General features: G+C 35.8%; 1 protein-coding gene and 1 pseudogene across 1 annotated transcript; both read left to right on the top strand.

The window, feature by feature from the left end:
• Positions 1 to 2,541: 2,541 nt before the first annotated feature.
• Positions 2,542 to 37,469, top strand: LOC117314609. Its single transcript, XM_033868676.1, has 26 exons — positions 2,542 to 2,557; positions 5,209 to 5,235; positions 6,144 to 6,325; positions 6,905 to 7,059; positions 7,933 to 8,102; positions 8,790 to 8,831; positions 8,925 to 9,115; positions 9,325 to 9,482; positions 9,985 to 10,166; positions 13,265 to 13,455; positions 14,081 to 14,244; positions 15,760 to 15,926; positions 17,466 to 17,501; positions 19,939 to 20,055; positions 21,096 to 21,275; positions 27,048 to 27,341; positions 28,078 to 28,248; positions 29,659 to 29,733; positions 30,185 to 30,349; positions 31,417 to 31,498; positions 32,416 to 32,603; positions 33,594 to 33,767; positions 34,632 to 34,759; positions 35,107 to 35,281; positions 35,693 to 35,854; positions 37,084 to 37,469. The coding sequence occupies exons 1-26, from the start codon at positions 2,542 to 2,544 to the stop codon at positions 37,212 to 37,214; spliced, it is 3,723 nt and encodes a 1,240-aa protein (XP_033724567.1). The 3' UTR covers positions 37,215 to 37,469.
• Positions 37,470 to 47,035: 9,566 nt separating this feature from the next.
• LOC117344974 overlaps positions 47,036 to 55,246 on the top strand; it is a 16,404-nt pseudogene continuing 8,193 nt past the window's right edge.

Below are 55,246 nucleotides of genomic sequence, written 5' to 3'. Positions count from 1 at the left end.
AGTCAGATTTTTTAAAAAATTATTTTTAAAGACATTTTTAATAAATACATACACAAGAACCACACACACAAAAACACATAATTCCAATAGGTATGGTTTGCAACTATCATCGTAATTCTGTTATAATCTTCATCAAAATCATCATAACCTAGATTTTTCACCATCAGAATATCATCCTCCTCCTCCTCCTCCTCCTCCTCATCATCATCATCATCATCAGCATCAGCATTATCATCATCATAATCTTATTTTCTTCCCACTCGTGCAACATTACATATATATTATGCATTATACATTATTCATTATACATTATACATATATCATGTATACACTCGTACCTTTGCACACAACCACACATACTCTTCACTTGTTGAAAGAAAAAGAAGAGGAGATATTATTAGATAATTATAAGGACAATGACATTACGTCTTGAAATGAAAATGGTGTAACCAAAATGGAATCTTCCATCTGATTTCGTTCTTTACATTTTCACTTTAAAACCTGTCAAAGTGTATATATTCTGAGCTATGTTATTACATAGTAGATTTAATGAGACTCGGAAGTTTTTTTTGCCAAGACACGTTTTATAAAATTTCATAGAAAATGAAAACTTATCTAAGATCCTATATTTCTAGCAGGTAACCTTGCAATGATAAAATCATTATACTGATATATATCACAGTTAATCGATAACTAGTCGTCTTTATTAAGAATGTGATATATCTATTTCGTTACTAGTAATTATACTAATCAAATTGATGTATATTGGTAAAAAAGGTCTTTATTAATTAGATCACATACTCGTTACATTCATTTCATTCAACCAATAAAATTGGAACACTTGTACCTTTCTACCAAATTATCGGAGTATAAACGTATTGCTATTTGTCATTGAATTCCGTTGTTTTTGCCATATCGTATCATTTTATTGTGTCTCAAATACCATATCATGTCATGTGAAATGCGGGTTGATATAATTTGTACACATTTTTTTAGTAATATAACCTATAATCAGAAATTATTATTAACTTAATATGGTATAATTTACCAAAATATGATTCTAATATTGCACATGTATCTTCAAATCAGTTTTCAATTTTGAATTTCTCTCTAGAGAAGACAGTTTTCCTGTATATTTGCTAATCCCTAGACCCTGTTCCTAAATTATTTTTGAATAGCATTCTCTACTCAGAGACATATGATACTACTGTTATTGAGCGGTTTAGCGTTACAAGTCGGAGTATTGTGTGTGATAGATTTTATCCCCCGAAGTACAGCAGTGCTATTGTTATCGAACTCCGGTATCAGTCCGGGACATCAATCTACGTCACAGTGTTAAAGGATATACACCCGTGATATATGGCCCGGGTATCTCAGGAAATCACCCCAAAAATATATCATTACCTCGTATCTCTGGGCGTCATTATGACGTAAATAAATAAATTATTATTTGTCTCGTAATGGAATTTAATTCCTCACTCAATTTCATTATTAAACTATTATCATAAATCTGTAGCTATTTTCATTAATAGAGACAAAATTTAGGTCGAGTTTAAGTATTTTTTGTTTGTGTAAAATCAAATGCACTTTGTAGTTATATGATGTAGTTTGTTGTTATATCATATGTTATATAGACACTGTCATTAATAATGATTTAACTAGTGTATTTAATAATATTAAAGTATAATATTATGCAAATATGAATCTCTATTGTTTTTACACATGTGCTACATTTTATCATAGTTTGTTAAATATTTAAGTGATCGATCATAGTAATACATTAAGGTTACCAATATCCATCCTGCTTCTATCATGTGTTAACTTCGTTAAATTATTCATTATATCTATATCATGTATTGAGGATACACGTATATTCTTAAATGTAATGATAATGTATCACATACTATTATTTTCAAAGTTACTTGAATAAACGTGTTGCCAACATGTAATTAATGTATAATAATTACAGTTTTCAATTAAAAAAGTTTTCATTAACGAGTCTGTTGATGTATATATCCATGTCTAGTAGAACATATACTCAGTGTAACGATACAGAAAACCTCTTCGCTCACTTGGGTCATTGCCTCTATTTGATATCGACTGGCTGATCAGATAGACAGAGCGAAACGTATTGCTATACATCCCGGTCAACACACGAAACTCAAATCAGTTTTACACAAGAGAACAATATAAACTAGATAACATATCTATGGGTAGCTCATTTCAATATCTATTTCTTCTTGAATTGGTTAGATTTTTTTTATCACTTCTTACCCGACATTACGACAATTTGAAAAAAAAAAAACTGATACGTATGTTTAACTTAGTGGTGTTAAGCTTAACATAATCGCTACATATATATTACATCGGTCTCATAACCTATGTATATGGGTGTTTGGTCACATAGTATAGTCACATCAACCGTTATACTGATTCGATAGTGGTACAGGAATATGGAATTAACGACTTAATACCGGGATGTATGTCTTATTTAGAGAAATGGTGAAGATTTTACAGATATTACTGATAATATTTGGCATCATGGATGACTGTGGAGGTAAGCGACTAGTTCGAATCATTATACTTCACCAACGCTTGTTTTAACGATTTCTAATGGTTGTTCTACGTGTTCTGTGTATACAATGTATGAGGAAATCCGCATGTTACATGCGTATCTTTTAATGAATTTCGCAAATATAGAAACACCATATATAGAAAGAATAGGATTATTACAAATAAACGGGTTTGTTAAGTTTTTAGATATAGTTTCGATTCACTTTAAAAAGTCGAAATAAAGATACACAATGCATTCAAATAACTATGACAATTTAATAACAAGTTAAAATATGATAATTATTCACATATAGTCCTAATCATATTCTGTATGGCAACAAATAAATGTCAAACTTCTTTCTTTGAGTGAACATCACTCGTATGCAAAACACATACATGTATCTTACTTGCATATTGTTGTACGCTTTGGAAAGAATCAGAATCAGTAATGTATGAATGAGAGAAATATATTGTGATTACCTACTTTAGTACAAGGTGCGCTGGTAGAGGGGAAGCTTGACATGTAAGCTGAAGACATCTTTTAAAATAGTTTGTCAAATATCGAAGCAAGCTCTGCATAATAACGTCGATGAAACGATAGTTACAAAGTACACGGTACTGTAAAAAAACATATCGTAACCGAGCAATAATTTGAATGAAAATAAGCCGGACAACAGTGTGACTGTACATAGTCATAACAATAATTTGACTGAACATAAACTGGACAACTGTTTGACTACCCTTAAACCGAGAACTAGTTTGACTATATATTACCTAACCATAATTTGACTATACATTACCAAACAACAGTTTGATTTACATAAACCGTGAAATAGTTTGACTGTACCTTACCTAACAATAGTTTGAGTATACATAAACCTTACAATAGTTTGACTATACGTAAACCGTTCTATAGTTTTACTATATATAAACCTTACCTTAGTTTGACTATACGTATACCGTTCTATAGTTTTACTATATATAAACCTTACCATAGTTTGACTATACGTACACCGTTCTATAGTTTTACTATACATAAACCTTACCATAGTTTGACTATACGTAAACCGCTCTATAGTTTTACTATACATAAACCTTACCATAGTTTGACTATACGTAAACCGCTCTATAGTTTTACTATACATAAACCTTACCATAGTTTGACTATACGTAAACCGCTCTATAGTTTTACTATATATAAACCTTACCATAGTTTGGCTGATCATAAACCGTAATATAGTTTGACTGTACATAACCTAATAAAATTTTGACTGTACCTCAACCTTACAATAGTTTGACTATATAAAATCCTAACAATAGTTTGACTGAACATAAACCAAACAAAAGTTTGACTTCAAATCAACCTAACAGTAGTTTGATTATATATCAATCTAACAATAGTTTGACTGTAAATAAACCTACACATCTTGACTGAACGTAAACCTAGCAGTATTAGACTGTACTTAAACCTTAAAATATAAATTGACTGTATGTAAACACACCAAACGTTCATCTTTACGTAAACCTTACAACAGTTTCGAGCAAAAGATATTTGAACATATAAAAACACATTATTGAGACAAAAATCTATCAATAGTTTGTTTTGTACAAACCTAGCAGTAGATTTATTGTTTTAGACAACATTGCTGGGTGGATGTAGTGCTCGAAAATTATAGTAACCTACTCGTCAGTTTTTGGATGATACTCACTGTGCAAGGATGGAATTTAGCTTTCATTCAACAATGGTGCGGACAGATCTGAATCGCTTCCGAAATATACATGTACGAATATCTCCACATAAACTTTGGCTGTTGAGCTTAGCGTTACCCGACATGGTCCTAGAATTTGGATTTCTAATTAAACTCGGATCACTACCCATTACCAGTTGTGTGTGCGACTCTTGTAAAGAACACGTTAGTGACATCGTGAAGCACATAATAATAGACTGTCGAGTTTATTTTGATGTAAGAGACGCTCTACAAACATTAATAGTAAATCTACTTCCGGTTGTACAGAGTGTCAATATTTTGGGTGACGATGATAGACTTACACATTTTCTACTTGGAGGAGAAACTATGGCATTGACAGTGAGTCCTGAACATTGGAAACTACTCATGTTGGAGTCTGCGAAAACGTTTTACAAAATGAAACCAGCATTAACGTATTGGTTACACCGACTGTAGTGGTGTATCTATATTGGAACTGTGTGAATATATATATATATATAAAGTCAAGAAATAGTTCAATTAATCGATAATAACATTTGAACGTGACGAGAAATGTTATGAATTAAAGGGAACAAATTGTAATGTAAATATCAATAATATCAATATCAATCAAAGACACGTAAATGTCATATATATTTCAATATTGTATTATTTTTCATAATCTTCACTTGTTGGAGGAAATAAAGATATTCAATTCAATTCAATTCAATTCAATTCAATTCAATTCATACATACATACATACATACACATACATACATACATACATACATACATACATACATACATACATACATACATACATACATACATACATACACATACATACATACATACATACATACATACATACATACATACTTTACAATTCCAATTCATTTAGAGCCAGCTCATAATATATTTTATGGTATGTTTGCTTTTGTTTCTTAGGTCAGCCGCTAACAACACTTCAGGGTCGTAAGTATATCTTTATTTATCCATTTGTAAGAGTTTGTAAGAGAACAAATCAGTATGATACTTCGAGATTGAGGAAGGTTATTTTCAATTCCTCTGTTACGGATCTAATAGCAATTAGATAAATGGGAGGAATAGCGAGTAGCTTCCCAGTTTAGTAAAAAAAAAAAGTACTTCCCACCCAAGAAATTATTTGTTCCGATATTTCTAGGTGTAACAGCGTTGCTTTTGAAAGTAATTCTGAATATTTTTTTCTGAATAAGGAAACAGATTGTACCATGCAATAAAAGTCATTATGCGTCTTAATTTTACTTCGGGAATGAACGTGTTTGCAACTATCAATGTCATTTGCAAACGAGTTCCAAAAATACACCAAGAGAAGAAAACTAAGCACAGACATGGAAGAAAATGCCTAAAGGGACATTTCAGTTTTGTTTTCTTTGAATGTTCCTTATATAAAGGACATAGAAGGAAATCCCCTTTTCTGTCGGAGTCCAACAATTAATCACCTATGCAGTAAGAAACATTTGTGTTCCCGACATGGGAGTCCGTCATCTGAATTCTTGCATTCTGTTAAACGAGAGTTTTATTGTTCTTCCTTTCGTTTAATTCCATCCGTAAGTGTTATACAGTGATTAAACCGACATCCGATAAAGCCAGGAATGCCGAAAAGGGACTCCACCATCTGCTCTAATAGAGTAACGTCCCTTTGCTTCACTGTAGATATGTTAATATATGGTTTATAGTGATAAGACTGATATCCTTTGGTGCCGAGAATGCTGCAGAGGGCCTCTAACATCTAAAAGAGTAACTTACTTTCGTTTCACTGAAGATGTCTCAATAGATGGTATAGTAAAAAGCTTGACATCCGTGAGGCATAATTTAAAGTGCATTGACTCTCTCTTTCACAGCCTGGCGGATGCTGTTCAAGGTCCATAGATATGACTCTATGGGGAGCTACGCTAGTGCGGCGTCCTTTTTAACCGACGCAACAGGTTCGGAAGGAGATAGTGTCTCAAATAAGGCAGATCTGTACGACACAGGTTCACGCTATAGATCTGAGAAGCTAGATGACTGGGGTACTATCTCAGCGGTGAGTTCGATCATGTTGACTACTCAATCCATCTATATGTTAAGTGTATACCAGTACAATTTATCACGAGACGACGAGACAAGTGATTCCTTTATTTTATTATTAATTTTGGATGGCGGGGTGTGGGAGGGATGGCAGGAGTAAGCAATCCAGTTTATCCACCATTTTTTTTTTTTATTTTGTGCGTGTGTTTAAATACGATTTTTTGACGTTAAAACACTACTTTAAACAACTGAATACATAATCACTTTTAAATCAGTTACTTGTAAACTAAAATAGAAAAGAAAAACAAATCATTGATGGGATAAAAATGGATATAAACTGGCAAATATTTTCAGTGCAATTTGGTGATATGAATTCGGCTCCCAATCCTACTTCAGGTAAGAGGTCTGTTCATCCTGCCGTCCATTTTCTGTTTCAGTTTAACAAATAGTCTCCTCTCGTTCATTTGTCAGTTGTCAATTGCCGACTATCATAATCCAAGGCACTGCACGGGGAGGTTATTGCTGATTATATTTTGTATTGGGTAATTTTGAATGTGTCTAAAAAAGTCTTATTAGAATTAATTTTTTATTTCAGGTACGCTTGTCAATGTGGGAAAATGACGTAGAGGTTGCATATTTTGTCTTCAGTGCCGCAGGGAAGACGAAATATACCTGGATGGATTGTAACAACTTACTGTACTCCAGCTACACGGATATTTTGTCTGAAACCATCACAACGTGTACAATCTCGTATGTACACATATATATGTTTATCAATTTATTTTCCACTATCGGAAACAATACATCACTATTTAATTTCTAAATGTTTACATAATAGACATGCGTAAATATCTATGCGAACAAATATCAAATTTTGCAAAATCACTAATTCGCAACATTCACCTAAATATATCATTTTTACCCCACAATCACTGTTTCTGAAAATTGAGAGGAATACCCATCTGATATATGATATACTTTATTCCAATTGGCTGTAAATATAATCTAAAGCCAATTGGAGAAGCAATAACGATCTAAAATCAATTTCCCAAATCTTAGTTTTATTAACCCAAAATACAGTAATTGATGTAAACTGTAGGGTCTCTAAAAGTGTGCCATTTATGTCGAACATCAGACTTACATTTCTAAATAGTAATATATTTTTGTTAGATCTAAATCATTTACGAAAGCAAGATTTTGTATCTGGACGAAAAATCGACGGCAAATAAAACAGAAGTGATAGACAGCCTCACATGGAATAGCACAACTACATTTAGCAAAAATAGTATGAAAACATCTCAAACAAAACGTGACGGCCAATTTTAATATGGATTTATGACCCTAGTTGCAGGGCTATATAATTCCCCGTATTTATCATATTTCCCGAAGAAATAATTCTCCTAGATATGAGTTCAATGACAAAAAAAAATCTTTCACTTATGGCTTTGAAGTATGAGATTGATAAAATCTGTTGAATAAATTGATAGACCACTCACCTAAATTTAAATCAAATTTTGAACTTGTTCAATAAATTCGATTAGACAAAGACCTAACCATACTGTAGTTAGCTGTATGTGGTGTGGCCATATCAGATAAACACATGATTTTTGTTATTAATTGTAGAAACTCAGGGAGAAACTTTATCATTCAGAGAGGATATGGAGGTTGTGATAATGATAACGGCTGGTTCGTTGTCAAGGATACGGACGCTACTGACGGGTGTGATTGGGACCCGGATTACAGTTACGTCACGCTGCTGTACGCACCAGGGACGACGTACACTGTTTGGGGTGGTAAGTAAACGATAACAAACCACCTTCCCTAAAAAACATCATATTTTGTTATAGGATGGTTACATTTGTAAATAAGTCAATTACTAATAATCACAAAAGCCGTAAAGTGTGCTGCATCCGTACCAAGACGTTCGATTGACCTGTAACACGATATGTGATGATGAAGATGACCTTATGTCTATTATCATGCTGACTGGTTAGACGAATCCAATGCTGTTAACAAATACAACATTGTAAGGTAATGAAACAAATCAAAAGAGTTCATCTAAAAGTTACTGCTCGTTTTAAGATCCGTAGCAAGTTACGGCGCCAATAATTGAATACTTTAACTATTTAAACAAACTATTGTAACGGTGTTGTTTCGTTGTCACGTACGAAGTTCCCATCCCAGGTAATTTGAGGAAGGCGTTAATTTTTCACCGTTTTTTTCTTTTTCATTTAAAACTGCTTGTTCTGGTCAAACAAAAACATAAATATAACCACATTAATAATCTATCTAATAAATTAAAACACTTAATTAATCATAGAAATATCATTTACATGTATTAACTTAGATGTATCCAAAAGTTCCCATACAAATCATATTATTCAAATAAAGTAGATTTTGTGTTGATAGAAAGTTAAACAAGTTGTGAAAATACATGTAAATCAGAAAATGCATAATTTAATTTTCTTTAATATTTTTAGATAGTAAGTCTAATGCTGATGCCTTCACGATCTCCGTAATGGGTATGTATTAAGTTTTATTATTTACAGAATGTATAATACCTAAAATTTTGTTCACTCAAAACAAACCGGTCATTTTATTATTATTTTTCACAGATTGGTACATGGTATTTAAGGGAATACAGGGTGTGACGCCAAGCGCAGGCTCTCTTCAAGAATCCTGGGAGGGTGAAACCGCGGAAAACGACGGAGTAAGCGCCGCACGGACCCTGACTACGTCTCCGAGCAGTCACTATAAAAACGGGGTTTCTGAAATCTGGGACGACGATTTCACCTTGATTGAAACGGTACGTACCATTATTGAAAAAAATCAGCTGACGGATTTGTAGAGTAGTTAATCATTGTCAGACGAATTCCTTACTGATCCTTTTTTTTCAAAACATTTTATTTTCGGCTTTGAGAGAAATGTTGTATAATGTCTGCGTAAGAGAAAGTGTATTGTTCATTTATAAGAAATGTTACCCCGTACTAACAGTATATATATTTCTCTGAACAGGCGAAATATGCTATGTACAATAAAGGGGGAGAAAATGCTGCAGTCATATTCAGGGCTATGGGTTCAACAAAGAACTCGTGGTTTTCCAAGTCCAATATATTGTATAGCGACTACACGGACCTTACAACGGCCTCTCCTCTGTACTGCAGTATAGCTGGGTAAGTATACTAGGCACATTACCACGAAGCTGCAAATGATCTCGATATTAGGTAGACATGTACAGTGTTATAACATATATGTTTAACCTTTGTGTCAGAATGGCGTCTTTAAATAATCAACAAATAGCAAGCCGGGATACTTCGGTTTTGTTCTTTCATTTTTCAATGACGTAAAGAAAACTTGTGTGTCGAGAACGAAACCCTTCGTTTTTGACAGTGAAAGACCAAATTGAGATTAGCTTAATCTTACTAAGACTAATGGATACAATACAAAGTCTTATCAACATGTCTAAGGACACATCACCATGCCATATTGGCAACAAGCACGTGATCTTACTCATAGCTGCCACTGGAATGTGTTTTAACTGCCACTGCGGCACGGGATCCATATCCTTAATGCCACTGGCACGTGACATAGTTCCAATTATCGAGTGACCCATGTCTCCTTAAGATCCTGGCCTCATGTCGGTAATGTTGTGTGTTCTGGGTCATTTGTCTGTAGAGACACCATCCGACAGTTCGCGCTGACAGACGCACACGGTATTGGATGTACGTCGGACTACCATTGGATGTTGGTAATGGACGCCGGCGTGATCAGTAAGCCATGTGAATGTGACCAGGATGTCACAACTAGACCTTACTTCCTCTACAGTAGCGGCACAACAAGTGTGGCTCCGGATCTGGGTATGTTTCGTTTCCGATCATATATCCCTATATCTTCTGGTGCTCCAAAAATCATATATATATATTTACATTCTGTGTTCCATTTGCCTAAATGTCGATAGTAAACCAAATAGTAGTTTTGAGACTGTATTCTACAATATACAGCTCAATGTGGTCTAGGTAAAACATACTGAATAAAAAAAGGCTTCAGTTACTTTCGGTATTCTAAATTCTAAACACAATAATAATGTCAATTCCGAATGTATGACGCTACTATGTTGTAGTAAGAAATGTTGTTCCAGAAAGTATTATAAGTACTATTCCAGATACGTAATTACCAAATGTGTCGACGTCGTCACAGGGTCTCGTTTTTCCTAATTGGAGATATGCAACCCATGACAACATTAAAGGTCCATAATTCACAAAATAAATAAATCAATAAATAAAATCAAATGGTATCGCTATGGTTTTCGCAATTGAAACGAAATAGCCTTGAAATCGTCGTCACCTACTATCAGGACGACCTTCATTTAACATTTCACACTTAATATTCTTCTGAAAATATTGTAAATTATGTCGGCCGAAACATAAGCATTCAGCGGAAACAATGGTGTCTATCGGGTGCAATGCACGTTGAATGCTGCATCACTTCTAAATGATAATGGTATCTCAATGCGAAGAAAATCGGCTTTAATTTCAAACAATCAGAAATTATACAAGATATATTTACCATTGTATGGCACTGCCACTATATAACCCTACCAATTCAGTTGCGAGTTCACCAGCTTATGAACTGCCAACTGAAATTTGAATTTGAAAAATTCAAAAAAAAAAAAAAAAATCGCACGACAAATAAAAAATCGCAGATGGTAAATATAAGCATTGAACGGCTTTCAGTTGGCATTCATAGTCAATATGAATGCCAACTGAAAGCCGTTCAATGCTTAAATGGACGTGAAATATAAACCAATTTCGTGCTAAAACCATTTTATGAGCGCGTCGCTTACGATGACACGAGGAAGGTTATACATTATTTCTTTCGGAAAATTCATTTAGACGATAGGCATAAAATGCAACGTCGCTCGAACGGGACGGTTCGCTATCCTATTTATCTGTCACCAAAATTGTATTTATATTGACTGTACTAGCATCTGGAAACAGTTCAATGCTTAAATCCACTTTTTTTTAAAATTTCTGTAATATCATACTGAAGAATAAATATTTCACAATGCATTTGCTTTTATTCTAAAAGATATTCCATTACATCAATTGAGACAATTGAGTAAACAGAAATTGAAAACGGCTATGTCTACTAAAGCCCTCTCGCTTGCAGTTGAGACATTAAAGTGATTAAGTCTCTATGAGAAAATTTAGAAGCTCAAACTTATTTGTCTTCTACATACATGTATTTCATCCCGCGTATGTCGACTTCTTGATTATTGCTTGGGCCCAGACATAGGATCTGTTAGTCTTATCCATGCTTTCGTCGGGGGTGGTCAACTATCGTCACGCATGATCTACAATAGGGTCATGTAAACAGTGTGATGTTTTGAGGGAGCGTCAACGTTGCATTTTATAAGAGGGTAAACAGAATAGGACAAAAATAATCAGTCGTTTGGGTTAAATGTTAATATCAACGTATGACGTGATTCAGACCTCGCTATGTAGGAGGTCAAACGATGCCAAGCAGATATTAATAGCCATGTTACCTAACCAAATCAGTACTTCTGTTAGATGTTCTTCTGAAATAAATTCTTTTTGCGGTTTTAGCCAAATTGACCATTTGTTCACGCTGTCTTAAATAAAAATGAATAAATAAATATAAAACGTAAAAACAATATCTTGGTACAAAACAAACAAACAAAACAAAAACCCAATCAGCATATTTTCTGTAATTAATTTCTTAGTTTTTATTTATTCGATGTTGATATTAAATTAAAACGATTTTTCTTCTAGATGCAGATACCTGGGACAGCATCAGTTTTCCTTCAGCTACAGTCATGGCTTTCTTTATAAGAGGTATATAAAGTATATACGTGATATATATCTATTACTTCTTATGATTATTCCTTGTCATTATTTCTTGTAGTAGTACACATCTTCACGGTTGTGTATTTTATTTCAAATTGAAGTGATGTTATTGTTTCAGTTTCAACAGTCAAACAATATGACTAATATCGGGATGTTATTTGATCGATAGCCAAGAGAACACTGGATGTTAAATGATATACACTGACAAAGCCGATAAACAAGGAATCTACACATACTGCAAATTAATGTCAGAAATAAGGATATTAATGAACACTTCAATTGTTTTAAAGAGACATCTTAGCACTTTTAAATCATGTTCCAGTTTAATTCATGCATGTATAGTTCCAATATACAAATTATGTCGAAATAATTGCAAACAACTACGGTTTTCTCAACAATTAAAATTGAAAAACAACAATTGAATACATATTAAATAAAACAAGTTAGTTCAAGTCTTGTGTAAAAGCGGCAGCATACAATCCAGAAGTAACATTGTACGTCAGTTATAGAGCATGAGCACCCATTTCCCCCCATATCCCATAGACTTGCCTACCGTTTTACCTGTTCAAGAGTTTTCTGTCAAGTCCTATGGGAGGACATTAAGCACGTTCTTGAAACAATCCATGGTATCAGGGCAACCATGCATTGACATTACTGCAAGTATATAATTGACACAATTATTATAATCCAATCATGTCACGTCAACATAGTTTTACAATTCAATATTTTAATATAATGAACAACTTGAGCTGGGATATCAACCCTCGGGCTGAATATTTCTGTTGTCACGTTCCCAAGGAAGAAAAAGATTCTACTAATCAGGTGGCTTTGTTTTATGCTCTATATCCAGATTACCCAAAACTCGAACTCAAATATTCTACGGCACCACATCACCTTCCTAGAAATGTCCGCGACCTTTCATCATTGCGCAAAGTCGACATTATTAAAAAGCGATGTTTCGATATCCAGTGATAAACAGTTTTTGATATGTTCATAAGTGGTATTGCTTTTTCTTGTAACATTTCATTTTTACTTTTATCAGTAATAAGTATTACAAGTATGTTGTCGATTTCAATTTGTCTCTTTAGGTTGGTTTCCGGTGATGAAGGCAGTTTACGGAAATTCTGTTACCGGCTCTACCATCTACAATTTCTGGAGTACTTCCTCTACCTCCTACAATGTTAACGAATTCGAGACGTCAGCGTATTCCTTACAGTCAAACACACCTAATTACAGGTCTCGGATCGTATCCTCCTGGACCAGCTACTACATCAGTGCGGTTTGTACTTATCAGAAATAATATATGTATTATTGCATGATTTATAACCACGACTTTATCGATACACATAATAACTTATGCAATTACTTCAGCTGCCTTACAAGATCAATGAAGATTTTGTTTTCTCCACAATTGTGAGATTTACGAAGGAGGAAAACTCATCGATGATTTTGGGATCTAAAATAAGATTATTGTGTCAGTGAAGAAGCTATATAATACAATATTCCGGAATCCCAGTATTTCGAGCACTAAAGAATAACAGTTTTAATATAAAATTGGATTAAAATGTACTGAAAGAAACAAGTTCATTCCATGTGTGATAGGCATACATGATATACAATGTTGCATGTACTTGCCAAGTTTAGGCTTCATCAAATTAGCATATATTTTCAATTCCAAATTTTATATCCATGGCGGTCAGATTCTAAATAAGGACAAATGGGTATCCGCCTGTCTACTCGAACGATAGTTATTGTACGTTTATAAATAGTTAGCTGGAAGGAATGTATGGCTATAGTGATGTCTCTTCGTACATGTCAGACTTATATGTGCCACTAAATAAATTCATCAAAATATGAACTCCACACTTTTTTTGAAAATTTAGGGTATCTTAATTTCATAACAGGTGCGAGTTTCTTTCATCAAGAGTGGATCAGAGGTTGCCTATGCGGTGTTTGACGCACATGCATCAAGTCGAACCGACTGGATGTCGTGCAGCAATCGACTGCTTTATACCAGTTACAGTGATGTAAATAGATACACCACTACTCAATATTGTAGCATAGCAGGGTAAGTGGGTGATCTTCATAGTTGTTTCTTACTCTATCTTAATCACTATTTGTATTGAAAGGCGCATAAATCTTGCTTGTTTTTTGTACTACTCTGTGACATTTCCGGTGGTAGACACTCAGATGGATTTTCACCCTCGGGGTTTGCCGTAACCTGTATGTTAGCTTTTAATTCATATGAATAACGACACGGTTTAGAATATACACATGTACATGAACTTGATATTGCTTTGAAACCCAATGTTCGAAAATGGTGAAATGTGTCTATGTGACTAATGCACTTCCTTTGCACCTGAACATCCAGATTGTTATCTATTGTATTTCTTCAGCAGCTGCATTATACATGTAGGTATCAACATTTTAGACCCTTAGCATCACTGGCACGCTCTTTCGAATTACTTCTTTGCCATAAATATATTGAGCAAAGAAGTAATTCTAACATTGCGGACATGAACAATGTGACATTTTCCAGGCTATCTGTCCCTTTATCAAGACACAGATAATACAAATACAATCATATGATATATAAACAGTACTAGAAAATACAATAAGATACAGTAAGACTAGTATTTTTGGTAGTAGTTGAAATAACCATGAACCCTTCGGCTGGCGTGGGCCGAATGCGGTGGCTAGCGTTACATGTACAAAGTCATGCTCAATGACGGAACGCTATGTTACCAACGGCCAAGACATTTGAAATATCCCGCGCGTGCAAATGACGAATTGTGAATGAACGTTTCGTACCAAAATGTTTTTTATGGACACAATAAAGGAACGATATTACATAGATACGTGATGCATTATCGTCCATGAAATGATATCCATCATCATTTCATGGACGACAATGCATCAAGTATCTATGCAATATCGTCCACCTGTTTCTTTATCACCAACACAGTGCATATGATACATTGTGCTAATTATTTGATATATAACATGGTAACACAATTGACGAAGAACGACAACTTTATGCCTCGTGCCCTGACCGGGCCTCGAACTCACGATCTACGGCACCCAATCGCCTAGCAAGAAATACCCGCAGCTTATATATATATTATATATATATCTTTGATAGTTTCCGCGGTTTTCAAGTTAAACCAATACTGAACATATTCCAACATGTCGCTAAAAGTGAAAAAAAGACTGTTAGAGTGCCCGCGACGTAACCTCAGGTGATGATTTGAGGTGCGTGGTTTGACGCTCCCTACCAGTATTGGTTTGTATTTCTCGGGAAACTTAGAAACGGGCCAGTATGTGCTGTCTTTGTTGTGGCCTTAGGCAAAACACATTACCCTTATTTGTCTGTATGGCATGCGATGGGCTTCCCCTTTTGTTATTCAGTTAAGTAGTCACTAACTACTATCAGGAGTCCTCGCCTCAATATGATCCTGGCTGTTCACGGGTGATAATCCCAGCTAACAAACTCACCAACAAAGAATAAATATTTCTAGGTGTGATTTCAAATTGACTGTATTTTAGGAGCAGTTATGGACATACTCTTTTTTTTCTATTTCAGAGAGAGTAGTAGCCGACGGTTTTTTGCAGAGAAATCTTACGGCGGCTGTAACGCGGACCAGGGTTGGTGGGTGGTAGTGGATTCGGCTGGTACGTGTGATTGGGAGAAAGCGTACACCACACCATATGTGCTCTTCAGCGACGCAGGAGCATCCGAATACAACACCAGTAAGTCATTCATTTAATAACATCATGATGTTTGATGTACTGGAGCAAAGAAAATTTGTCATTGTAAACATACTAATGATCAACTATATTGGCCAACCAAACATTGAAATATTCAGATTCATGTTAATTTTGTTGAATAATTTGTTCTTACTCCCCGCCCAACGAAGTTGTCGGGGGATATAAGAATAGGTTCAGTCCGTGTGGATTCGCTTTCCGCATGATATCTTTTGAAGAAATGATCAGATTTTGATGAAACTTGCTTGGTAGACTTATTACCTTAGCCCCTTGCTCAAGATTGATTATCGGCATACTCCGCGAAAGTTTAATGCGGCTGCTGTAATATGATTGGCTGATTGCTTTCCGCATGATATCTTTCAAATGAATAATCAAATTTTGATTAAACTTGCTTGGTAGACTTATTACCTTAGCCCCTTGCTCAAGATTGATTATCGGCATACTCCGCGAATATTTAATGCGGCTGCTGTGATCCGATTGGCTGATTGCTTTTCACACGAATTCTTTTGAAGGAATGATAAGATTTTGATGAAACTTGCTTGGTAGACTTATTACCTAAACCCCTCGCTCAAGTTCGATTATCGGCATATGCCACGCATTTTTAATGGGGCTGCTGTGATCTGATTGGCTGATAGCTTTCCACCAGATATCTTTTGAGGGAATGATTGGATTTTGATAAAACTCGCTAGGTAGACGTGTTACTACTTATGTTGATTACTTTCACTGGAACTTGATGACTGAACAAAAATACTTGTTATGATTCTAAATGCTATGCCATGTGTTTCATGTTTTTATGAATGTTGCCCGCTTTAATTTCATGAAATACAACATAATGCATGGCGGGGGTCTTGACGAATATGTCCTTGTTTATAGTTAAAATATACGTTGGTTGCCTGAATCATCCAACCGGCGAATTTGATTTGTTGTGATTTCTTTTGTTCTATTGACCATTTCGGCTTTTATGTCTTTTTATAAATGTAGTGCTATTTGTGTTAATTTTTGGAAACGGCAATGAACATTTTGTCTGGATTGTATTTTAGCAAACTTTTGATCAGAACTTTTGTGAGGCTTCATCACGTTTGATCATTAAATGAAATCATGAGGATCTATGAACCTGAAAATGCATCATATTTGCAAACTCATGTCTCCTTTCAAATTTTGTTGAATTAATTGAAACTTCAGTTTTAGCAAAATATCATTCAAAGAGTGTCATATCATGGTGCATCATTTATTTAACTATTTATTTATTTATGTATATATTTATGTTATTTTAACAGCCTTGGTTTTGGAAAAAAAGGTCTCCCATCTTGACCATTCCTCAAACTTTATCAAGGTGGATTGTTTTTCCAAGGATATATCGTTGTACCTTACAGATTGATGATCTTCAAGAATTTTCTGATGTACTCTTACCATTTCAACAAGTCAAATAAGTGTATAGTTTTTATGGGTGAAAACAAAGTTGTGCTAACGTAAATGTTCACCGGATACGTTTGTAAACTACTCATATTGTTATTTATTTTGTAGATCAACAGTTGGCAGACATATTTCTTATTTCAGTCAGTAAGTATTATTCATCATCGTAATGTGCAAAATTCTCAGTAGAACTTTGTTGCTTAAGAAGAATTGCCATTCACTTTTTATTGAAGCGACTATGACTGTAAAAATAACTGTTGGAAAAAACTTACTAGTGTCATAATTAGAAATGTTTGCATCCATTCATTTGAATTAACAAAATCAGTGCAACAATAACAATACAATTCGGTAGGTCCTAGAAGAATGTTTATGTTTACATTTATGTAAACAATGCGGATTTCTCACTAGCACTCGAGTGACTCCATTCACCTTTCCCCTTGTAACATTATTTATAAACATCAATCGAGGTAAGCAGTGTTTTGAAACACGAAAACATATATCTATTTTTTTACGATATATATTCGTGAATAACTATGTCTTAACCTCATTTTAATATTTAAAAGAAGAAATCGCCGATAAATGAATATGAAATTTACAGTTATAGTCGCTTTAATGAGTATGAAATCTACAGTTATACTCGCTTTAAATATATTTCATTGTCTTATAATTGATGTAACATTGTAATAAGCATGTACTCAAAATCTGTTATATTATTAAATCATTGTCATAAGTAAATTATCCCCTTTCCCTTGAAATCAGTACATAATAACAATGCTTATACTGCTAGCATAAGATAGTATCTTGTTACGACAACTGATATGTAATCAGCATTCGCTTGTTATTGATATAACATTGGGATCAATTCCTAATCATAATTCCATAACTGTTAATACAATATCTTTATATATAAATTACCATTTTCATTAATATTAATTATCAAGAATTAGTAATTTTATTATTGATAATATTAAATTGTAATACTGTTATGAACATGGTAAGCATTTGCCTTTATGCTGCCTCGCCCAAAAGTCTATACAAAGTCTGAAACAAAATACAAAAATAATGACGCTAATGGTACCGAAAAGTATCTTATTAACGCTAAAAAATTAAAAACAAAGAATTTCCCACCCCCACCCCCACCCCCATCCCGCATTCATGATCGCTCATTACACCAAAGGTCACGTGTAGTACGGTAGATTTTCTTAAGGATTCAGGTATTTTTTATCCGCTTTCAATTTAAAAGATACACTTAAAAGCTCACATTGTCAGGCTGGTAATAGTTTAACGAAACTTCTACCACAATACCCTGTGTTATTCAACTCTCAGTCCATCAGTTAATCATTACAGCTGTTGATTACCAATCTGTTTATACCACACGTGGTATAAACTCTACGCATTTCGATTGGCTAACACGGTGAACTTTGACCCAAGCTGCAATTGTTATTGACGTCATCAATAATCTAATGACGTCACATCACCGGGTCCCGGACGTCAGCGCTACACTTTATTTGCATACGCGAAATTATACTTGGCCACGTTTCCCTTTGATTCAAGCCGATATTATTGTGGTAGAAACAGGTCACACGACTCGAAATTGTTGGATATGGAATTTATTTCCCACTCGTAAGTTATTTTTTTAAAAGTTGCAAAAAACACTCGCTAAAGCTCGTGTCTTTTGTAATTTTTAAAAAATAACTTACTCGTGTGAAATAAATTCCATATCCAACAACCACTCGTTGTGTAACCTCTATATAACTTTTGATATTGTATGAACTATATAACAATATGACAACAATCACCATCCTCTTACGCAATCACTTTCTGTCTGGTTATAGAAACAATCACTTTCTGTCTGGTTATAGAAACAATCACTTTCTTCGTGATAATAAGTATCATTTTCTGTCAGGTTATAACAACAATCACCATTCTCTTACGCAATCCTCATTAAACAATATCTATTCTCTTATCTTTTATTTCATAACATTTGTAAATACTGGAAACGTACTGATTCAAATATAACAAGAATTAATTTCATTACTAACTATTTACTCTTTATATATATTTGTATTATCGTTAGAATTAATATATGTGGTTGATATCCTTCTGTCCTGGTATTTGTTTTTTTTCACATTATTTATCCGGTTTGAATTACGTCTTTGTCGTTAATACACATTACCGTAAGTACAGTACGTAACTGACATTCTGAAATTCCTTTAGTAAGAATTTTGTTCGGTCTGTGACTTCTCCGTTGGTGTTGTACGTCATAATCACGGAGCAAGAATTATTTTCAGTAATATATCGCCATTGCGTTTGAAATAAGTATAGTTAAATAGTTACGGTCCATGCACCAATCATCTCCTTTTGTAAACCTTTTGTTAACATATCGATAAAACTATCTAAAACTCAATGAGCGGACAGGGTGGTTTTGTGATTTCTTTATATTCTTTAGTTTCTTTCAGAAGAATGCAAACACATGAACAATTGATATTTTGCTGCCTATTTCAAAAAGAGTAAACTTCTGAAATAAATGTATTACATATAACTAAAGAAATATTTTCTGCTCAGTAACTACTTACATTTTCAGCATACGATGACTTCTGTGCATTGATTTCATGTGAAAACGGAGGAACGTGCTATGAAAGAGGAGTTCGATTCGAATGCATATGTGACGGAGATTACTACGGTATCCTATGCAGTGATTGTAAGTATATACATGTACATTTATAACGTACTATTTCACACAATTTGTATAAATATGAGAAATGATGCATGTATGCTGATATTTGTAATATAACCTACGTCTGTAAATGAATCCATGTGCTTTTACGTTTATTAATATAGCATATTATTAACGATGTCGGTGAAGATTTAGTTATCATTATGTCATAGAGCGCATAATTGATTAAATGTTAATCACTGCCGCCGCAAGTGTCACGTGATACACGTGTAAAGTACTACTGTCGTGATATTGTCTTCAGCAGAAATTGCAATATCTCGGCCATTTCCGCTAACACTCGGAATCAAACGACCTCAATACTTTCCGTTTACCTTGACCCTACAAAAAGACATTACCTTTAAAGTCAAGTCGTGGTCAGTTATGTCAACTAAAATCATTTTCTCGAGGTCATGCGTATATAAGACGGAAATCCTTGCTTACGTTTATTACTTTATCATCAAATACGATCTTCACGAAGAAGTTATTATAATAAGGCATATGTTAATTTTGGAATTAATATATAACGGCGATGTGATGACGGCGCGTGCAATGTAGTGAATGTTTTTGTTTTTCTAGGCGGTAGGTTAATTTCGTCCCGCAAATCTCGGCCCAAACAGCGGGTAGCAGTGGCAATTTCGGGTGGCAAATCCCATATTAGTGACAGTATATTTTTTTTGACAGATGTGTTCATGTTAATTTTTGATACAATCATAATTCAGTCTATATTGCTCCCTTTAAGTTTGTGCCCAAATCCTTTGAAAGACTTTCACTAAATTATATGTGATATTAATTTAGAAGAGTTTGTCATCCAGGTCCGATTTATGGAACATGGCATTTCTTTAATTTTGCCCAGGTATGGTATGACCCATATTTGCAGGTTGGATGTCGTTGATGTACGATTAGAAGACGCTTGTCCTTTAGGAACGCATATCTTATTACCCTAGTACTATGTAAGATTTCCGTTTATACCTCGTTAACTTCCTTTTCTTTACTGAATAATTCAAAATCTCAATTTTGCATTGAAGTGGACGGTGATTGGTCTGACTGGAGCTCTTGGGGTAGCTGTAGCACAACCTGCCACTACCAGGGCACACATAGCCGCTCTCGTTCGTGTAACAACCCGTCCAAGGCGGGATCAGGGATCGACTGCTCGGGAGATACGTCTGAAACTCAAGCTTGTGATCCAGCGAATGAAGTCTGTCCCTGTGAGACTTGTTTACGTTATAGAAGTGATGGTTAAATTGTAGCCTGTTATTAGCTTCATTTAAGCTGATATTTTTTATAATTGATAATTAACAGACACTAAGGTCCAATAATAGAATTGATAACAACATATTGATTAAATATAACATAGTCACACAGATAGCAGCTGAAACAACATAAAATTGATAACAATAACTGCCTTAAACAGTACTTCTTTCAGCTGTTTCTTAAAAACATGACATTGTAAGTGTCCATGACAACATTAGAATAAATTCGACTTCTCATAAAAAGGCTGAATTTACAAACATCAAGTCGGCTAAATGAGTTGATGCAGAACCGATTAGATAGGTGCAATCAAAGAGGCTATGGACTCATTTTAAAAGGAAAACAGTGTCTTAGTATTTCCGTCGACATTCGAGACTTGATAAATTAAAATGTTTACAAACATCTGTAAACGATTTATATGGGAGTGTGTATGTTATACATATTATTCATATAGACTGTCGGTTCGGCATCTTCCCAAGTGCAATTAGAGAGTGATGTCTGTATTTAAGAACTGATATCCAGTTCCTAAAGACAATCTCACATTAGAGGAAGAAGCTGATAAAAACGACATTTATTTTATATTTATTTATAGGATTTGTTGAAATCTGTTGAATTTAGATAAGTGTGATTAATTGTGTGTTATTGAAACATTTTGTTGCGTATTGTATTTAGTGAAAAAAATCCTACTCCTCCGTGTATACACGTGTTTCTGGACGACACTATCAGGAGACACAGTCTACTCAAGTATCTAATTATGATGTATATTCTCAAACAAATGTCACGTGGATGCGAGTACATCTATAACTTGTAAGTTATATATATTTATCGAAGAGCAGCACGTAAAATTCGTGTAATGGTCCGCGTGGTCAGGTAAAAAACTAAATACGTGTACCCGTCAGAAGGGGGGCAGGAAATTCGGATTTTTTGCAGTTTTACGAAAAGATCAAATAAACCACTTACTGCTTTTTTTCGTTACAATTATCTTACATAATGTTGTACTATATACAATGATCACATAAATACTACGTTTTTATTAGGTAGGAATTTTAAAACAACTCCTATTCTGTACCTTTCACATAAAAGTATTCTAAAATGGTCAAAAAGACGATATCATCCCGTGTCATGTACACTGTATCTCATACAATGAACCGTGTATCCCGTACGATGTATCGTGTATCCCGTACCGAGTTATCGTATATACCGTACCGTGTATCTTGTATCCCGTACCATGTATCGTGTATCCCTTACCGAGTTATCGTGTATACCGCACCGTGTATCTTGTATCCCGTACCATGTATCGTGTATCCCGTACCGAGTTATAGTATATACCGCACCGTGTATCGTGTATCACGTACCATGTATCGTGTATCCCGTAACGATTTATCACGTATCCCGAATCGTGTGTCGTGTGTTCCGTACCATGTATCGTGTATACCGTAGCCAGTTACTATGTATACTGTACCGAGTTAATATCATGTATACCAAACCGAGTATCGTGTATACCGTGCCGAGTATCGTGTATACCGTACTGAGTATCGTGTATACCGTACTGAGTATCGCGTATACGGTACCGAGTATCGTATATAAACCGTATCGAGTATTGTGTTTACCGTACCATGTATCGTGTATACCGATTGTGTATCGTGTATACCGTACCGAGTTATCATGTATACCGTACCGAGTTATCGTGTATACCGTACCGAGTATCGTGTATACCGTACCGAGTTATCGTGTATACCGTACCGAGTATCGTGTATACCGTACCATACATCGTGTCTACCGTACCAAGTATCGTGTATACCGTACTGTGTATCGTGTATACCGTACCGAGTTTCGTGTATACCGTACCGAGTATCGTGTATACCGTACTATACATCGTGTCTACCGTACTGTGTATCGTGTATACCGTACCGAGTATCGTGTATACCGTACCGAGTATCGTGTATACTGTACCGAGTATAGTGTATACCGTACCGAGTATCGTGTATACCGTACTATACATCGTGTCTACCGTACTGTGTATCGTGTATACCGTACCGAGTATCGTGTATACCGTACCGAGTATCGTGTACACCGTACTGTGTATCATGTATACCGTACCGAGTTATAATGAATACCGTACAGAGTATCGTGTATACCGTACTGAGTATCGTGTATACCGTACTGTGTATCGTGTATACCGTACCGAGTATCGTGTATACCGTACCGAGTATCGTGTACACCGTACCGAGTATAGTGAATACCGTACAGAGTATCGTGTATACCGTACTGAGTATCGTGTATACCGTACTGTGTATCGTGTATACCGTACCATGTATCGTGTATACCGTACTGTGTATCATGTATACCGTACTGAGTATCGTGTATACCGTACCGTTTATCGTGTATCGTGTATACCGTACCGAGTTCCGTGTATACCGTACCGAGTATCGTGTATACCGTACTGAGTATCGTGTATACCGTACTGTGTATCGTGTATACCGTACCGAGTGCCGTAAACCGTACTGTGTATCGTGTATACCGTACTGTGTATCGTGTATACCGTACTGTGTAGCATGTATACTGTACAGTGTATTGTGTATACCGTACCGATTTTCGTGTATATCGTACCGAGTATCGTGTATACCGTACCAAGTTTCGTGTATACCGTACCGGGTATCGTGTATACCGACCGAGTATCGTGTATACCGTACAGTGTATCATGTATACCGTACTGAGTATCGTGTATACCGTACCGAGTATCGTGTATACCGTACCGAGTATCGTGTATACCGTACCGTGTATCGTGTATACCGTACCGAGTATCGTGTATTCTGTACCGTGTATCGTGTATTCTGTACCGTGTATCGTGTATACCGTACTGAGTATCGTGTATACCGTACCGAGTATCGTGTATACCGTACCGTGTATCGTGTATTCTGTACCGTGTATCGTGTATACCGTACCGTGTATCGTGTATACCGTACTGAGTATCGTGTATACCGTACCAAGTTATCGTGTATACCGTACCGAGTGCCGTGTATACCGTACCGAGTATCGTGTATACCGTACAGTGTATCATGTATACCGTACCGGGTATCGTGTATACCGTACCGAGTATCGTGTGTACCGTACTGTGTATAGTGTATACCGTACCGAGTATCGTGTAAACCGTACTGTGTATCGTGTGTACCGTACTGTGTATCGTGTATACCGTACTGTGTAGCATGTATACTGTACAGTGTATTGTGTATACCGTACCGATTTTCGTGTATATCGTACCGAGTATCGTGTATACCGTACCAAGTTTCGTGTATACCGTACCGGGTATCGTGTATACCGAACCGAGTATCGTGTATACCGTACAGTGTATCATGTATACCGTACTGTGTATCGTGTATACCGTACTGTGTAGCATGTATAATGTACAGTGTATTGTGTATACCGTACCGATTTTCGTGGATATCGTACCGAGTATCGTGTATACCGTACCGATTATCGTGTATACCGTACAGTGCATCGTGTATACCGTATCGTGTATACCGTACAGTGCATCGTGTATACCGTACCGAGTATCGTGTATACCGTACCAAGTTTCGTGTATACCGTACCGAGTATCGTGTATACCGTACCGAGTATCGTGTATACCGTACCGAGTTATCGTGTATACCGTACCAAGTTTCGTGTATACCGTACTGTGCATCATGTATACCGTACCGAGTATCGTGTATACCGTACAGTGCATCGTGTATACCGTACCGAGTATCGTGTATACCGTACTGTGCATCGTGTATACCGTACCGAGTATCGTGTATACCGTACCAAGTTATCGTGTATACCGTACCGAGTATCGTATATACCGTACCGAGTTATCATGTATACCGTACCGAGTTATCGTATATACCGTACCGTGTATCGTGTATACCGTACCGAGTTATCATGTATACTGTACCGAGTATCGTGTATAACGTACTGTGTATCGTGTATACCGTACCGTGTATCGTGTATACCGTACCGAGTTTCGTGTTTACCGTACCGAGTATCGTGTATACCGTACTGTGTATCATGTATACTGTACCCTGTGTCGTGTATGTATCGTGTATACCGTACCGTGTATCGTGTATCGTGTATACCGTATCGCGTATCGTGTATACCGTATCGAGTATCGTGTATACCGTACCAATTTATCGTGTATAGTATGCGGTGTATCGTGTATACCATACCGTGTATCACCTGAAAATGTTAATACACACAATATCTACGTACGTACATAACCAAACGATAACATTATATATATTTAATGTGTGTTCGTTTTTTCTCCTTCCGGGTCAGATTATGTTAATAATCCTAAATAAAACTTCAAATGAAAGAGAAAAAGTTTTTAGCGCTTAAACCATAGGTATATGGTTTTACCGAGCTATTGTGAACGTTTTTTGAGAGATGAGAACGCAACGCGCTTTTTAATAATAATAACAACAACAAAAACAACAACAACCCCGGCATGTGTTTAGTGAAATTACTTAACTAAAGTGAAATGTATGGTACGGCTAAGCTATGCTCTGCACTAGGCCTAACAATAGTTCGATATTTAGTACTATATTTTCCAACTCAGCATCTTGAATTAATGTATTTATAAATATTAAATACATATTTCATACAGAGTACATGATACTTTGTTTCATCTGCAACTAATACAACTGGCATTATATTACAGGTTTCATCGTTACATCAAGAGCTAAACAGCTATTGATGTAAAGATGAAACCTGTAATATTAGCTGTAGATGAAACAAATTATAACGTACTACGTTAGTGATACCAGCTGTTGATTTTTATATGAAACCTGTATTAAAATGCCAGTTGTATTAGTTAAAGATGAAAAAAATCAACATGTACTATGTCAGAGATATCAGCTATTGATGTAACGATGAGATCAGTATTTTAATGCCAGTTTTATTAGTTGTAAATGAAACAAAAACAAATTAACCTGTACTATGTCTGTGACATCAGCTGTTGATCTTTAAATAAAATAAATGTATTACATGTATAATGCCAGTCAGTATCTGTGTTAGTTGTAGGTAAAATAGAAAAAAAAAGTTTAATACAAGTATTTAACAAGTGCAAAGGAACAGGTTAGTTAATATGTCATTCTTTTTCATAGCCACAAAAATATCTGAAATCAAAAACTTGATTTAATTACAATTTCTGTCATTATAATATAAATAAATTTGTTTCTTTACGAATGACATTAGGGTATTTCAATAATAATTTAAAAATCAATGCCTAACTTTACTATGGCCTGACCCTTTTCTTCACTAAGCATGCAAAATGATTCACATTAAAATTGTTTTTAACCTTAATCTTAAAATATTTGTTTATAAATGTTCGCCTAGCATTGGTCTTAGTCAATGCCATTTATTGGTCCTTTTGTGTCATTAAAATATGAAATTTGTTTTCAACAGAATTTTACATAAAGCCATACATTATAAAATCATTTATTTTTGTGATCGTTTTATTTTTGTCTTTTTTGTATGTACACTGTAATCTTGTAATCCAACACTTAATCTACAAATGTGTGAATCCAAACGAACAACCGATGAAATATCTTATTTTATAGTGTCAATTTAGTAACTATAAAATTTGAATAAGTTCAATGTTTATATGAAAGAGTAATAATTATGAGAAATAAAAGAATCCATACAACAAATGCAATATAAATCAATGTTCACTTTTTTTGTATCATTCTTTTCAGTATACCAAAGTGGAACGCAATCAGGAGATACGAGTTACACGATGTCCTGCCCGACAACATTTCAAATATACACACAATCAGCGTATTATGGACGCTACAGTTATTCTTCTAGTTGCCATGATACCAGTTCATTGAGTCGCGTACAGAGCAACTGTGACGATCGTGAAACATGCACATTCACGTTTGGCGAAGGTCTGTTTACCGGCTACAACAGTATAGATTGTCTTAACTGTTACCAGAGCAACCCATGTCTAGCCAGTCATATCGAAGGCTACGTGACATGGAAATGTGGACGTAAGTTAAATAATGTAGTATAAACATATTTCCTTGTTTAAGAAACGTATATACCCAAATATAAAATGTATGATGCATATAAACTATAGCATTTGTTCTTATATCACCGCATGTTTTATCAAAAGATTATCTTAGCTGGATAACAGTAATGCATTGTCTGATAATTGAAATCAATTACAAGACATCCCAGTGTTAAGATACAGTTTAGTACTCGGTATGTTAGCAGTGGGAAGACTGGTTCCTCCTTTGTCAGGATAATGTGACAGGGTGGGATATCTACGTCGGCTTTGATATTTTCAAATTCAATATTCATATTCACAGAATTATATTACTAATAACCCTACTTTAGATTAGTAACACTCTGTTTTGCAGCAGTGCCAACCCAGGTTTACCTTACAATATATTTATAAAACTGTAGTAGATCGAGATAAGGATATAATTATATAGAAAACCTTTTTTTTTTCAATTTTCCATTGGCAGTTACCAATCTAGACTGGCCCCCTGTCTCTAGAATATTAAAATTATAAATAAAATTGAGCTTTATGATTTTGATCCCTAGGATATGTCTGATTCTAGTTTCAAAGTAGGGGCAGATAATCTGGTATTAGAATTTAGCTTGGCAATTCTTAAAAAAAAAAAAAAAAAAACTTAGGGTCTGGTGGAAAGTCTATTAACAATCTAGCATCTCACATATCGCATGTAATTATTGACGGCTTTATTTTTGTCTGTGGTATAGGAGATGGCGGAGTCAGCACGTGGACCGCTTGGTCTCTATGTACCGCGACGTGTGATGGAGGAACACGAACAAGGAGTCGTACTTGTGATAACCCGGAACCTATTTCACCGGGAACAGGTTGTTCAGACACTTTAACTGACTCGAAGGACTGCTTCACTGTAGCCTGCCCATGTAAGAAAATCAAAATTGTAATCATCAAAATATTACGTTATTTTCGTATTCTAACTGGTACTTTTATACCAGTAGTTTATATTGTATACGCCGGCCCACCTTACTCACAGGCCAATCTCGTGTCCATTTCACTTCCGGTTGATGCCTTTTTATTTAGGTGGTTAATTACGTTATATTACTGTGATTATAATGATAAACTCTGTGTATTGATTTGTATTAATTGTGAGGGTAGCAGTGATTCAATTAATGAAATGTCAAAATTTTGAGTGATGATAGCATATAGTCAATACACTGTCGTTATATGTTCTGCATTTTCTTGCAATAAATACGCTAGACTTTCTTTGATCACCCTGACTTGTCCACAGCATTCGGTCTCATAATATTATTACTATATATCATTCATTGTTTTAAATCTTTATGACTTTTATATGGCAAGGTCACGTTATCGATTCATACAAATACATGAAAGTATACTACGTGTAGATGATATAAAATTAAATTATAACAATGATGCATTTTTTGTATTTTTGATATAATGCATCTATGCACGGCACAATTATTTTCTTAAAGATGTATTCTATTGAAAAATGAAAAGCATGTATAGTTAAAGTGTATTCACGTTGTCAAGTTAACTTAATGTAGGGTACAAAGTCAGTCACAATATATTTACATGATTAAACTACATGAATGCTTAATTGAAAAAACATGTCATTATTAAAACTGAATTATCGAAATAATCTAGCTGGTAAAATACGCATTGGTCCTGTACATCTATATGTAAGGATGACATAGTATTAAAAGTTCCAAACGTATTATCACTTAAAGTGAAGGCTATTTTCCAACATACTACAAATATATACCTATGTATATAAGTAACAATGTTTTTTGAAGAAATAACCATTAATGTTATGTGATAAATTAAATCATATAATTACTTCTCTCGCTTTATAATTTAATTTTGTATGAAACACGCATTTTCATTGGCTGAAATAATTTTGTTATACCTCCATAACAAAATTTTTGACGTTGCGAAATGTAACGTCATTTTTGATTGGCTGATGACGTTGCGTAATAATTTATCACAGAAAAGAGTTCGCCAAAGAAAGTGAAATATCTTGGTGTGTACAAGACGAAATTAAATTATAAGAATTAACATTAATTATTTTTTCTGTTATACAGTCATAACATAAAAAACTGGAGTGTACTCCCTTCATAAACCGCTTCGCGGTTTATTTAGAGTACACTCCAGTTTTTTCTGTTATGACTGTATAACAGAAAAAAATAATTGATGTTAATCCTTAATTCACTAATTCTTTCTGGGGAGTGTCGTTACAGAAATCGCATATTAATGTAAATTGGTATAAAATGCTCCTTACGGAGCTTTAATACGATGATTTTGCTGGGTTTTAGCGTGTGGTGAGCATGTCTCGGGATTCCTTCGGATGGAGCCTTGGAACATGACATCATACAATGACTCAGAATCAGGTGAGTTTGCATCATGACAAAACACCAAAAAGTTAGAACCATATTCCTAAAAGAAAAGATGAAGTTAAAATCAATCTCGTAAGATAAAGGAGAGTTTGATCATACGTCATTGGCACATGTGACAAGTTAGGAAGAATTTCTAAGTTGATATGTTCTCCAGCAAATGTGACTTTCATGATGATGTTCATACATGTAACATCCCAGATATAATGCTTCACTACTGTACCAGCATTTCCTTTTCGGTTAGTTTTATGTCTTGCATCAAGGAAAGTAATGATATCTTTATTTAATCAATGATCCTCGGTATTAAGGCATGTCTTCTGAAAGAAATAAATAAAACTCATAATAAATGAAAAATGAAGACTTACTTTAGTATTTATTACATGCAATTTATTTATAGATTATGTTTTCGAGGAAGAACATCATTTGTGATTTTTTGTTTTGATTTTAGGTGTCGCATACCTTTTGACAAACACACACTATGAAATTATTTGCTGTGAATCGATTGCGGCGATTGAATTCCATACCACCCACGAAGGGTCCATCACGTTCAGTATGTGGCGGCCATCTGGCGGGTCCTACTCAGTTGTGGCCTCAGTGGCCTACACTGTCACAGGTAGGTGACGGTGACGTAGGACATATTTTAGTTTATTATAGACACTAATCCTTAACACGCCATTTGATTATCAATGGAAACTGTTTGCGGAAAATAAATGACGAAAAAGTATACCTATTACAATTTTCTTATTTACCTGAACATTTACACGGAACATGCCAACAATTCCTACGGATGCCACTGACGTAACAAATAATAGTGTGATAAAAGTGAAGAATTGTATTGTATGACGAAGGATCATACTATTGTATAGTTGTATTGTTTATATATTGAGGTTAAACCTAGACAAGCGTCGGATGCGTTAGTCCTCCTTTATTTGTCCTTCCTCGCAGAATGATTAATCGATACAAATTGGGAACGCCTTCAAAGATAGAAGAACAACAATCGTTGACATCAGAAAGTACATGACAAAATTAAATGCTGGCGTCTGATCTAATCGTTGTCCGCTACCATACCCAAATGTCATTTGAACAATATGACTTACCTTTACGTACCTGGCAGTATAATGTCATAATAAAGTCATATGATTGCTTGTAAAAAGGAGTGTTTCCTTTAAGAGTTTATTCTGTTGTTAACAGATATGTATTTTTCACTAAGAGTCTGACTAGAAGAAAATATCGGAAGTACATTCATTTATCACGATACCTTGATTCCATCGCCGGCCGCATTGCCGGAAACACATTTTTTGTTTACAGATAGCTTGCACCAACTGATAACCCACAGCTGAAACGTTAAAACTTTAGTAAATGTAACAGCAACGTAGATAAACTTTGCCTTGTTTTCACGAAGGGAATATGTGTGAAAGCGGTGGCAAAAAATACAAAATGATTTAAATACTTACAAAAGAGCATTTCGTATGATTTATTCAATAAAATTTCTTAGTGCAATATTTACATGTCTTTAAATTTATTTTGCAATCATGTATTGACAAGAATTATTATAAACATCAAACTGATGCGTTATTTGATTTGATATTTTTATAATAAGCTTACTGCTACCAATTATCATTAAATATTATATCAAAACATTTAATGATGACAGATTTACATCAATGTTACTTATCACAGCCGAGGAAGTGAACACTACTGTCAACTATACATTTGGATTAGGAGATCGGATGATAGCACACATAGGAGATATGCTGGGCTGGTAAGTGATATATATATATATTAATCCCTAAATATTAACTCCTTTCTTACACCAGTGTCTCTTTAACGATAATAATTACCGCATAGATGTATAGCCCTGGTTGTAGATTAATGAGGGTTTATTAACGCGAACGTACCATATTTCCCGGAGGCTTGCCTGAGGAAAATATGACACCTGATGGTAAATAAACTGTCATATTATCTCTGTAACCAGGGCCATAAATGTTCTATTATGCCACAAAATAATAATAAATGATGATATTCAAAAATAGTCAAAACATGCATACAATATTGATGAAAAACCTCTGTAATCCCTGTTGCCCGGTCGATATGATTCCAAGACAAGTTAGTACGTTTACCAGTTCCCTAAGAAACTCTTTGAAACATGCAGTTGACCGGTACATTTGTTGATTTTTCGTTTTCTGGGCCTTCTTGCTACTCCGACTCATCGAAAACGATTGTGTTTCTGTTTGTCTGTCATTTGTAAACAACCGGAAGGAGACAACTCCGCGCAGAATATTAGAGTCACATTGGTTGCACGAACTCCAGTGATATATGAAGTTTTATGTCGCCCACAAGAAGGATAAACGATGTTTTATATCGCTTTCACGTGATGCATTTCAGCTAACCACGGCCACTGTAACAAACAAGAGTTATTTTTCGATTTAGTGCTGTATAACTTTAGTTCTGGTTACACATAACAACGTCATTTCTTTGTATTTAGGAGTATGCCATATGAAAGATATTTCCTGATTTATACTAAGATTCGAAGGCTAAAAATGTCATAGATGCCCATAATAAGTATAGTGTGGTGAATGCAGTCGACACAATTTATAACTTCTAAAAGACTTGCCTTTAGTTTCCTCATAGGGAGACCACCAGAATACGTTGGGTGTTTTGGTTTTTGTTTTTATCAAGGTATACCGCCGGAGATAACATGATACCATATATCCTTTGTACTGGAGAAGAGAACTGTCCCAACGCTACAAAAAAGGCTCCATTTGCGTCTGAGCCAATAGCAGCAAGTACATTTGCTTGGGGCTCTGACGGTACCGTCACAACCTTTCCAGACCGTGCCTACGCTATAAAGTTTTATACTAACCCAAGTAAGTATCCCTGTGATATCCCGTCAGGTGACGTATTTGTGAATGATAAGAGAAAATGTATTCTCATTTTCTAATACTAGAACAATAAAAGTAATTTTGTGCACATTTCTACTAAAGACGTATATGTGTAATGTGGCTTGGAAGAAACATATAAAGATATGTTGTATATTAAGTAGCAATACATGAGATTTTCAGGAATCGGCTTGTGATCATTAACACATTAGAATCTACTTATTACTTTCATTTTCATATATCAACAGAAACCATTCTTAATAATCACCAATTATATATGTTACGAAGAATGACTTATTGGTAAAAATGAAAATTAACGAAAGGGTTAAATACTTCATCAGATCCGTCTTTTGTACCAACATCAATTGTATTTCATCTTCAGCTTAATTTAATAAAGCAGTCGTCATGACCTCTGACTTTGAGGTTTGAATAGTCACCTTTATATAACATACATGTAGGACAACCTGTTTAAAATGGTTCGTTATTCGAATACTCTCATGTACCTGTCATTCCCATAGTTAACTATAGGTAGTTGGTATCTCGAAACGGAACATTCGTGATGTGTTTTAATAGACAAAAGACCTTGTGCCTTGATGAAATACCGTGACCCAACTTTCAAATTTTCAATTGGTAACATAACATTGTTTATTTTCAGTAAATGTCATGCATTAATCGATATCGTAATTCCCGTTGTAATCATGTTTCCCACTAATTCCCCTGTTACTCTGATCACGTCCTACATGTTAACTTTCTTTTATCGGTTTTCCCTGTAGATAATGAAGTCGGCATCATTTTCGCGCTATCACAAGAGGTAAATACGAAAATACCGCAGTCTTCCACAACCATATACACTCAACACACGTACGCATGCAAGGAGGGGTTCATTCTTAAATGACTACATATATATGTATTTAAAAATGCAAAGCCAAGCCAAACTTGCATAGAGTTCGTAATACACGTGTATGTTTCATTCTGTAGATACCGTGCCTTACGTAAATCAAACGGAAATGGATACGTTTGTGAAAGACCACGAGCCCCCAGGTACCTGGGCCATTGATTACTCCATATTCACAGACGAACTCGGAGACCCTCTCACTCACAGCATGAGCCATCCGGAGAACTACTTTGAACTGAATTCTACTTTTGACCCAGGTAATTTTCCTAGTGCTACACACCTACTGTAATATTGATACTTACAGCCCTAAAACGTACACTTATTGTCATTTCGTAAAACAATACAAAACGTGGTGAAAATGTGCCAGCTTCATCATAAACAAAATCATTATATTTGTACTTCGTATTGAGCACAAGAAACCCAGCAATTCTCTATGGCATCACGTATATACCTTTTTAATGCTGCATTGACCATCCTTACAGGTAAACTAACCCTCTCAGTGTAGAAGTACATATTCAATTGCATTACACCATGCAACTGATGAATACACACAAACACTTTATTATTTAGTTAAATTGGACTGTTTGTCACCCAACACGTGTTAAGAAACGTTTTAGATTAATTCAACATAGCAATTTGAAACCGTTGATATTGCATACACATTGGTAACTGTACTGCCGTTCAAGGTTTAACTATCAGATACAAGTCGTATGCAATGCAACTGTATAGTATTTCATTCATTAGAAGTGTCATAGAGATTGCGTAACTATGCTAATATTGCGTCTTTAATTTCTTTTATAGATGTCACAATATTGCTTATCTGTACTGACCTAGAATTTGTATTTTGTTGGAGAAGTTGTAGGCATTGTTAACATTGTATGAAGTAATATTGCACATGAAATATGTAAGCTTACAGATGGTGCACGTGTAATATATGAGATACAGATCGGATACATCATATATATATAATTACGTGACTATACTGATAGCACATATTTAATATACATGTGTTACATAAGTCGTATAACTATTAATGTTTTATACAGCATTGTATGAAATAAACTTTTTAAATTTTGAGCGTATTTATGAAACCACCTGTGGTTGATGACTATATATTACAGTTCGGCTCTTCCTACAAGTAAAACGGACACTTCCTAAGGAATATAACGTGTACAGCATTGTGATGACGTCAACAGACACCTGTGGTGAATCTGTGTCAACAACATACTCTATCACAACATATAACGCGGTAACTCACTACAACATACCAGTTAACGTTATGCCTGACTAGCTGTATAGAGCAATGATTGAATCAGAATCAGGTTGTGCAAGGGGAGCAAACTCTCTTTAGCAATAGTTCATATCATCGTTATTTAAGCATTACTATTTTAGTCGAGTTCTTTTGTTATTATTTATAATGTTTGATATGAAATCCTGAGAATTATTATCCAGATTGTACAATAATTCCACTCTTTACAAACATAACTAATTTATGTTTGTTAGTTAATATTTACGTCGTAACTTTTTCACCGCTTTAATTATCGCTATATAAATAGATTATGTCCGTTGCTGATTATGCTTTTACATTGCTAACAGCCACCGGTATACCTGAACCTGCCAACTAATATGGAGTTAAAGGAGGACATGGCCGGGGCACAGCTATTGTATCAGATTGACGTCATGGATCCATCTAACAACGATTCAATTTGTTGCACGTTAGCACAAGTCTCGCCAGCCTCTTCCAACTTTGAAATGAAATTTACCAACAATTGTAAGTTCACACATTGCGTATATTACGTTCCAAAACATGCGGAAGATTATTATTATAAATCAACATTTTACCTCACAAGCTCCTAAAAAGAAATCCCCACATTGAAACCATATGAAAACATTCCTTTGTTTGGCATGCCATATATTTTTACAACCATATCAAAAACGTCCTCAATAGCGGATGTTTAGAACTGAAAATAGCGGTCGCAATATACCCATTGTCTGTATTTGTATCATTTATGTACAGTGTATATCATCATTTGTATAAGTATCTAAATATTGATCTAAAGAAACAGAATATTTTTCACGATTTTACTATCAATGTTTGGTAAAAACAGTTATATTTCTTTCAACATTCAATATATAAAAATGCATACCTTCAACTCTGTCGATCTATCAACTTTTCTTCCAGCTTACAACATATTTACGACGGCTAGTTTAGTGTTTAACTACAAAGAGATCAGCGACTTTTACAAACTTCGGGTCTGCTGTTCTGATGAAACGGGCACCTCGATGAGTTTCATTGATATTGACATCATAGATGTCATTATTGAGGAAACCTACATCCCACCTGGTATGTACTATATATATATCTTGACCTGGACAACGTATGCCGGCATTGCTCTCAACGGCACAATTGATATATTACAGTATCAATTTTCAGATTTTCAAATAACAGCATATTAACCGACATAAAAAGAGTCCATTTAATCATATTTGTCCGTTTGGCACTATTTTAAATAATGACCTCTGTAAATATTAACATATTTTATTAGTCTTAACACATACTAATATTAAACAATCGCGTTAAAGGGACTAAATGGTTAGATTTAGTTATTTTTCCTAATGCATTTGATTTCCGGAAAGCGTTGTGATACTTGAAAGTACACTGTTTACAAAACTACGGCACTTCTTGTGAAATATTTGCTAAGTTTATCTACTTCAAAATATCGCTGAATAATACATGTAATTGAAGTTGTATCTGTCGCCATCGCCTTGTTTTTTGTTTTGTTTTGGGGTTTTTTTTCGGAGAGAGCCGAGTAGGTCACATGATTTCAGTAACCTCGCTTTCATCCAACGAACATGGAATCCGAGATAGTGTAAACATTTGTCCCATGCAAAGGCATTGTTTGCACTCGCCCAAAGATAATGTTATGAAATTTCATTTGTTCTTGATTTTATGAAAAATGTTGTGGACATTTTATAATTTATAATTAAAATAAAGTGCATAACTTTATATACAATGTATAGTTTTAATTATCATACCTTTGTTTGGTATGTTATTAAATGAAAATATAACCATTTAGTCTCTTTAAAGGAGAATATGTTTAGGGCAATCACTGTATAGGAAAGATCATTAACTAACCAACGAACTGGAAATAAGTCTTATCAAATCAGCGAACAAGAAATGGCTTGAACTAAAGAGTGCATGGGAATTGAAAAATACCATTGTGAGAAAATAATACGTCTAAATCAATCAGAAAACATGATACTGTATTCAACCAATCAATGTGCAGGAAATTGGAATTAGCATGCACAAATTCTAACCAATCGGATCAAGGAGATAGTCTTAACCAATCGGAGTACAGAAAAGGCGTATATACATGCATATCCATAGTGTTATATCACGGGTATCTTCATATACATGTAAGGCTTTGTGAACGGAGAGCATTCGTTCAATAACTTTATCATTGCACCAAAACACAGGGTATCAGCTCAAGTTACATACAGTATCTTAACATGCATATCCTATAAAATGAGATGTCGAGTATTTGCCATTAAGATATTTCTATTCTTTTTCAGCTTGGTTTTTCAATGCTGTTGTCTTCAGTATAATACCTATGAGCATCACACTCTTCGTCGCATGTGGGATCCTATTTGCTACTATGTTCTTCAATCCAGAGCTACGCTATGTAATTATTTATGACGATTAAGTCGAATTCATATTTCAACGCGTCGCAACCACAAGATGATGTGGTCATTCCAGTACACTTTTATTACCAGCACTTTGACAACGACTAGTGTTACATCACTACTCGTCAGACGGATTATTTACATCACTGTTAGAACTGTGTTATATCACTACTCGTCAGACGGATTATTTACATCACTGTTAGAACTGTGTTACATCACTACTCGTCAGACAAATAATTCACATCACTGTTAGAACTGTGTTACATCACTACTCGTCAGACTTAATTTATTACATCACTGTAGAAACTCTGTGGTTACTATCACTACTCGTCAGACGATTATTACATCACTGTTAGAACCTGTGTTTATATCACTACTCGTCAGACGGATTATTTACATCACTGTTAGAACCTGTGTTATATCACTACTCGCTCAGACGCCCGGATAATTACATCACTGTTAGAACTGTGTTACATCACTACTCGTCAGACGGATTATTTACATCACTGTTAGAACTGTGTTATATCACTACTCGTCAGACGGATTATTTACATCACTGTTAGAACTGTGTTATATCACTATGTAGACGGATTATTACATCACTGTTAGAATGTGTTATATCACTAATCGTCAGACGGATTATTACATCACATGTTAGAAACTGTGTTATATCACTACTAGTCAGACGGATTATTTACATCACTGTTAGAACTGTGTTATATCACTACTCGTCAGACGGATTATTTACATCACTGTTAGAGATGTATTACATCAATGTTAGAGATGTATTACATCACTGTTAGAACTGTGTTACATCACTACTCGCCAGACGGATTATTTACATCACTGTTAGAACTATGTTATATCACTACTAGTCATACGGATTATTTACATCACTGTTAGAACTGTGTTATATCACTACTCGTCAGACGGATTATTTACATCACTGTTAGAACTGTGTTACATCAATGTTAGAGATGTATTACATCACTGTTAGAACTGTGTTACATCACTACTCGTCAGACGGATTATTTACATCACTGTTAGAACTGTGTTACATCACTACTCGTCAGACGGATTATTTACATCACTGTTAGACCTGTGTTATATCACTACTCGTCAGACGGATTATTTACATCACTGTTAGAACTGTGTTATATCACTACTCGTCAGACGGATTATTTACATCACTGTTAGAACTGTGTTATATCACTACTCGTCAGACGGATTATTTACATCACTGTTAGAACTGTGTTATATCACTACTCGTCAGACGGATTATTTACATCACTGTTAGACCTGTGTTATATCACTACTCGTCAGACGGATTATTTACATCACTGTTAGAACTGTGTTATATCACTACTCGTCAGACGGATTATTTACATCACTGTTAGAACTGTGTTATATCACTACTCGTCAGACGGATTATTTACATCACTGTTAGAACTGTGTTATATCACTACTCGTCAGACGGATTATTTACATCACTGTTAGAGATGTATTACATCAATGTTAGAGATGTATTACATCACTGTTAGAACTGTGTTACATCACTACTCGTCAGACGGATTATTTACATCACTGTTAGAACTGTGTTATATCACTACTCGTCAGACGGATTATTTACATCACTGTTAGAGATGTATTACATCAATGTTAGAGATGTATTACATCACTGTTAGAACTGTGTTACATCACTACTCGTCAGACGGATTATTTACATCACTGTTAGAGCTGTGTTATATCACTACTCGTCAGACGGATTATATACATCACTGCTAGAACTGTGTTATATCACTACTCGTCAGACGGATTATTTACATCACTGTTAGAACTGTGTTACATCACTACTCGTCAGACGGATTATTTACATCACTGTTAGAGCTGTGTTATATCACTACTCGTCAGACGGATTATATACATCACTGCTAGAACTGTGTTATATCACTACTCGTCAGACGGATTATTTACATCACTGTTAGAACTGTGTTATATCACTACTCGTCAGACGGATTATTTACATCACTGTTAGAACTGTGTTATATCAGTTCTCGTCAGACGGATTATTTACATCACTGTTAGAACTGTGTTACATCACTACTCGTCAGACGGATTATTTACATCACTGTTAGAGCTGTGTTACATCACTACTCGTCAGACGGATTATTTACATCACTGTTAGAGATGTTTTATATCACTACGTATTCGTCAGGAGGATTATTTACATCACTGTTAGAAATGGGATATGTCACTTTCAAAAATGATATCACATGTGTGTATGTCATTTGGAATTGATTTGTGTACACACGAGTGTAACATTCTGTTGATCACCCATCACATATTTATGAAATTATAAATGAAAACACCGGTATTTCAGCATGGACTTATTATTTTCTCTACAAAAACAACCGTGTTTCTTACGATAGTTATGACATAGCCGTGGTGCATGTAGAACGAGGCAGTAATGTGTTACAGAATATTCACATCACTGAGTATAACGTTACACAGATGTTTCGCTACTGATCATAATGAATATTGACCTGACTGTCTTGATTGATTGTAACAATCCATGATTCATAATCATTTCCATTTCCACATACGTTGTTATATTTGGAACATATTTAAACGATATATTAACTATAATACAATATGTACCGGATGTGTTTGATCAATCTGTCCGTGTCAATGTACCTGTACATGTATAATCATGCTAGGTGAATGTTCATTGTATAACTTTTCACGTACAAATATGTAATCTACGTTTCACTTTTAATATGTTTATTAATAAAATATATATGCTACCGCTGAATTCATAATAGTTTGACGAGATATTTCATCGTACAAACTTTTTATCCTCCGTCTGTCACGCCTCGTTTCCGTTCAATAATTGGAACAGTTATAAACCTTTTTCTTCAAACTTTCTTCAGAACATGATTGGGCAAAGTTTTTACCAATTGATTAACTAAAAATGTCGTTCTCATCATCATCATCATCATCATCATCGTCATCATGATCGTCGTCATCGTCATCGTCGTCGTCGTCATCGTCATCATCCATTTTCAAATCATTGAAATACTATCAATGACTATCATCATTCTTAATAAACAACAATTAAATGTAATATATTTTTCTAGCAACTTATTCCATTTTGTCCATTCATTATGACAGTTAATTACAATCTCTTTATCCTTACCAATGCAAATATATTTTTGAATGCTATAATTATCTTTAAGTACATATTTTAATGCTGATATTGATAGAGTCTGCTGTACACACCATGATCGATATAATCTTAATGAGTATTACTAGATCATATGCTGTATGATAAATATTTGTATCGGTGTGCAAACTAAAAAATGTTTTGACAAAGTTATACGGAAATAGCACGTCTAGTAAAAATTCAAAATTCTCAAAAATAAATGGTTCTCTGCACTCCAAAATAAATGTGTTAATGTCTCTATTTCTGTTTTGCAAAAGATGCAGTGTGGACTATTAAATAAACAAATTTTGAATACATATGAACTTGTTGTTACAGTGTCTTGAGTTTATTGGTATTGTAGTTACTGTAATTTGGAAACTCAGAAAGAGATCATATATATAAACAATATATATAAGTTTTATCAGTTGCTTAGATGTCTCAATACCATCTAATAGCAATATAATTAAAATCTAGATGGTCATTCTCACTACGTTACAGGAACATCTAACAACATCCCATAAGAGGTCACGTTCTGATGACCTCTGAGATGTGTGTATTTCACTTTCAGGGCGAATTGGCATTTTGTCGATGTCATCGAAGCATACATTTCACCCTGACGTGACACCTTATGGGATGTTGTTAGATGTTCATGTAACATAGTGAGAATGACCATCTTGATTTTAATCAGATTGATATAATAGGGACATTTTTGTTAATTGAAATGTCTCCATGTATATTCCATATATGTGCTATATAATTTACAGTCGCCATTTGCATTTCAAGCCAAAGGAGAATCAAATGCGGTCAAACACATGCTCGCACTACCTGCTATAGACACCTGTGTGTATATTGGCATGGTTATGTTGTGAAATATACATGTACGTGCTCCGCATGAGCAGTTTTCTTCTTCAATTTGCATCTTTACGCATGTTTTGCCGACATTAACAAACAGCTTAACACAGTTTGTGTCGACAGCGTGACCATTTGTTAGCCATGATACATACAACATGTGGTAACAATCGATCAAATTACTTCTGTTCCAATGAACCGGGGCACTGATATACAGGCACAGGCTTGAAAAAGATCACTGGATTTGATTTAAAGATGAACCATAAGCTTACTGAGCATGGAACTGTGTTACACACTATTTAAACACATGTACAAACAGGTAAAATGATGTCATCGTTGAAATGTATACTAGCTAGTCGACTACGTTCATTTGTATAGGCAAAATGAAGTTAGATATTTAGATATTCAAAGTTATATTGTAGCACGGTCAAGTTGTTTCGTTATTTGTATGTCCGCGCCCGCCGTAAAGAACACCGAGTTGTATGTCCGCGCCCGCCGTAAGTGCTCGCGATCGTGTACCTGCAGCGTGTTCCATTTAGCGGAACGTTCCGGTTGTTCCAGTTCGGACCGGCCGTTCCGGTAAATGGAATGCGACGTTCCGCTGGAACGAACCGGTTCGTCTGGCACGTTTCATTTGAGGGTTCCATGTTGGAACCAATATGGCCGCCGTTGAAAGATCTTTGAGTCGAATTTCAACAGAAAACGATGAATTTGCATTAGTACATGTTGCATAATATTTAAGGTATTCTCAGCTTTCATGGCGAACTCAACGACGTAAATCGTTATTATTTTGCCGGATTTTACGCCTCTATTCTTTAGGCTATATCCGGGCGAAGTGCGTTTTTTGTCAACAAACGCGGGAGAAATGAAAGCGTGTGAAAATAATGATCAAAATTTATAATACTTTCAGTGCACTGAGTGTCAAATGAATCACAAATGCCTAAAAGTATCCATAAGTTATTGATTTGATATCGAGTAGACGACGTTCCTGCGCAGACGGTTTCGTTCAACACCTTGACGTTAACGTTAACTAGGCTAACGTTGTAGATAGCAACCAACTGGTCTTTTGCTTGGTTTTAATGTAAGTTATACCTGTAAGAAATGGAGAATTTCAAACCACTTACATTGGTTGGTGCCAAAAAATGGAAATTGTGGCATTTTTTTATACGAAAAAACATACACATATTTGGTATTAACATATTGTGTCTTAAATTACCAGTTTAGCGAGTCTTGTCACAATACAATTGCATTTGTAAACTTGGTACCATGTATGTGCATCAGCCAACACATATATTTATCTACGCCTGTTTTGTGCTGATGAATAATTGCTGTAGACATATTGATATTGGTATAACATTTTAAATTCATTCATATCCTGTTTATTGTAAAACATCACATATAATTATGGCATAAAAGTAAAATTATCAAAGAAAATTTATCTTATTTTATATTACTTGTGCCCTATTCATGTATAAATTAAAGTTGTCATTTTCGAAGCAGTCCACATCTTCATCTTGACACAAGCCGACACAAGTACACCGAACAGTTTGGTTTGGTTTATTTTGTTTAACGTCCTATTAACAGCAAAGGTACAATTTTAGGACGGCCCGCCGTGCGTGCGACATGCATGCGTGTGGCTACCTAAAACACGCATACGCACTTGCCACACAGAACAGTAGATATACTTATATGTATATATACATATGTATATGGGTCAAAGATGCAATGTTAACGGTAATTTCCAAGTTACATTGAATCCTCATTGGGTCCAACCGCGCCTGTCTTGTAAACCCTGGCGTCATGTACAGAGCCTGGCCATCCTATATGGTCAACCACTGTCTGTACAGATATAAAATGTACATTAAAAGCAGGTGTTCATGTTTCATTTCTTTTATGTATTTGGGTTAAAAACATGTTCGTATCATTGAACCTCGTTGAAAATGAATACCCAAGCAACTTTTGATTAGAAAAAAAGATACGTAAACGCCGAACTGAAAGAAAGTTCTTTTAATCTGGTATCAATAAAGCATTATTTAAAAAAATGTTTTTGTACCTGTAGCACTACAGAACTTTTCCTGGACCATCTGTCGTCGAGTTCCTTGAAATTTAATTTAAATGTGAAATATAATGAAAGGTATTTTTAAGGGGAGAAGACAAACATACCTCAGATCTCTAAATATCATGGCTTATTAATACTTTTTACTTCTCGACATGTTTGGCGATGCTACTGTATCTATCAGAAACTTCCAATCACAATGTTGGAGCAGTGATGTTCAACACCTACATAAACGTTTATGTATAACGTTTTTGTAACCACCGTTGGAATGATCATTAGCCAAAACCATTTCTTTTTACTCTGAGGCATTTAGGAATGACTTGTTGATAGTTTTATTTCTGATCAAACTAACATTTAGTGAATTAAATAATGATATTGTATATTGAAATATGAAACCAGATATTTGAAGAAAGGGGGCGAGTCTTTGGATTTGGCCAGTCTTAAAAAACAATATTAGACCGTTTACAACAGAATGTTCTATTATTGTATTTACTATCATTTTCTTCCTTAACGATTTTGCTGATATCCAGATGAATGTGACAAGGTTTACCTAGTAATATTGTGTCGATCGAATGCACCTGCAGGAGTTATCGCTCTTGTGAACTTTCAACCCGCATTGTTTTGAATTGACTGAAACGGCATAGGAGGACGAGGACTATGTACTGTGGCCTATTTTGCGGCGTTGTGCCGCGTAAGTAGATTTAAATGACCATTTTAAACTACAGTCAAACCTCGTTAACTCGAAGTCGTCGGGATCGTGAAAAACTTCGAGTTATCCGAGTCTTCCAGTTAACCGAGTTTCAAGGTAGACGTGTTGGTATATTATATCTATAAAAATCATTTACATCTCTGCATAAAAACGCATCCTTAACAGAAACACGCCTATTTGATTCCAAATACTAATTATAAAAAATCGTATTTATTATTGATGCTAGACACGACATTTCTAAAAAGTAACTTATATATGATACAATACTATCATATCGTTTTGAAATCCAGTAAGCCAGTATATTTGTGATTGGGAGTCGTGTCAGACATGCCATTTCTAAGTGAGTGAAAGACGAGAAGATTAACACAAAATTTCATCACTTTAAAATCTATTTAAATAATTTCTGTCGTGGTACAATAATTATATTATCGTTAAAAATCATAAAAAAAACAATATACGAAGTCTGCGGCAAATAATACATACACAAATGTATCGGCACAGATCACGTGTTGACAAGTGCAGTAGCAGCAGGAAATGCACAGTTTATCATAGTTCGATCAGAAACGAAGTCCTGGAATTAATTCACACGTTACCCGGCCATAGTTGTGATTTCAGGTGTGTCGGATAGTTCCGCCTGAACGCACATGGTAACCTAGACAGCTGTACAGAGGCGCCAGCTTGGGTGTAACTTGGGTATAATTATCGCACTGCTTTAATCATCAAAGGGATTATGTAAGTTCTGTTTGTCAACATCAATACTGTTGGATCTTAATAAAGACGGGTTTTACAGTAAAAATAGATATGTTAAAGGTAATTTAATAACAAAACGAAACAAAAACTGGATATTTCCCGTGCACGAAATTGTAAAGAATTTAACCAAGATGTACGATGAGTATTTTGTTGACACATTTTGTTTAAAATTGAAAATGATGTTTTCAACTTCGGGATAACCGGTACATTTTACATAGGTTTTATAATATCGCGACCAATACTTTACTTCGGAATAACCGAGTTTTTCGAATTATCAGAGTTTTTATTACTAAGAAAAAGGATTTTTGCCGGAACCGGAGTAATACTTCGAGTTGAACGGGGTTTTCGGGTTATCCGAGTACGAGTTAACGAAGTTTGACTGTATTATATTCTATCAAGTTCAAAAGTGAAAGTAGATGGCATCGTAAAAGGTAGATTGTGTGTTATTTACCAGTTGGCCAGACGATGAACTCCTTCATCATATTCCATTATGGCGATGATGACTCGCGCCTTAGTCCTGGCGATACTACTGACAGTGACATCGAAGGGTCTGCGGCCCTGCTCATGATAGACCGGCACTTTACCAGTGCCATGAATAAGATCTATTAAGATTTCAAAACATCCAGGGACAATCAGATATGCTGGATAGTGTCTGATAGGGTCGGAAGTCTATAGTGATAATAATTTATTTGTTAGTTAATCGCATATCATTCTGGCTGTACATCTTTGTTGAAATTTCGAAACTTTGAATATGCTTGATTGCAGCATTTATCATGCCAGCAGATTTATAGATAAAAAAAAATGAAATTAAAAAAAAAAAGAAATTAAAAAAAAATGAAATTAAAAAAAAAATGAAATTCAAACAACTCCTGGTCATTCGGAAATGATAATGAAACTCCTGTTCATCATAATATTTGACAATGGTCAGTACATAAAAAGAAATTCGGGTACGTTCGTTTCTTATATTACAAACCGCCGCTGCTGTTTCTACAGTATCGTCATCGTCTTCGTTGAAAAACGACAAAAACGTATAGGACGCTGACGCAATCATTATTATGTCCGCCATGTTGGATTTCGCGTGCGCAGAACGTGATTGGAACGTCATGTACCATTTAGCGAACCCGTTCCTAGTTGGCACAACCGGAACGTTCCGCTAAATGGGACACGCTGCTAGTTTGTCCGCGTGCAGTATCCCGTTGTGTGGTTCATATAGTGTACAGACGTATTGCGTTTTGTTACTCGTGTTTATGTGGTTTTCTACGTTTGTATTCTATGGTGTGGTTTTGTACGTATTACGTAAAGTTGTGTCAGTTGTTTTCATTGGTCAGTGTTGTGGTCACTTGAAGGGTATTTGTCTTTGTCTCGGGTAGGTGTCAGTTCCGAGTTGGACTCGACGACCGTACGGACGTGTCTGTAATGGTTATACGTGTACCCTGGTACATTCTTTGAGCAATAAATGAGAGACCACACCCAGGGTGTACGTTATTTGTTTATCAACATGCACCTCTACTACAATACAATGTGGTTGAATAGTCTTGGGGCCGCGGTGGCAGAGTGGATAAGGTGTTCCGACACATTATCACTAGCTCTGCGAGTTCGAAACCCACGTGGGACAGTTGCCTGATACTGACCGTAGGCCGGTGGTTTTTCTCCGGTGGTTTCCTCCACCTTCAAAACCAGGCACGTCATTAAATGACGCCTGGCTGTTAGTAGGACGTTAAAAAAACCCAAACCAAACCAAAGCATGTTTTGATCTTTACAGTTCAAAAGTCGAATGTTCCTGGCCGTTGGAGTATTTCGTTGAAACTTATCTCTGTCAACTAATACTCGGCGGTAATATAAGGATGTAAAAGTGACTAAAAAAACGAAATTGAAAAATAAAGAAGGAAAAAGAGAAAGAAACAGATACAGCAAATAAACAACACACCAACAGTATGTACAGATGTAATTAATTTCGAACTCGTTACACTTCTAGAGGTTCAAATGCACTTAACATCTACACACGACTGAAAACATCGTTTGAAATTGTTGCAAAACATATGCAATATATATCATATCTTCCCTAAATGAATATGTCAATCAAGGCTCACCACGACAGGTCACTTATGTCTTAAAAATCAATTAGTTTTAGAACAATGCTGTCATTTTCTTTTCATGTGTTGATGTTAAGTAGTTTTATATCGTGGCTTCACTTTTATTTATGACAGTGTACAGGTAAGCACTGTTTACTGTATCCTTATGTACGTGTGCCGTGTTATTACAGAAGTGTACAGAAGGCGTGATGTATTCGTCCTACACTACTGTTTACTACGGTGGATTTAATACTTTTAAAGAGGATCAACACGTGGCTATCTGGTTTAAATACACATCATTATTATACACTACGTTATGGAAGGAAACATAGCGTATAACAAATGATCTGTGTTTTAATTAGAAGGACATATGGTAATCAAAGCAAGCTGAATGTTGTCAAATGGGCAGGACGTATCTATATGGATGCCCCTAACTTTCCCATAAACTCATAATATATTCCATTAGACACTTTGTATTTTGACACTGTTCTGTGCTGACTGCATGAGGAAATCAAATTGTGTACACTCCGTAATATTCCAAGCAATGTGGATAGTATTATTGTTACAGTTTCAATGACAAGTTAATGCAGCACATGAGGAGGATACAATTTCGTTATATCCCTGTGGTGTGTCTCCCACATAGTGACCCTCATATTCTGAGCGGAGTTCACTCCCTCGCGGTTGTTGGCGTACGTAGTCGATGAAGCGGAAATAGTTAAACCGCACGAAAATAACAGATATCTATATATAGCTAGGTCACTTGTTTCCGAGAGTTACGAAGAAAAGCTGTGAATAATCTGGTCTTGGAATCGTATCAATGACGTGACACAGGGGTGAGTATATGTAACTCGTCTTACCATTATATACAATTTATAACCCACGCCAGGTTGCATGGCCATCGGTGCCTAAGGTATGAGGCTGATAATTCCAGTAGATATTTGTCTAAATACTTTCGGGAATTCACAAAACCATGGATTTAACCTGTAGATATATATCTGTCTGTAACAATACATTACGGATAAAGAAACTGGGTCAAATGTTTAGTAACGGAAGTCGTATAATTGCGAATTACAACCCATGCATGTGTGTAAGACGTGTTCAGATGTGTGTAGAGCTCTGTACAAGGATGTGTATTTACATTACATCATTAGGACGCCTTACAGACGTATCAGTCAATATTGATAAACTACGGTAAATAAAGACATGTAAAGAAAGTTGCAAAAGTACAATAAAACAAAAATTAAAAATGACAAGATATATTTAGACCCACAGGGGGCTTGGCACGATTTTCCAAATGATGGTCCATATATATATGTATTATAGACACTATAATACATATATATATATGGACCATCATTTGGAATATATAATACATATACATATGGACCATCATTTGGAAAATCGTGCCAAGCCCCCGTGTTTAGACCCATTCTAGCGACAATCAATAGCCATTTCTTCAAACATCTACATCTGTGTTCTGACCACGGGCATTCTGATCTATTTGCCATTTTTCTTTTAAACTTACAGTTCAAACCCGTTGGTATCTCCAGCTATTTGACACGAATAAATTGAGTATGGTCAGTCGAATAGAATCTCCGTTTGATTAAATATCGCATATATGTAGCTGTATGTTTTTATTCTGGTATATTTCCATCCTGCACCAAGATACAAGAAATTGTATATATAGTCATACAAGTTAGTTGTAAATATTAAACAGAAACATTAGCTCTGAAGAGCTATAATTACGATAATCATAAGGAAAGGATATTACAGTAAGGTAAAAAGATATATATATATATAACTTAGCAACACAAATGACGAAGGAAGACAACTTTTTGACTCGTGCCCTGACCGGGCCTCGAACTCACGATCTAAGGCACCCAATCGCCTAGCCAGAAATACCCGCAGCTTATACCGCTGCGCCACAACGTTTCAAAGGCGCAGAGATGGTCGGCCCGATACCCTGACATGATCATTGTGAAAGTCGTCTATAAGCTGATATATATATATATACAAATGTATTTCTCTCGGTACAATTACGACAGGAAATTCAAATCTATATCTTCGGATCACCAACACATAGTGTATATGATACATTGTGCTATTAAATAGATATATAACTTAGCAACACAAATGACGAAGGAAGACAACTTTATGACTCGTGCCCTGACCGGGCCTCGAACTCACGATCTACGGCACCCAATCGCCTAGCCAGAAATACCCGCAGCCTATACCGCTGCTCTTAAAAAAAGAACGTTTCAATGGCGCAGTGATGGTCGGCCCGATACCCTGACATGATCATTGTCGAAGTCGTCTATAAGATGATATGAATACCTGGATCGCAATGTATTTACATACATGGATACGAATTGTACATATATTATATATTTCTCTCGGTACAATTACGACAGGAAATTCAAATCTATATCTTCGGATCACCAACACATAGTGTATATGATACATTGTGCTATTAAATAGATATATAACTTAGCAACACAAATGACGAAGGAAGACAACTTTATGACTCGTGCCCTGACCGGGCCTCGAACTCACGATCTACGGCACCCAATCGCCTAGCCAGAAATACCCGCAGCCTATACCGCTGCGCCACATCGGCGTTCTTAAAAAAGAACGTTTCAATAGATTTGAATTTCCTGTCGTAATTGTAATTTTTAAGCACGCCGATGTGGCGCAGCGGTATAGGCTGCGGGTATTTCTGGTCAGAGCTTGACAAAGAGACATGTCGGTCTTGAAACGATGCAACGACACCCGTGCGCATTGTGTCGTATACTGTTTGTGTAAAGATAAATTTTGTATACATTTATATCCAAACTGATGAATCTTCACTGCTATTTGTAACTATAAAAGTGTAATAATTTATATATTATATCTGTCCATCCTGTCATGTCAAAGAATTTCGTTATAAATGTACCTCATGTAACACATTGTCATGTGTCTGAGTGTAAATAAATAAATCTGAAAAATCTATTAAAGATTGCGATAAGACACTTCAAAATTTATAATGTTATGTATAGGAGAAAATTTAGGCAACTGAACTCGACACTACCGTATATGTGAACAATTTAGTTTCAAATTAAAATAAACTAGAAAATGTATGTAAGGCATCAACGCCTACGCTGCCAGCCTACAACTCGAAACACAGTTTATTGAGGATCGCACCAGCAGTTCCTAGTTACATTGCATATGGACGGGACGGGATAGGACGCGCACGTGTAACACTATATGCCCCACCGACCCCCATTTCATGGCCGGGACATAAGATAGAAACATTTGGTTATAATCGCTATGATAAGGTTCATCACAAATAAGACACACATTAGAAATATTTTAGCACCTGTGAATAAAACGTAAACATCGAATGAAAAATAAATAATGTACACTGTAGATAAAAAAAGAATATCTGTAATAAAAGAAAATATCTGAAGTAAAAACGTGACGGCGATGGCACAGAAAGTCTCGTTATCATGATTTTCATCATGAACCAAATCCGGTAAACTGGTTGGTTTCGTGTCGACACAGCGCAGCCATCTTGGTACATGTATATCGTTTCTATGTTCCAGACGAAGGAGAGATGCACTTATAAGAAACATTTTGATTGGTCGGTAGGGATATCAATCAATGTTTATATAAAACCCAAAACGTTTGCTTTTGCTCTGCTTTCCCACTCCTTTTACTCCATACTGTCCCCACTCTACTCAATTTCCTATCTGTTCTCGTCAGCTGAAAGGCCGCAAGCCCATAATAGCGGACGTAAAACCAGTTAAATAATAAATGAATAACAATAGATAATAATGATAAATAATAACTTTTGAATCGGGGTGGTTTCGTTTCTAATTCTAATTCTAATGTCCCGTGTCCATGCATCTCGGTGTCCATATATATGGTGGCTCGTTAGGGCCAAGTATCAAATCTCGCATTCTCGCACTCTCGACCTTAGGTCGAGAACGCGAGAATGCGAAAACGCGACGGCGAGGGAGCGAAAACGCGAGAATGCGAAAGAGCGAAAACGCGAAAACTCGACGGCGAGAATGCGAAAATGCGACGGCAAAAAACGCGAGATTAATCTCGCACTCTCGCCGTCGCAATTTCGCTCCCTCTCCGTCGAGTTTTCGCATTCTCGCGTTTTCGACCTAAGGGCGAGAATGCGAGATTGTGCTTTAACGGCCGCCCTCGCACTCTCGCTCTCTCGCGTAAGGAACATACATAATGATATACATTACGTTGGTTATATATATCTATATATGCGAGGAAGCGAGAGTGCGAGGGCGGCCGTTAAAGCATAATCTCGCATTCTCGCACTCTCGACCTTAGGTCGAAAACGCGAGAATGCGAAAACTTCACGACGAGGGAGCGAAATTGCGACGGCGAGAGTGCGAGATTAATCTCGCGTTTTCGCCGTCGCGTTTTCGCATTCTCGCGTTTTCGCTCTTTCGCATTCTCGCGTTTTCGCTCCCTCGCCGTCGCGTTTTCGCATTCTCGCGTTCTCAACCTAAGGTCGAGAGTGCGAGAATGCGAGATTTGATACTTGGCCCTAACGAGCCCATATCTGTGTCGCTGCCAGTTTGTTTGAAAAGTCGACGTGTAAGCTCCATGTCGGAAAGCTTTCCCTTCGTTTTCTATATACTGGCATGCTTGATATAACACAACGCCGTCATAATCTTCCTCTTGTAATGAAAGAAAATACATGTTCTTTAAACTGACGGTAGAGCAAGCTGACGGAGTTGTCATCCTGTCGCTTTTAAAAACACTGTTTTAGTCTGGTGTGAGCAGAGCTTCTAACTGATTGTTGATTATTTTTGGTTCAGAAACGCAAGACAGTTCTGATTGATGTTGAGAAGTTAACTGACAGCTGATATTTACAGACCATCATACAAGCTATCTATTGGATGTCTAGACCCGTGTACACCCGATATTGCGGTGGGCGTTAACTCGTTCGCTATGCAAACTCGAGCTCGTAACCGCCCACCGAAAGTTTCAAAGGCGCGAGATGGTCGGCCCGATACCCTGACATGATCATTGTGAAAGTCGTCTATAAGCTGATATATATATATATACAAATGTATTTCTCTCGGTACAATTACGACAGGAAATTCAAATCTATATCTTCGGATCACCAACACATAGTGTATATGATACATTGTGCTATTAAATAGATATATAACTTAGCAACACAAATGACGAAGGAAGACAACTTTATGACTCGTGCCCTGACCGGGCCTCGAACTCACGATCTACGGCACCCAATCGCCTAGCCAGAAATACCCGCAGCCTATACCGCTGCTCTTAAAAAAAGCACGTTTCAATGGCGCAGTGATGGTCGGCCCGATACCCAGATTTCAGATTTCAGATTTATTTATTTACACTCAGACACATGACAATGTGTTACATGAGGTACATTTATAATGAAATTCTTTGACATGACAGGATGGACAGATATAATATATAAATTATTACACTTTTATAGTTACAAATAGCAGTGAAATGCTGCAGAAACTTATATTGCAATACACATGAGGTACATTTATAACGAAATTCTTTGACATGACAGGATGGACAGATATAATATATAAATTATTTCGCTTTTATAGTTACAAATAGCAGTGAAATGCTGCAGAAACTTATATTGCAATACACATGATGTATATGTTTCCTTAATTACCAGTAACAACTTATTAATATGATAGAGAGGACACATATAATATACATGTTGTATAAATCTTTCATAGTCCAAGTCAACACTTTACGATAGTTACATATATTACAGCAAAATAATACAATCACTTATACACATACGGTTTGTTAAAGCTTCATAATAAAAGAGATATTTTTTTAAGAAAAATGGACAATCCGTTTAGAGCTCGTTTGTTACATACTGACAATAGGCCTTTCATTTTCATCTCATTTGGATTTGTACGAAAATACCCTGACATGATCATTGTGGAAGTCGTCTATAAGATGATATGAATACCTGGATCGCAATGTATTTACATACATGGATACGAATTGTACATATATTATATATTTCTCTCGGTACAATTACGACAGGAAATTCAAATCTATATGTTCGGATCACCAACACATAGTGTATATGATACATTGTGTTATTAAATAGATATATAACTTAGCAACACAAATGACGAAGGAAGACAACTTTATGACTCGTGCCCTGACCGGGCCTCGGCCAGAAATACCCGCAGCCTATACCGCTGCGCCACATCGGCGTTCTTAAAAAAGAACGTTTCAATAGATTTGAATTTCCTGTCGTAATTGTAATTTTTAAGAACGCCGATGTGGCGCAGCGGTATAGGCTGCGGGTATTTCTGGCTAGGCGATTGGGTGCCGTAGATCGTGAGTTCGAGGCTCGGTCAGGGCACGAGTCATAAAGTTGTCTTCCTTCGTCATTTGTATTGCTAAGTTATATATATACAAATGTATATATACCTAATCCAATCAAATGACCTTAGCTGTAAATAGGACGTTAAACAAAATAAACCAAACCAAACCAATCAAATCATAGTACTTATACCATCGTATTTTACATGTTAGAACATACATTAATCCCACAATTACTCTGCTATGTTTTTTTGGCAATAGAACAACAAACACGTTGTTTGTCGAAAATTGAGCATTTCTTAAAATGCCAGTTGTCTGTTAACAAACCAGAATAGATGGTGGTTTATTACTAATAAAACGCCACAAACTTGAAATGAAACTTAATTCCAAGTGCCCCCAGCCTACACAGTAAGTCTTCTTTGTTGATAGAATTTGGACTGGTTTTCATTTGCTCATATTTTTCTTTTTTATGTCTGAAGCGGCGAAAAGTAAAATAGAAATGCATCTTAATTATTTGGCATGTCCGTTTATCAAAGACAAAGAATATAGGTAACTATATAATGTCTGTACATGAAGTTAGCATTTCGTCACATAGACGTACAGGTGAACAAATCTCGCTCACACAGTCAGTCAGACCTTGACAAAGAGACCTGTCGGTCTTGAAACGATGCAACGACACCCGTGCGCATTGCGACGTATACTGTTTGTGTAAAGATAAAACTTGTATACATTTATATCCAAACTGATGAATCTTATTAAAGATTGCAATAAGACACTTCACAATGTATAATGTTATGTATAGGAGAAAATTTAGGCAACTGAACTCGACACTACCGTATATGTGAACAATTTAGTTTCAAAATAAAATAAACTAGAAAATGTATGTAAGGCATCAACGCCTACGCTGCCAGCCTACAACTCGAAACACAGTTTATTGAGGATCGCATCAGCAGTTCCTAGTTACATTGCATATGGACGGGACGGGATAGGACGCGCACGGGTAACACTATATGCCCCACCGACCCCCATTTCATGGCCGGGACATAAGATAGAAACATTTGGTTATAATCGCTATGATAAGGTTCATCACAAATAAGACACACATTAGAAATATTTTAGCACCTGTGAATAAAACGTAAACATCGGATGAAAAATAAATAATGTACACTGTAGATAAAAAAAAGAATATCTGTAATAAAAGAAAATATCTGAAGTAAAAACGTGACGGCGATGGCACAGAAAGTCTCGTTATCATGATTTTCATCATGAACCAAATCCGGTAAACTGGTTGGTTTCGTGTCGACACAGCGCAGCCATCTTGGTACATGTATATCGTTTCTATGTTCCAGACGAAGGAGAGATGCACTTATAAGAAACATTTTGATTGGTCGGTAGGGATATCAATCAATGTTTATATAAAACCCAAAACGTTTGCTTTTGCTCTGCTTTCCCACTCCTTTTACTCCATACTGTCCCCACTCTACTCTATTTCCTATCCTATCCTATCCTAGCTGAAAGGCCGCAAGGCCATAATAGCGGACGTAAAACCAGTTAAATAATAAATGAATAACAATAGATAATAATGATAAATAATAACTTTTGAATCGGGGTGGTTTCGTTTCTAATTCTAATGTCCCGTGTCCATGCATCTCGGTGTCCATATCTATGGTGGCTCGTTAGGGCCAAGTATCAAATCTCGCATTCTCGCACTCTCGACCTTAGGTCGAGAACGCGAGAATGCGAAAACGCGACGGCGAGGGAGCGAAAACGCGAGAATGCGAAAGAGCGATAACGCGAAAACTCGACGGCGAGAATGCGAAAACGCGACGGCGAAAACGCGAGATTAATCTCGCACTCTCGCCGTCGCAATTTCGCTCCCACCGTCGAGTTCTCGCATTCTCGCGTTTTCGACCTAAGTGCGAGAATGCGAGATTGTGCTTTAACGGCCGCCCTCGCTCTCTCGCTCTCTCGCGTAAGGAACATACATAATGATATACATTACGTTGGTTATATATATCTATATATGCGAGGAAGCGAGAGTGCGAGGGCGGCCGTTAAAG

The sequence above is a fragment of the Pecten maximus genome, chromosome 16 (assembly GCF_902652985.1).
Source record: "Pecten maximus chromosome 16, xPecMax1.1, whole genome shotgun sequence".
Classification (NCBI taxonomy): Eukaryota; Metazoa; Mollusca; class Bivalvia; order Pectinida; family Pectinidae; genus Pecten; species Pecten maximus.
This window is presented reverse-complemented; position numbering and strand designations above follow the sequence as displayed.

What these genes read in the sequence shown, in the direction of transcription:
- LOC117314609 (XM_033868676.1), top strand. An exon ending in ACTGGGGTACTATCTCAGCG is followed by an intron (nt 6,326 to 6,904) that starts GTGAGTTCGATC and finishes TTTTTATTTCAG; the next exon opens with GTACGCTTGTCAATGTGGGA. An exon ending in CGTGACATGGAAATGTGGAC is followed by an intron (nt 27,342 to 28,077) that starts GTAAGTTAAATA and finishes TCTGTGGTATAG; the next exon opens with GAGATGGCGGAGTCAGCACG.